This window comes from Canis aureus, chromosome 30, assembly GCF_053574225.1.
Source record: "Canis aureus isolate CA01 chromosome 30, VMU_Caureus_v.1.0, whole genome shotgun sequence".
In the NCBI taxonomy this organism is placed as follows: domain Eukaryota; kingdom Metazoa; phylum Chordata; class Mammalia; order Carnivora; family Canidae; genus Canis; species Canis aureus.
In genome coordinates, this window is record NC_135640.1 from 34,985,288 (window position 1) to 35,057,376 (window position 72,089).

Here is a 72,089-nt window from a genome sequence, read left to right on the forward strand (position 1 = left end):
ATGAGCAGAAAGGGTTTAGAGGGAGCATGTGCAAAGATTTATTATATAAATTTTAAAAATAGATTTTAAAAATAGGAAAGTGTGAATTTTTAAAGAATTTTTTAATGATTTATTTATTTATTTATTCATGATAGACGAGAGAGAGAGAGAGAGAGAGACATAGGCAGAGGAAGAAGCAGGCTCCACGCCAGGAGCCCGACGCGGGACTCGATCCCGGGACTCCAGGATCACACCCTAGGCCAAAGGCAGGCACCAAACTGCTGATCCACCCAGGGATCCCCAGTTTTTTTAATTTAAATTCAATTAGCCAACATATATTAGCTACATCACTAGTTTCAGATGTAGAGTCCAGTTATTCACCAGTTGCATAGAACACCCAGTGTTCATCACATCACGTGCCCTCCTTAATGCCCTTCACCCAATTAAGCAACCTCCCACCCACCTCCCCTCAAGCAAACAGTTTATTTCTGATGAAGTCAAGTTCCAAATAGAATATTAAATAGGACAAAAACTGTAATTTTATATCAATAAAAATAGAACCCAAAATGAATATATAACAATCATAAATACTCACTGAATACCGTAGCATCATAATATGAAGCAAAAATAATTAGAAATTGTTAGCAGTATTTAAACAACAAAGCCCACTACATAGAAATTAATATGCCTTCTATTAAATAATCCTTGAATAAAATATTTAAACAAACCAATAAGTAGACTTTTAAAATAATATTTTAAAACTAACAAAACTTTTAAGGTAGGATCAAATAGTTCTTACAGAAAAGTTCACATTTAAATTCTCTTAATACTAAAAGAATAATAAATGAACTAAGGGCTCTATGCAAAAAGCAAGCAAATCTACAGGGCATAGAAAATATATTTTTAAAATAGTATTATTACCCAAGTTGTAGGATTAATAGAGAAATTCTGGAAAATTTATACACAAATACACAATTCTAGTCACTCAGATCCAGAACATCAAATTAGAAAATAAAAATATACCTATGTAAAAAGTAGAAATGTCCACAAATACCAAGATTTTAAAATATAAAAGAATATTTCATATAGAGCTGTGTCATAACTGAAAATCTTCAAGAAATGGCAAATTAAGAAAATGTTCACTATAAAAACAAAAGCAAGAACATCTCATTTGAGTAAACTAAAACTATGGAAAATTAGAAAAATTATCTAAAATTTATCTCCAATGTATGATAGACCATAATAGGTTTTTTAAGATATACTTTTAAATAAGGAATAGGTTGTTTTTAGGATATATATAAATCACTGCAGAGCACAGAAAATACAGACAGCTGGCCAACATCATTTATATAACTGTTCTAATCTAGAAACCAAAACCAGAAAAGTAGAAAATCCAGAAATGAGAAAAAAGACCTATAGACCAATCTCACAACTATAGACCAAAAACTCTAAATAAAAAAATCATAAAGTAAATTTCATAATATTTTAGAAGAATGACACACCCAATAAAATTTACATAAGGAATCCACAGGCGATTTAATGTCAGGCATTGTATTAATATGATATGACATATCTGGGCCAATTAGAAAACAGTGGGACACTCTTGACTCTATCCAAAGACTTTCTAAGGTCAGCGGTTCACACACTATGTGAGGTAAAAGGATGAAAATAGATTTCCAAACATCCAGATAATTCTTTAAGAAAAAGATCAAAGGCTAAATATTTATCTAGCTATCTGGGATTAAATATTCATTAGTTCAAACAGAATAGTCTCCAAGAAGGAGAAATATTATGCCACAAGCCATTTCCTCATTATTTGGAGATATAGGAACGCAACCCCCACCCTCCCACCCCCCCACCCCCGTCCACGAAAGCCTTCCAAGGCCTCAACCTGGCTGTCACTGTCCCTCTGTTAGATTATCTATTTCTGGTCCATCTCACCTCCATGGTTTGGCTATTACCCCTGGACACACTTCACCCTCTCTTCATCCTCCACCTCCCCTCCAGAATATTACTGATGACATGCTCTGTTCTCCACTCATGGTCCCAGCTCTATCCAACTCTCCATCCTGACCATTTCCCTGGAGACCATAGATTCCTGGGGCTCTGGGTTGTGTCCTGTAGCTTCCCTACACCGCCACACAACAGAGGATAAGCATTTAACCCATTTTGGTTCTTTGTTTACCTAATCAATCCAGAAATTTACAAGTGCCTATTGGTATTGATTCCTGTGTAGCAAAATAATCCTAAATTAATAAATGAGTCATATCTCTCCCCCAAGAAATTGATCTAAAATACTTATGCACACATGCATATACATACATACCTAGTCAGTTTTAAGGCATTTCTGGAGTCCACCACTTGCACTTGAAGCTTTAAGATTTATCACATAAATCTGTGAAACAAAAGGTCAAAAGAAATTAGCTGCCATTTTTCATCCAGTTTTGGCTTTGTCTGAGAGGACCATGAGACAACCCAACAAGGCTAATTCCAGTTTCCCATTTCAATAACCTACTGCTAAGGGGTGATATTCCAATGAAACTTTTACCCAGAGAATTTACCTTATTCATCTAATGGCCTGATCATCTCTCTTGGCCAAATCAGAGTGAGTTTCCCTTCTCTTTTAAGAGGTGACTTTCCATCTTTTCACATTTCCTGTACAAATTATACTACCTGATAACATGCCCAGGTCCCACCGGTTAACCAACCTGCCAGTCTTCATGGGACCACAAAGAGTTCTAAGGACCAAGAATTCTCATTATTGTACATATTAATCGGGAGGGGGGAGAAAAGGACTGTTCTGCTTCACTTTTCCCACACTGAAAATTATAACAGATTAAAAACTCCTGGAATCTACCAAGCGATTGGATGAAATAAATATTCAAGAAAACGACAATGGTACATGGCTTGTTTTTTTCATGCTTCCATGCATCTTGGGCCTAGAGTTCTAAGGAGTTTATCAATCTGCTCTTGAATTGAGTTTTGAAGATGTTTTTAGAAATAATCAGGTGGCTCCTAACAGTTCAGTTATATCGAAATGGGATCAGCTGCAGCACAGGATGCAAGTGGATGGTCTGAAGAAAGGATACAGTGGGCAGACAAGATTAACATTAACAGCAAGACCCCATGTACATCAAGCAAAAGGAAGAGGAGGCTGGCACTGATTCAGGAAAGCTGAGCCACGAAGCACGCAAATCCAAATTATTCAGTACAAATCCCCAGTTTCAAAACATGGGCCAGGTCCATAAATACATCCATAAGCCTGTCTGCTAAATACACAGTCGCCTGCCTTAAATATTTGAGATGTAGGAAATAGAGCATCTACTTAGTTAAAAAGCAATTTTTACCCATCTTTTTATATCGCAAAGCAATTATTGCTCACTCACTGCCTTAATTTGTTCTGACAACCCAATGTCAGATAACACCAAAGAAAACAAATGAAAAATGGAAAGAATAGTTTCCTATATGATATATGTTTATGCCAAAAAAGATTAGTTAAAAATCCATCTTCTTCCACCTGAATTCAGAGACTGTTTAAGGGAACTGTCAGTAAAATCATTACTAATGAAGCACCAGACTACCCAAAACAATGGTTAGAAAGAGAATTTAAAAGATAAATGCAATCGCAGATGTCACAAAGTTTTCATTAGCGAATGAAGATGCCAGGAAAGTTCACGTTTTCAGAATAGCCTGTGGTGATTCCAAGTGTCCACAGTATCCAGTCTCAAGTCTCATCCCTCCCTGTATCATCATCTCATCTTCTCCCTGTGCTCAAACCCCCACTCCCAGGTTTGGAACTTGGCTTTTCCTATAAAAATTGAATTGGAAGCTATTGTAATCCTCTACTCCAACAACCAAACCCCAAACCTACTTTCTTGGCTAGGATTGCCTTGGTGTTTATAATAAGTCATTCATCTTTGAATTACAAACCACTGTCAGGCACCCAATTCTCTGAGACATCCTAAAACCCCACCTAGGGGCCCACAAGAAGACAGCTTTGCTTGTGAAAGGGATGGGGCTTGGTCTAAAGACATACATCCAGGGGTGCCTGGGTGGCTCAGTTGGTTAAGCAGCCAACTCGTATTTTCAGCTCAGTTCATGATCTCAGGGTCCTAAGATCAAGTCCCATGTCAGGCTCTATGCTCATTGGGGAGTCTGCTTGAGGATTCTCTCTCTCCCTCTCCTTCTGCCCTTCCCCCTACTCATGCTCTCTTGCTCTCTCTCTCTCTCTCAAATAAATAAGTTAAATCTTTAAAAAAACAAAAACAAAAAAGAAGAAGACATACATCCAACTATGCATCTGGACACTGGATTCTGGCACAGAGAGTGGAGAGCAGTGAAAATCACAGATCAGACAGGGAAAAGCACAAGAGCAGGAGCAAAGGCTGGTAGTGAGATAATCTGCAAAGTGGGTTTCAAATGATTAGTCTCTGCAAATAGAAAATCCCACGCGTGCCCTTTGTCTAGCAACTTGATCTTTCTCACTGGGGAAACAGTCTGATTCTTCTCCCAAAAAAAATAATGGGAGATTATATCTCAGAGAGGAACAAGAATTTACTGTGCCCTAGACTTCTCCTACATCTTGATATTTCTTTTACTGCCCATGTCCATCTGAGAAACCAAATGAACATCTAATAGTTCAGTGCATCCCAAACTTTCTTCTGAAGTCCAGGCAACGGCCAACATGGCTGCTCCCCATTTGCTTGGTACAGATGCCAGGGCCAATGTATCTTTTTTTTTTTTTAATTTTTTTAAATTTATTTATGATAGTCACACAGAGAGAGAGAGAGAGGCAGAGACACAGGCAGAGGGAGAAGCAGGCTCCATGCACCGGGAGCCCGACGTGGGATTTGATCCCAGGTCTCCAGGATCACACCCTGGGCCAAAGGCAGGCGCCAAACCGCTGCGCCACCCAGGGATCCCAGGGCCAATGTATCTTGTATTTGGACGGACAAATGGATGAGTGACTGGGAATTGGTTAGGTCAATAGCTGCCATTCCAGCAAAATAGGCTCAAAAAAATTAACAAGGAAACGAATAAAAAAAAATCTTCATGATGAGATATAAACCTATAAACCAGTTTAAAACCTCTGACTTCCATCACCCAGTTATACCAAGCCCCAAGAACCAGGATCACAACAATTGTGAGATTATTTAGACGGATCCCAAAGATGTACCAACTCTAAGCTTGGACTTCATCTCCGAATCCACATGAACACTATTCCTAATGTACATTTTTTTTTTTTGAAAGAGATGAGTATGCAGTAGGGAAGGGGCAGAGGGAGAAGGAGAGAGAGAATCCCAAGCAGGCTCCACACCCAGCACAGAGCCCGATGCGGGGCTTGACTACACAATCCTGAAATCATCATCTGTGCTGAAATCGAGTTGGATACTTAATCATCTGAGCCACCCAGGTTCCCCTAATGTACATTTTTCATAAGAAGTAATACAATTCTCATTTCAGTGATAGGCAATTAAGATTTTGCTTTGAGCAAAATCTATAGAGCTAAAAAATCAACTCACTTATGCAGAGAGGAAGGAGTCCTGCTGGGTGCTGAGATGTAAATCTAAACCAAGCCTTAGTTGGATGTAGAGAGCCAAGGCTTTTGACTACGCACTCCTCCAGGAATCCAACCTGTGCCAAAGCCAGGAGTTCTGAGAGTCTGCAGAGAAAGATGCAAGACTCGGATGACAAAATCCTCCCCTAGCCAGGGCAGGGCAAGACTCCAATCTCAGTGGGATATTGTGTGCAGACTAGCTCTGAGGAAGAAGCCTCATCAGTGGCCCACTCACCCAAGCTTCCAGAAAAGATGAAAAGGTAAAATAAGGCTGCAGTTCACCCAGACACCAGGGGTAGGCAGGATACCTGGGGTTCACCAGACTCAGGGCAGAAGGAAATGGAGGTCATTCTAGACCCCATTCACCCATGGAAATGGGCTGGTTAGTACAATGATCAGAACAGGCTGAAGGGCCAAGGGTGGGCCTGCTGGCAGATGCGCTGGGCCAAGCTGGGACGGGCACAGTCACGATGAATCCGGCACACAGTCGCGAGGCAGCAGCCCAGGGAAGCAGCAAGCACTTGCACAGTCCCTCTCGAAAATCAATATGTAAGCTCCACACCCCATGTGCCTAGAGGCAGCACTTCATTTACAGGAGCTGCCAAGGGGCTGAGGCCCGTGGTAAGTGAGGCTTGAATAGAAATCACTCTGGAAGCACTTGCTCCCTTCATTCCTCAGGCACTCACTGAGCACGTACAAGATGCTGGAGCTTGCAGATGAGCGGGTGGTCAGCATGAACACATCAATGCCCGCAACGGGCTAAGGAACCACGGAAAGTGCAGGCCCCTGCTAGCTTCTTCCTTAATTTACACTTAGCAAGGAGAGTTCAGCTTGAAAGTCAAGGTTGGCACAGACAACAACCTTTCCAGGCTTCTGTTTGTTTTGTTTTGTTTTTCACCAGGTCTTATCTCGGTGGCTGTTTCTCTAAAAGGCTTTTCTGCCAAATTCACTGTACATGTGAGTTTTGTTTTTTGTTTTTTGTTTTTTTTACTAAATGGGTTTTGTAACGAATTTCCTATGCATTGTGTTAAGGGCATGCAGAGGTTTCAGGGTCTGATGTTTTTATCACTTAGCACTTTGGAAACTACAGAATTAATAGGGACTTATTTATATAGTACTCGGTGCCATTTTCACACAGCAGCTATGAAGGATGTGATATGCTTTCTCGTTGTATTTAGGAATAGTAAATGGCAGTGTTCCACTAAGTTGAGCAGGACATGGACCTTCTTAATAGGAAAAAAATTTCCACATTTACCACCTACTCACCTTTATTTTTTTTAAGATTTTATTTATTCAGAGAGACACAGAGAGAGAGAGAGAGAGAGAGAGGCAGAGACACAGGCAGAGGGAGAAGCAGGATCCCCATGGGGAGCCCAATGTGGGACTCGATCCCAGGACCCCAGAATCCAAAGGCAGACACTCAACTGCTGAGCCACCCAGGCATCCCCACCTACTCACCTTTAGATCCCACATGTGCAGTGAGTATTTGAGAATGGGCTGGAGTTTATAAGCTCCTGGAGTGATTTCTATGCAACACCAAATGCATTATGCCCCAAGTCTGAGTAATTTGCTTATATTGTAATATTTCTTAAATAACCCACCAAAAACTAGAAATAAGTTTCCTCCACTTAGAACACTTCGGCCACTATAAAATCACAATAACACTTAAAATAAATGTAATCAAGGTGATAAAAAGCCACAAAACTTCAAATTAATGCATCTGTTTTAACATGGCAGGGGCTAATGCAACTATAAAAGTCAGTGCTAGAGCTTGTCTGGCCTATGGCAATATTGTGTGTACCACAAGCAGTGGGATGCTCCCAATACTTCCCTTTACTGAAACTACAATAGGCCTTTGCTTGTACAACACCAGGTGATAACCTTGGTCCTTCCCGTGGAAAGGAATCTCATTGCATATACCCTAGGTCCACCTCTGTTCTTGCACTGGCATGTGACAACTAATATCTGCTGTTTTGCTACTCCAGGACCTCTTTACCACACACATGACCACAGGGTGCTTATCCCCTTCTGGTTATCTAATCAGGTTCACGATGATGTGTCCCCCTGCTATCTCTAACTGCAGCTGCTTTTTCTGTTCAGAGGTAGGTGCTGAAATGCCTCCCAAAATCAGACATGGAATTATAGCCCCAGATTGCACTGGGTTCCCAGAACCCCATGGCGTTTAGGTTCTAAAATCAGCACCGGAGGCAAAAATTAAAGTCTAAAATACCCTTAAAATTGTCTTACATTGCAAGACAAGCATGAGATCCATCGCTTTATCGATACAGCCCTTTAGATATAGGGTAATTCTTAAGCTCACTGAAGTTTGAGAACCACTGACAGACTATAGGAAAGACCAAAAGGGATGTCTCTCCACAGAACTCTGGGCATCTGAGTCAACCCCGCCTGCAGACTACTATAGTCCCCAGGGATAAATGGGAGGCCAAGGAATTCCAAAGTGTTCTTGCTTTCTGGGAGAATCTATTCTCTTCCAGTATGGAGTTTCTAAACCTAACATATGTTAGTAGATGTGGACATATTATAAGATCTAAATAAGATAATTATGGACTCTCATCCCAGGACAGGTATATAAAGTAACTTGGTAGGTTACAAGTGTGTGCATGTCATTCGGTTATTCAGTTTTGCATGGTGGGTTGATGGCTTTTCCTTGTTAAGTCCCATCATTAACTCATGCCCAAACGTATTTGTCTAGAATCTTCTTTTTGCAAAATGTGAACCTTGTTGAAATATACAATTCTATATGTGTTCACTAAAGAACAAAATGAATCTTATTAAAAATCAAGGTTATACTATACTGTGCCCAAAGAATCATTCTGTCATCGGGCTAAGGATCAGAAGAAATATACGTGTGCACAAAGGTATCATGTGCAAGGAAGCAAAAAGTATGTTTGGTTATTAAGATGGCGAGGCTGAAATATGATAACAGATCTGTCACCCTTAATCAAACCAAACCAACAATCAGAATATTTGGTCTGCATAATTTTCCAGAAGACGTTTTAACTGTGTGTACTGAGTCCTCTTAAAGCAATATGGCAAATAAATAAATAAATAAATAAATAAATAAATAAATAAATAAATCAAGCAAGCAAGCAATATGGCCTCTGCAGGCAAAGTATCCCCAGTCTCTTGCTTCAACAGTCTTGGGACCAAACAGACCCAGGGATGCCCCTTCCACCAGTCTGCAACCACCCTCCAACCTTTTATATAGGCACAACCTTCAGAACCATCTTCTCAGTCACCCTCTGACTTCAGGATGAGCCAACATCCTCACTTGAGCTTAGCTCCTTATTACTGATCTACCGTGAGCTCCCAGATTCAACAGAATTATTCCATTGAGGTGGAGGTTGCCATCAGGTTCCTGGTCAACATGCATCTGTGGGTCTCCTACACCTACTACTGTCTGGGCTTCTATTTCCACCGTGAACAATGTGGCACTGGAGGGCTGGACCACTTCTTCCATGAGCTGGCTTAGAAGAATTGCAAGGGTGTTGAAGATGCAAAACCAGTGCAGTGGCTACAGCCTCTCCCAGAACGTGCAGAAGCATCCCAGGATGAATAGAGTAAAGCCCTGTATTTCATGGAAGCCACCCTGGTTCTGGAGAAGAACCTGAACCAGGCCCTTTTGGATCTGTGTGCCCTGGCTGTGTCTACACACAACTCCATCTCTGTGGACTTCCTGGAGAACCATGTTCTAGAGAGGAGGTGAAACTCATCAAGAAGATGGTGGCCACCTGACTCACCTCAACAGGCTGGCTGGCCTTCAAGCTGGACTGGGCAAATAGTTTTTCAAAAGGATCACCTGCAAGCATGACTAGGCATCTCTGAAGCCGTTGAGGGGCTCCTCTGGCATCCCCCTGGTGCCAGGGCTTCTCCCTGCAGCCACTAGGTAGCTTAGCTACCCTGGAGACCTCTCCCAAGCCATGAACCAAATGGAAACAATAGAGCTTTTTGTGGGGGGGGGGGGGGGGGGACAGTATGGCCTCTGTAAATATTCAATTACAAGAACTAAAAGGAATGATTCTGCTAAATTTTTCCCTGTTGCTGCTTGCTGGCCTCCTACCACCATGATAAATTTTCTTTCCTATATTAATTGTCTTTGCTACTCCTACAGACACTTGGTTCTGGTCATTCTCACTCCCCTCCACAAGCCTGGCGTTCTCTAGCGACCACTGTGTCAACATGAAAGGCCTTACCCACTCTGATTATCCCACTTAGAAACTTGAATATGTCTCCCTTACTTCACATTCAGGCAATCCCCAACCCTGCTATCTGCTCTGGAGAAGAGCCCAGACTGGCCTCTCTTCACCTGCAGTGCCCCATCGTGGTCTAAGCCATCAACATCTCCCATATGAACTACTGAAATACCCTACTAATTGTGTGCACTTATGCTCCCCTCCAACCTGTTCTCTACACAGTAGCAGAGTGATCTGAAAATGCAAATCTATCATGTCCTTTTTTTGACACTTTTACTTACTGTCATTTTCTCCTAGAATCATAACGGAATCCTTCCCCTACCTGCAGGGCATGTTTCTCAAGATCTGATCCCTGCCATCCTCTCCAGCCACAGCAGGAGCCACTCCTCCTCCTCTATTCACCACATTTGGTCACTCTCAGACTTGGTAAGGCCCCAACTCTGTGGCTTTTCAGGGGCTTTGCACCTCCTTGGTCCTCAGCCTGGAGTGCCTGTCCCTCCCGGGAAGCCTAAGCCCTTCCTATACCCCTCAACTGCTCCTCTTGTTACATCATCTTATTGTATGGCCATAGAATAGTGCCCACCCCGCAAGATATCCCTAATCTTTGGAACCTGTTACTATGTCACCTTACATGGTAAAAGGGGTCATGCAGCTATGAATCTTGAGATAGGGAGATTGTCCTGGATTACCAAGTGGGCCAGACATAATCACATGAGTCCTTAAGCAGAGAATCTTTCTCACTGGTAGTCAGAGAAAAATATGAAGTTAGAAGCCTGGTCAGAGAGAAATGACTCTGATGGCTTTGAAGATCCAGGAAGGGGCCATGGGTCAAGGAAAGCTGGCAGCTCTAGCTGGAAAAGGCAAGGCAATGGGATTCCCCCTAGAGCCTCTGATGGAATGTAGTCCTGCCCACAACTTGGCTTTAGCCTGGTGAGACCCATGTTAGATTTCTGACCCAAAGAACTTTAAGATAATAAATGTGTGTTGTTTCGAGACACTAAGTTTGTGGTAATTTGTTACAGCAGCCATAGGAAACTAACACATGTGATATTTGTGGTATCTGTCATCCCTCTAATATCAGTAATTATTTATACCACGTGGTGGTTAAAAAGCACCAGCTCTGGAGTCAAACAGTCTGGGTCAGTCTCCCGCTTTCCCGCTCACTAGCCAGATGGCTTTGGGGAGTTAAGATAACAAATATGCTAAGCTACCATTCCCTTATCCAGAAGAAAGTGATAATAATGCTTATCTCCAACGGTGGTAATGAAAATTCAATAACATAATAAGAAGAAGAATTTAGCATAATGACTGGCACGGAGTAAGCATTCTATAAGAGTAATCCACCATATTGTGATGGTTAGTTGTGTAACTATTTCTTTTCCTCTACAAGATTATAAACTCTGTGATGATAGGCATCATGACTTTATTGCTCATTGCGGTATTTCCAGGACCAAGCACTGAGCTGGATAGAATATGTAGTCAATGTAGAAATGGATGGATGGATGGATGGATGGATGGATAGATGGATGGGCTTATATGTAAGCTACTTTAGGTACCAACCATTACATAAAACCCAATTTACCTGGTTAGCTCCACAATATGTGCTGAGCCATTGCTGTGCATGCTAGGCATTGTGCCCAGTGCTGCTGAAAAGGAAAAACAGAGTGTCCTTTATTGTCTATGAGCTTATAGAAGCTCAAGATTCTCAATGGGAACATACAGGGCAACAGCCCTAGACAGCGTGGACTGAGCATCATGAAGGTGACAAGCCAGGAGACTCTTCGAGGCATAAAAGAGGAAATGGTCTCATTTATGTTGGGTGGTCCGGGACGTTTTTCTGGAGGTAATGAGATGTGAGACAGTGTTTTGAGTCTGGGCAATGTTGCTATTGGATGAGAGCAAAAAGGGAAAATCATTCTGGTAATGTTATAGGATAGGGGAAGTCAGCCTGCAAGAGTCAGTCTGACCCAGTGCTTAGATGGCTTGGAATACTGGCTAAAGACTCTGGGCTGCCGCTTAAAGGAGGGGAGGATGGGTGATGATTTCTGACCCAGGAAGTAACACAATGAAGCAAGTCTATAAGACAATGGCAGTCTTGGCCTGGACAAATAGCTGATCCAACCCAATTGTGGGGACTCAGTTCCTAGTTTTTAAAAATGGGGGTGAAGCCAGATTATAAGAAGTTGCCGATCTTCGATTTCAACACCTCTCTGGAATTTGTTGTTTTGAGGGCATGATCTGGATCCTTGCCCTTGACAGTCTTGATATCTAAGTCTGCTTTGTTCACTATCTTGCCCTGTTAATGATCACTGTGATTTCACTGGCTCCCTGAGCTGGGCAGCTCCTCTTCTGTGGGTTCCCACTGTGAACCTATCCTCATGCTCCTCCCAGGGTGCTGGAAGTTTCCTCTTCACCTCTCAGCAGGGCAGTTTCAGGAATCAGTCATCCATGGGGCTTGTCTCTGAGTGTTGAAAGTGGAATAAAGGATAAGTCAGATCTTTAGCAGTCCTTGCCAAGAACCCCAAAACCCCAAAACCTCAGTCTGTGGGTGATAACCCTCCCCATCTGGGCATAAAAGTAGCCTCCCTTAAAAAAGCAAGTTTCGTCTCATCAGCAGCTGTCACAGACATGGGGCGGAAACCCAGCCCTATCCTGGGAATCCACTTGCAAACAGACAGGTACAGAACCTTTCTCCATCCTTGATTTGTGATGCCAAACTCTATTGTAAAACATTTGCTTGAAGAAAGTATCAAAGTGGGTTTATTTCTATTACAAATAACACCCAAATATTTCCCAAATGGTTTCTGAAATCAGTCCTGTGCACTTTTTAAAAGCTTTAAATGTTTCCAAATTCTTTTGAAATTTGTAGTGATTGATACAGGTTTTTGAGTTTAGTATTACTGCTCATGTCACATTTTCGCCTGATTTCCAGTCTTTTGTGGTATCCTTGATTAGTAAGGTACTTGATTTTATCTTTTACTGTGGGCCTTTGAATGTAGGAAAATGTTGAAATGATTCATCAATCATAATAAAAGACTTCAAAGGGATCCCAGTTAAACTTCAGGATTCTGAAGCACAGTCAACTTCTTGTATTTCAACTTCAGGACAATGAGACTAGTGGAGAATTTTGCTTAAAATGCCTAATGAGTATGTTAGTCACATCTAAAAATCATCTGTTGTCCACATGTTCACTATATATGTATACATATATATATGGAGATTGTGCATTACATCCGACAACCATTTATTATGTAGCAAGATATGGTTTTGGCTATTCATTTCCACTGATCCAGTCCCTGAACATCAGAGGCCACTGTTAAAGAAAATTCCTTGGGGTGGGAGCCCTGTCCCACCAAAGCCAGAGAGACTGCATCACACCTGATTCATGCTGTACAAGCTCCAGTTTGAAACATAAAGTTTAAACCCAGCAAATGATTACTTTTAAATCACAATTCGGAAACGTTTTTCTCTGTTGTGCTTATATGAATCCTACCTTATAGTTTTCAAATTAAGTGTTTGGACGAAGTATTTAAAAAGACAAGATATCCGGTATGTGTTTCGTATTAATAAAGATTTTAGAAATAATAGTGCAGATGTAAAAAGGAACACCATCAAAAATAAAGAACGCTTTTTTAGATCTTAAAAGTTCTCATCACAAGGAAAAACTTCTCTATGTATGGGGAGATGTTGACTTATCGCAGTGATCATTTTTAAATATATACAAATACCGAATTATTTTGTTGTACACTTGAAACTAATATAATGTCATATGTCAATTATACTTCAAGGAAAAATAGGAACTTTCCTTTTGAAATAGACATTTAAAGTTCATGGTCTTTATATACAGGCTTCCAGTCGTTTATACATAGGCAGGCTTTCGGTTATGGAATGAATAAGTCAGGGGAATAAAAGGCACAGCAAAGAATATAGCCAATGATCCTGTAGTACTGGTGGCATGTAGCATGGTGACCTGTAGCATGGTGACAGCTGGTAGCTACACTTCTGGTGAGCATAGCATAATGTACAACCTTTGAACCACTATGCTATGCACCTGAAACTAATGTAGAATTGTATGTCAACTATACTCACATAAAAAATATCGTAAATATAATATAGTACATGGCTCCTATTTCTTGTCATGGATTTCATGAGTAGTTGCTAAATCGAGGTACTGAGGAACACAGCAATCAAACACATCCCTTCTCTGGGGTGTTGTCCACAAGCTCAAGAGAAACAGACACTTAAGTGCCTGTAATTCTGGGCTGACTGGCAAATTGCAAACCAGGGTCGTAAGTGACATCAAGCCTGTAAGGAAGGGCAGCGTGGGTGGGCTGGTTAAGCATCTGCCCTCAGCTCAGGTCATGATCCCAGGGTCCTGGGATCGAGTCCCACATCTGGCTCCCTGCTCAGTGGGGAGACTGCTTCTCCCTCTCCTCCCTGTTCCTGCTCTCTCTCGCTATCTCTGTCACTAACTCTGTTTCTCTCAAATAAATAAAAATAAATTAAAAAAAAAAACTGCAAGGAAAAAGTGATCTGTTCTCAGTGGTGGAATCAGGAGAGTCTTTACATGGTGATTCCATTTACGTTAGGTCTTAAAAGGTAAGCAGGACTTCAACACCCAGAGAAGCCCCCAATCAAGAATAGCATGGCCATAGGCCAAGAACATGAGAAGGATGGCTCAGCTCTAAGGCAGCTGGTACTGGGGGGGCTTGGAGGGCAGGCCAGGTGAGAGGCACTAGGAATGCAAGATGGGGGTAGGGTGGGGGGACATGACAACACCTGTCCTCAACATGGTAAATTAGAACCAGGTTGTAAAGGGCTCCAAATGTGTGCTAGGGACTTAGGACATTTCTCTGCGGAAAATGGGTTCAGAGAAGGTTTTGAACAAAGAAGGACTTGAGACAGATGAATCTCATGGTGAGCTGGAGGTTGGAATGAGGAGGAAAGATTCACTGGGAGATGAGTGTCGGCTTATGCCAAAATCAGGTGGGCTTCAACCTGAAAATCAATGGTGGAGACAGGAAGAAAAGCAGGTGCATTTCAGCAGTAATTCAACATGGGTAACTGATAGCATCTGAGGGGCTAAAGATGACTCCAGACCTTCCAACTGGGAAAGGTGGACAGATAGGGAGGGAATTAAGAAAGAGAATGCAAGAGAAAATGCAGATGTGAAAACAATGAAGTAACCGATGCTTCCTCTTTTAATAAGTGACCCCCAATTTGAGTCTTAAAGTCTTCAGGTTTGCTGGTTAAAAAGGAAAAGCTAGGGACGCCTGGGTGGCTCAGTGGTTGAGCATCTGCCTTTGGCTCAGCGTGTGATCCCGGCGTCCCTGGATCGAGTCCCACATTGGGCTCCTTGGGGGAGAGACTGCTTCTCCCTCTGCCTATGTCTCTGCCTCTCTGTATCTCTCATAAATAAATAAAATCTTTAAAGAAAAAGCCAAAAAAAAAAAGGGACACACTCCAGAAAAGGAAAAAAACATAAGCAAAGCCACAGAGATGAGAGTCTGAGGCTGTCAGAATAGGCAGAAAAAGAATATGGTGGCATAAAATGAGGCCCAAGTGGCAGGATGGCAGAGGGGCAAATGTGAGAAATATTTAGGAGGCAAAAATCAATAGCATCTGATGATGTAGGGGATAAGGGAGATGGGGAGGATCAAGAAAGTATCTCAGGTTTCAAGCTTAAGTGACCCCGGGGAATTCGCTCCCACATTGGAAATGGAGAAGAGATGGGAAGAAGGATACAAGCCAGGGAGAGATGATTGATGCCATTTTGACAGCGCTGAGTTTAAGGTGTCAGGAAGACAGTTTCGACCCAGAGAGGGGTGCAGAGGTGAGCCCAGGGAACCAAGGAGCGGAGATGATGATGAAGATTCGAGGAGCATTACATTGCCAGCAGCAAAGAAAATCCTGCCTGTCGGTGGCATTGCTTTGAAAAAGCAAAGAGAGAGCCTGCAAATCTCTCTCTGCCGACAAAGGAACCAAAGACTGAGCATTCACGTAGGTCAGAAGAAAAGAAATAATCTGAAAGTAGTGTGGTCAAGAGGTCTCGATACCATAAGACCCCTTGGCGGTAATGAGTGCAGCAAAGGATAAGTTCCTGATTCATCCATAAGCAGGCCACGTGCTATTCCACCCACCATGGAATCATCCGGTTGCGCAGCAATTCGGCTCTTCATTAATTCCTGCTGATAAATGGAAATACCTTTTATGCCACCAGGATCTCTGAAGGATGCTTCCTGCTTCTTGCACCTATGCTCCAATCAATGCTTCGCACTTTGAACATTCATACGCTAGGGCAATCGGAGAGGCAAAACCATTTACAGAACAGATTAGAAAATACCCACCTGAGTGGCTCAGCTGGGGAAGCAGCTGCCTTCCGCTCAGGTCATGATCCCGGGATCCTGGGACCAAGCACTACCTGGGGCTCCCTGCTTCTCCATCTCCCTCTGCCCCTCCCCGCGACCACGCTCTCTCGCTCTCTCTGGCTCTCTCTCTAATAAATAAATAAACGCCTATTTTTAAAAAAAGAAAGAAAAAGAACAAGACAATGTCCATCTAATGCTCTATCGAAAGGCAAGAGATTTCTGTATCCTAGGCCCCTAGTGATGAAAGGTTCAGACTTCAGGTGTTCTTTATGGACAGAAACTTCTTACTTAATCGGAGCTGGTGAAAGAGCACGTCTGCCCAGATTCATCCACTGAACTTTTCTGGTTTCAGCCCGAGCAGCCCCGGGGAGCTCTCTTTGGGAGACTTGCATAAATGTGGAAAGTGGATGACATCACCCGAACCGGGCCCTCGGACGAGCTGACACCACACTTAACACAAGCCCAAGAAAGGCAGGAACCCAATCAGCTCAAATAGGCACGGCGGCCGAACTTGATCCGCCAGGACTTCTCGCTCCTAGAGCAAGATGAAATAATCACTGTCTAGAACCTCTGGGTCTTCCATTATTAAATGGAGCAACTTCTGTAACCGAAGTCGAATAACCTCACAGGCCTGCTGACCACCCTTGGCGACAGAAACAGCCAGCAGCGCGGGTAACGAGGCCCCGGCTCGCGCAGCAGAGGGAGCCAGGGAAGGGAAGCGGGTCTTTAACCCTTAGTTACAGGACGGAGTGGCTCATCAGGCGCCCCCCCCCCCAGCCCTCTCTCCCCGGCCCTCTCTGCCCGCCTGCCACCCCCCTGGGGAGGTTGTGTCCTTCTTTCATTCCTTGTGTCAGATTTCGGGCTGACACGTGGTAATTGATTCCGTTGCTGGTTAGACCGGTGTTAAGTGGGAGGGATCAAGTTTCAGTGAAAACAAATAGCACTTCATGGGTCTGACCTTTCCTCTTTGGAGCTTTTGTTGTGGTCGGCCCTGGGATGTGCAGCCCTGGGATGTGCGGCTCCAACGTGCGGGTGAGCCCCGGTGCGCCTCTGCCTGCAGTCCCCGGCTTCACCTTCACCCGCTCCCCGTGCGCCAGTGGCAGCTGGGCTGTCTCAGTGTCACTTCTGGCTTGATGACAGCCCAGCAGCAGGTGGGAGCTCGGATTCACACCAGAGAACCCGTGTCCAAGAGACCAAGGCGGCTGAGCGGGGCCAGAGCCTTCTAGGGTCACACACCTTCCTGGAGATGACTGCCACTCCCTGGGATAAGAAGAGTAACCCCTCGAATGACAGCACGCCTGTCCACGTGCTGCTTCCAGCTTGGGGCACAATCCCGGCTTTGTGCTCCATCCACCAGAAGGAGGTGTCAGCACGGAGCCTTGACCAGCCTGAAGTTCAAAGTGACCCCAGAAGAATGAAGACGTTTTGGCTTATTGTCTTGAATGCCTCCTGCATTTTCCAGAACTTCTTCAGGACCGACGGGTGCATTTCCCCAGGGCTGGGGGGCAGCGGGGGGGCAGTCTGTCCTCTGCAGATGCTGCCTTTGGCTGAAGGGAACCACTTTGCACAAGATCATACCCTTTTCCTGCAACAGCTGGAATCCAAGGACCCACTGACAGGTCAGGAGCATGACAGCCTGACCCTCCTGTTTTGACTCAGCATGACTCCAAGGACCACGCCAGTGTCCCAGGGGGGTAACAGCAGCATTGTGTAGCCTCTCATCTCCCCCTTCCTGCTTCCTTCCTTCCTCCTGGATCGTAAGAGTGCCCCCTAACAAAGATCCCACATGCTAATGCCCCCCTCAGAGTCTGCCTCCCTGGAACCCAGCCTCACGCCAGAAGTGCTTCAGAACAGTGGAGGCTCGCGGATAGGATTCTGGAGCTTGACTACCCACTGCCTGGCCAGCAATGAGGACCCCACCACGTAGCCCCTGGCTCACAGAGGGAGTGTAGTTGCTGAAACTTCCACCACAGTGAACTAGGGTGGCCTATGGGGCAGGAAACACTCAAGCATCAGTTGCTTGAGAAATCCCTATGGGATGGAGTCTTTCTCAAGACATGAGATTCCCCATTGCTGGGGGCTGCTGATGTTTGGGAGAGTCACCATGAAGGTCTAAGGACATCAACCATCAGCTGAATACTAAGCGTGGCAGCCAGAAGTCTTCCTTGCCAGTCTGTGAAGGGACTCGGCCACTCATATTCAAATTGCAGAGAAAGCTAAGGATCAGGCCCGGGACTCACTCGGAAAGCCAGCAGAGCTACACAGAACTTTATCCCCCAACCTGGCAACTCTGCTAGGGCAAAACTCCGAGCTCCTGTATAAAAGAACGGCATCCTGACGTACGGAGTAGGGCTGTCCAGAGCGATGCCCTCCGGTCTTGAATCCTAGAGCCCCTCGAATTCTCTGAGCCTCCAGAAGAGGCCACTCCTCCCAGTCAGGGCTAGAGCCTTCCTATTGCTTGAGGACATTGTGCAGAGACCTTTACCCTGAGAGATGCACACACACACACACACACACACACACACAGAATCTCTACCCCCTCCCCTCAGGCCACTAGCCTTAGGTCACAATGATGAGCCAGGGAAATAAATGCTGGGCTTTCCAAGGGAGGAAAGGGATGGCCCCTGAAGGACCTGCAGGCCCCAGGCACCATGTCCTGGCTGGAGCCGGGAGAGGATGGAGACGCTGGCCCTCGGGGCTCTGGATCAGGGGCAGGACACAAAGTCGAAGAAGGAACAGTGTATCAACAAGGGAACACTGTCCTGTGCTATGGATGCAACACCTGGATCAGTCTGCTCAGGCTGCTGGAACAAAGCACCACAGACCCGGAGGCTTAAACTACAGATATGCATTTCCTCACAGTCCTGGAATCTAGAAGACTGGTATCAGAGTGTCAGCAGGGTTAGTTTCCTCTGAGGGCCTCCTTCCTTGGCTTGTAGGTGGCTGCCGTCCCCCCCCCCCCCCCCGGGTCCTCACGAGGTCTTCCGTCTGTGTGTGTGTGCGTCCTAATCTCCTCTTCTTCTAAAGACACCAGTCAGATTAGATTAGGGCTCACCCTAATGGCCTCATTTTAATTTAATTATTCCTTTGAAGAGCCTGTATGCAAATACAATCACATTCAGAGGTACAGGAGGTTAGTACTTCAACATATGGATTTATGGTGGTCGCGGGGCGGAGTGGGGGGTTACACAATTCATACAACACCCCGAATAAACTCCAAGAGGTAGAACTAGCTTGCTGCTGGAGTGGCTCTTGGAAGCTTGGAGCAAATGATGGCCATTCTAAAGAAGAACAAAGTGCCAGAACTGCATGATGGACAGTGAAGGAAGGATAGAAAGGCTCAGGGGAGTGTGGGCAGCATGACCGAACATTCCGTGTGAGGCCAGAAAACCCAGCAGATGCTCTTCCATGGGAAGACGCTGAGGGCATGCCACCTGCTGAAGCAATGACGAGTGAGCTGGTCAGCTGACAGCATCACTGGAAACCTCAGTGGGTGCCCTTCTCTGCAGGGCAGGGTGGCAGGAGACGGCAATACAGAATTCTGCAGCCCACTGGTTTAACAATGGGGATGACAAGACCCAAAATACGAGGGATCCCTGGGTGGCTCAGAGGTTGAGCGCCTGCCTTTGGCCCAGGGCGTGATCCTGGGGACCTGGGATGGAGTCCCACATCTGGCTCCTTGCATAGAGCCTGCTTCTCCCTCTGCCTATGTCTCTATCTCTCTCTCTGTGTCTCTCATGAATAAATGAAATATAAAAAAAAAAAAGACCCAAAATACGAGAGGCCAGCAGCTGTACTCAGCTACTGGAAGCTGGACTGACAATTGTCCTAATGAGTAGCAAAGTCAAAGTCATGTTCTGAGGGCGATCTCGGCAGAGGTAAGAGATGAGTGTTCCAGAACAGCGCCCCCAGAGGCCAGGTACAGCAACTAACCAAAGTATTGCTCCATCCATCTCTCCCCTCACTCCCCACCAAGTCCCCCTCCCCCCTTCCCACCTCCTCCCCAGAGGACTCCGTGCTGGAGGATCAGGACACTGGGTGAGTGAACCCATTCCCTAGCCATTACTCTAGACCGTACATGAATCACAGGGATGGGAATACTTGGCAGTGGCAACTGCCCACGCAGATAAGAGCTACCATAGTGAGGCAATCTAAGGGGAAGACTCTAAAACTGCCCCCTACCCTAGCCAAGATAGCAAATTAAAAAACATCATATCTTGGGGTGGATTCTAAAGCTTAGAATTACCTTCAAAGATTTGCAGGATGCATGGCGTGGCCCCTATCATATCGCCATTTAATTAATCAGTCTGGTCCCTGCAGAAAGAAACCAGACGGGTGCTGGAGGATGATGGACGCCCGTGAACTGAAACTGAGGCTTCCTTGCTAGACAGTATATCTTAACTAAAGTGGAGGATGCTCAGGTACACAGAATAGAGCCTCTGATCTGGGGATTGTGCCCTTTGCACCCGTATCCAGAAGGAGGATCAGAAACAGTTTGCCTTTACTCAAAACAGACAAAGGTATTCACTTTCAGTGTTGACCCAAGGCTGTGTTAACTCTCCCCTCTCTGTCATCATACAGTCTGAGGAGGCCTGGACCAGCTGGACATCTGCAGAGCATCACCCTGGTGATGACACCATGTGAACGAGGCCTGATGAGCAACAAGTGGCAAATACCCTGGGGCTTTTTATAAGTCAGATTCATGCAATAAACACAATGGGAAGTAACTCCATGAGGACCCAAGGGCTTGCCACAGCAGTACAGGTCCCAGATCATGCCTGGGTGGCTCAGTCAGTTAAATACCTGCCTTCAGCTCATGTCATGATCTTGGGCTCCCTGCTCAGCAGGGAGTCTGTTTCTCCCTCTCTCCCTCTGCCCTTCCTGCTCATTCTCATTCTCTCTCTCTCTCTCTCTCTCTCTCTCAAATAAATAAAATCTTTAAAAATAAAAAATAAAGAACCCAGATCTGGGGTATGCCAAGACATCTTAGCCAAAGGAAAGAACAAATTATTGCATCTCCCCCTCACTAAAGCAAAGACTTCAGCACAACACTCAGTGGGTTTCTTTGGGCTCTTTGGATTCGGCAGTTAGGAATACTGCTCACATCCATTTAACAAGGGACCCAAGTGTTTTGAATAGGAGCCAAACAGGAAAAGGGTCTGTAAAAAAGGTCCAGGCTGAAAGGCAAGTGGCTTACCAATTTAAGCCTTATGTCCCAGCAGACCCTATGGCGTTAGAAGCATTAGTGATGGAAAAAAGACACTGTGTGGAAGTTTTGGCAATCTACATTAGGAAAATCACGACTCAGGTAGACACTTAAATTTCTGGAGCAGGCCATGTCAACTACAGCAAATAACTACACAAGTCTAGAGAGAACAGTTCCTAGCATGCTATTGGGCCCTGGAAGAAATGGAGAGTACCTGACCCCAGGACACCAAGTAACCAGTCATCCATGACAGGCTGGGTTGCATCATACCCATCAAGCCACATGGTTGGGCAAGCCCAGCTGTAATCCCTTGTGAAGCAGATCTCCATATCAAGGGCATAAGCAAGCCATACAATCAGGCAGCCCAGACCCCCCACAGTACTTACCACCATTGCATTACCACCATCTCCTTAGCTCATATTTATTGCCACATGGAACATCTGTTTTGAACAGCTAATGGAGAAGGAAAAAGCCCAAGCTTGATTTATCCTGGGGTCAGCTGAATATGAGGGTACAAGCCAAAAATAGCCAGGGGCTGCTTAATAGCCTCATTCCCAGGGTAGCCTTGAAAGACAATAGTGAGAGGGAATCATCCCAATGGACAGAGCTTTGGATGGCACATTCCCCATGTTTAGGGGAATTAAAAAGTGCCAGCGTCCAGGTAGCATAAACCTCTTATACCTCAGTGGGATGTCCTGGGTAGTCTATGTCACTTGTTTCCAAACCTAGCTGAGCATCAGAATTACTTGAGAAACTTCTAAATGGAGGTCCCCAAGCCCTTCCCCCCAATTACTAAAATAGACACTCCAGATATGGAGCTCATACATCTATATTTTAAACAAGATCCATAAGTGATTCTGATATCACTAGTCTTTGAACTGGTGTATGGGAAACATTGGTCTAAGTGATTAGCAATGTCCCGGTGAGGATCAACAATATTGATAATATTGATAATATAGCAAGCATGTAACTAAGTCTGTTGTGGTAATCATTTTGCTGTACACACGCATATCAAATCATCACATTGTACACCTTAAAATTATAAAATGTTAAATGTCAGTTATTTTTCATGTAGCTGGGGAGAAAAAGACAAAGTATTTTTTTTAAAAAAGCAAACAATGTAACACAAATGCTTTAATACATATTAACTTTTTTTTAAATTCTCACAACCACCCTATGAGGTATGTGTTACTGTGTTATTATTAACTTCATTTTCTATTAAGAACATTGAAGTTGCTCAAGGTCCTATAGCAAGTGATTGACAGAGGCAGCATTGAAACTTAGGCCCTGCGCTTGGTCATGAAGCCATAGTGAAAAGAGCAGTCAAGAAGAGAATGAGGAAGAAAATCTGTAATCCACAAAGCACGTACAGATTGTAGAGCGAATTCCTGTATTTACCTTAAAAGAAGACAAATTGTTTTCCAAATTCTTCGACTTCAAGGACAGAACCCATTTGCAATAGCATATGAGCGCCACCTAGTGGGCAGATAAGGCCGCTCTGAGTAAACGCTCTAAGTTTCAGCAAGGACAGAAAAGTTATTAAAATTAGTACACTCCAGTTTCCTAATTCGGGAATGAGAGAATTCCAATTCCAGAAGGATGAATTATTTGGCCTCCAGAAAAGTTTTAAAAATACAGTGAGGATGGGACGCTTGGGTGGCTCAGCAGTTGAGCATCTGCCTTCGGCTTAGGGCGTGATCCCAGGGTCCTGGGATCGAGTTCAGCCTCTGGCTCTTTGCAGGAAACCTGCTTCTCCCTCTGCTTTTGTCTCTGCCTCCCTCTGTGTGTCTCTCGTGAATAAATAAATAAAATCTTTTTAAAAAAATAGAGTGAAGATATAAAAAATGAGGAAAAACATCAAAACAGGTAAAGTCAATAATAATCATAGGAATGATGTCAGCCTGGGTTTTTGCTTTTTTTGTTTTTTTGTTTTTTTGTTTTTTTTATGAAGAGACAATGGTAATAAAACATAAAAGAGAAAAGGCCATATGGAAAACCATTTTAAGTTTATATCCTTATAATAAATTTATTATAGGCATACACTAAAATCTTTTCATGACTAAGTAATCTTTTCCAGGTATTCTCTTAATCCAGCACCTTCTTCCTGTCCAGGTGTTAAGACAGGGCTGCCTAAGAAGCTGAGAAGTGCTGGAAGTTTAGGAATCCACTACTTGTCTTCTTGATTTTCAAGACAGTCATTTTCTCTAAGATCTGTTGAACCCCCCCACACAGCAGCAAGGCAAGATGGCACTGAATTCATGCAGTGGGAGCCAGTTCATTGTGTGTGGAGCAGGGCTGGAAAGAAGATGGCAAGGGCCATGAGCAGGACATGATGTCAGGGTCCCAGGAGGCATCATCCAGGACAGAGCCAGGGTACAACAGAGTTGGAAGACAGAGGGTGTTTCCCTGAGCAGAGCCTGGCCTCCGAAGCTGATGACAGTGTCTCCAAGTCCTCAAACCCATCAGGGTTCATCTCACTGCTTCCCAAATTCCTATTCGACTTTAAATAGGAGACATAATAGCCCTTTAGTGGGATTTGTTTTGGGGACAAATGTCCCCACGAAATGGATAAATCTGAAAAACCTGATGCTAAACGAAAGAAGCCAGACGCAAAAGGCCACATGTAGGATTCCATTTATTTGGCTTATCCAGCTATAGGTGAATCCATAGCGACAGGATGCCAACTCGCGGTTGCCAGGGGCTGCGGGGAGCAGGGCCGGGTAAGAGTCTGGGAAGTAACTGCTTGACAGGTTAGGAGGGTTTTACACTGGAGTGATGAAAATGTTTTGGAACTAGATTAGGGGAATTGGTTGTACAACACTGTGCATGCGCTAAATGCCACTAAATCGCCTGCTTTAGAATTGCTAATTTGATGCTACTTAAATTTTACCTTAATAAAAACATATATAAATATATGTATTTATTTATACACTTCCTTCCGTGGCCAAGCCCAGAAATATTACAAAATTTTAACTCTGTGTTCCATTTTAGGATTTTAGACCAGAGTATTTTCAATTTTGAGTATTTGGGTGAGAATTATTTCTAAGATTGAATTAGGAACTGAGGCCATCATCCTCCAAATGGAGAAGATTATTCCAGCCTTCTATGGGAACAGGGGCTGCTAGTAAGAAATGGGGGTGGGGGAGATGTCACCTACAGGCCGTCGAAGGGAAAAGACAGCTCATCCTTAGCAGTTAAGTTGTTCTACAAAGAAGTCAGAAAACAAGCTGCTCCAACTCAGAGCTGTGCTTTGCACCAGGTTTCCATGCTTGGATGGCTGGGGTAGGTCTGACAAGAAGCAAGGAGGTTTGGCCCTATCTCTTCATGACCCCAGGGCACAAGAAACCTGGAGTCTGGAAGAAGCCAGCACCTCATCTGCAAAGCTTTCTCTCGAGAAGCATCAGAAGGCAATCAGCAACTGGCCGACAAGCACAAATTCCAAACACACACCCAGCTAATGGAAACCACACACACACACACACACACACACACACACACACACACACACGAGATATTTTCTACCTGCCAGTGACAATCTGGAGCAGGAGAAGCAGAGAGAAAATAGCCTCGGGGGCTTTATTCAGAATACTCTACATCTAAGGGCAAATTGAGTTTCTCAAAAATAAAGGCTTTCTGTTTACAAACATACTGTTTTTGCCAAAAAGAATTCTTTATTTTAGGTGCTTTGGGAAAACTGCAGAGTCCTCGGGTTTGGGGCCAAAGACGCCCAAATGTTGCAATCCTAAACCTTTGGCAGTGACAAAAACATGTTTGCAAGTGGAAAGTTTTCGGTGCAGACTTTTCGTGTTGTTTTGTTTGGGTGTGCGTTTGTTTGCTTGCTCGGTGCCAAAGGATTTCCTCCACATCTTCCCGGAACCGGGGAGCGGGGGTCGTCACTGCATTCAGGACATTGGCCCCAAACCACCTGCACCCTCATTTGTACATCGCAAATGGCTGGAGGCCATACAAGAGCAGCCATGGAATTCAGGGAGCCACCATTTCCCGTCTTCAAACTGAACCTGGAGCCTTGTCAGGTGGCACAGTCAGATGGACCAAGAGGAGCTCTCGCTCCCTCCCTGCGGGGTTTCATGTGGGCACAGTGGATTTCTGCCTTTGTGTCTCTGGTTAACCCAAATTTTCTCCGTAGGTCCAGCCCCAGCAGGTCACCTTTCCATCCCTTTCCAGCCTTGGGTGGCTACTGCCTGTGCTGAGGCACCAGCCCAGCATCTTAACTCTGGCTTCCTACCTTCCTGCCTACTGAACGTAGACACTTAGAGAAGACCAGCCCAGCAGAGCCTTTCCAGATAGTTCATCACGTTGTATCAGAGCCGGGCCTATAGTCTTGAAGTCCAAGTGTTTCAATTTACGAGGCACAGGCACTTCAGAACTCAAGAAGCTGAGCCTGAATCCTGCCCAGGAACAGAAGAGGGTCCGAGGGCCCCACGCAGACACTGGACAAGGGCAGGTGAGGGAGCAGGCCTCGCGGGGATGGCATGGGGAGAGCCCGAGTCAGAGCCCAGAGCCCTCCCATCACCGGTGGAGGAGCCGCAAGGGGACAGATTGGGTGTCCTCATTCAGCCCTGCGGGTGTTCCAGAAAGCTCTGAGCTCCGGTGCCTCCTCCCCTGTCTGGTGGGAGTCTAGGCGCTCGGCAGGGACAACCCAGGGCTGAAGGCTGCTCTCGTCCTCTCCTCCACCTCAGACCACCCCACCCACTCCTCCCTCCTCACTGGCCTTTCAGGGAACCACATCTTCTGAGTCACTCACTCGCGATTCTTGGCATCGACGATGCTGCCTCCATCTCCCCCCTTAGCTCATGTACTGCCAAATACCATGGATTTTACCTCCCTGGTGTCTTTAACATCCGTCCCTGGTTTTCATTATCGTTGTCACCACTGGATGCCAGGATCTCATCATGTCTCGATGGAGCCAATTTAATATTCCCTAATTAATACCCCACCTATAATTAATACCCTAATGTCTCCCCCACATGAGTCTGTAAACTTCTGTGCTACTTGTAATCAACTCCTGTTTCCCTCCATAGGCTGTATCCCTCTCTGTTCCCCCTCCTTCTTCCCCATCTCTACAGATACATCACCACCCCCATTCCCTGTTCCAGATAGACTGTGGGTTTTTTTCCCCCAGTGTCTCCAATGCCGGGGTGATAGTGTCTCCCTTTAGCACCCCACCCTCACCCCCCGGAAGCTGTTCTCTCTGCCTGGAACACTCTAGCCCTCCCTCCTTCCATCTAACTCCTACTCATCTCCCAGATGGCCTAGGTGTCATTTCCTCCAGGAAGACCCGCCATGCTTTCAGCAATGGGAGGCAGAAACACTGATTCCCGTTGGCAAAGATGATAAGGAAATATATTAATGCCATTAAACAGGAGACTCAAAGGTAAGGTGTAGGTGGGTTCAGGGGTGTCATGTTGCTGTCACCAATGAGCTGTTTCTTGTTTCTTTGCCACTCCTGGTATCAGCTTCACCTTCAGCAGATGCTTCCCCCTGTTCTACTCCAGAAACTATAATGTCCAGGGGAAGAAGAGAGTTTTCTTTCTGTAGTTTCTCTTAGGTGCTGAGATATTTCCAGAAGCATCCCCTCCTTCCCTAACCACCACCAGACTTCCCCTTACAACTCTTGGCCAAAATTATTTCCTGTGTCCATCACTCACTCAAGCACTGGTGAGGGGTGTGGCATTACTGGCGTTACCTGTTGGGCTACCTCTCATACTTGGATTTGAGGTCAGCCTCCCCCGAGGCACAAGATGGTGTGGCAAGCAGTCGATACCCTATCAAAACCCAGATTCCGTTTGGAAGGAAGTGAGAAGCAACAGGTAACCAGAGTTCACTCTCCTTCACATTGGATTCTGTGTTCCTTTTATGGCTAGCTGCCTTAGTCCATCTAAACAGGAACCATAGACTAAGTGGCTTATCAATAACAGAAATTTCTCACAACTCTGGAGGCTGGGAAGTCCAAGATCAAGGAACCAGGAGATCCAGCGTGGGCCTGCTTGGTGAGGGCCTGCTTCCTGGTCCACAGGAGGCATCTTCTCACCCTGTCCTCACATGACAGAAGGGGCAAGGGCCCTCTGGGGCCTTTGATAAGAACACTAGTCATTAAGGACACCTCACAGTCATGAGAGCTCCATCTTTATGACCTGAGGGAATCACTTCCCAAAGGCCCACCCCCTCCAGACACCATCTTATTGGGGGTTAGGATTTCAACAAATGAATTTGGAGTGACAAAAGCATTCTGCAAATGCAAAAGCACTTGCATCTGCCCCTCAAAAATTCATGTCCTTTTCACATGCAAAATACATTCATTCCATCCCAATAGCCCCAGAAGTCTTAATTCATTGCAGCAGTTATTCTAAAGACCAACTCTCATCTCCATACCAGCTGAATCAGATATGGGTGAGATTCCAGGTACATTTATCTGGAGGCAAAATTCCTCTCCAGCCATGAATCTGTGAAACCAGGCAAGTTACATGCTTCTGAAACACAATGACGGGACACACACCAGGTAGACATTCCCATTCCAAAAGGGAGAAACAGGAAAGAAGGAAGGAATGACAGGTACCAAGTAAGTCCAAAATCGAATTGGGCAAATAGCATTAAACCCTAAGCCTGGAAAATCATCCCTTCTGGCTTGATGCTGTGCCTCCCAGCCCATTGGGCAGCACTGCCCCCCTCCCCCCACAGCTCACTGACTGGCCCTGCCTCTGCAGGTGTATAGCAACAGGGTTGTCACCCACCAACTTCTGGGCGCTCTCTAAGCCAGCAGCGAGAAGGCACCAGCCTACACCCCCTCCTCCTGGCTCCTCTTTCCCCACCAAAACTCCATGCTGAAATTTCATCTGTTAAAGCACAATCACAGAGGCCAATTCCAAAATGAGACTTTTCTGATCTTTTCAATCATGCATACTTGTCCCACCTGTTTAGATTTATAATCTCTAATGATATCACAGAGCATCCTGTACCCATATCATAGAAAATTGGATCCATGACTTCTTTGAAGTTCCTTAATGGCAAAGCTGCTGTGACTTACCTCTGCACTCCCTCTAGCACCTGACCCCGTGCTTCACACATGTTGGGTATGCTAAAAGTCAGCAAAGGGACACCGAACTCGGGGTTTGCAATCAAGCATTCTAGTCGGAGCTCAGTTAAGCACCTACCGTGTAAACTGGAACAAGTCTCTAGGCCTCCAAAATATAAAATGAGGCTCTTGGATCAGATGTTTTCAAGACCCCATACAGCTCTGTATTTGTTTCTTAGGATACTGCTGCAACAAATTACCACAAACTGGGTGATTTAAAACAGAAATCTATTCTCTCCCAATACTAGAGGCCAGAAGTTGAAAATCAAGGTGTCAGCAGATTTGGCTCTTTCTGAAGGCTTTGAGGGAGAATCTTTTTCAAGCCTCTCTCCTAAATTCTGACAGTTGCCAGCAACCCTTGGCGTTCCTTGGCTATAGATGCATCAGTGCAGTTTCTGTCTCTGTCTTTCCATGCTCTTCTCCCTCTGTGTGCCTCTGCTTCAACCCTCCTCTCTTTTCTCTGATAAGAACACTAGTCAGTGAATCTAGGGCTCATCCTATATCCAGGATGACCTCATCCTGGGTTCCTGAACTTGATGACATCTACAAAGACTCTATTTCACAGGTACCATTCACAGGTACCAATGGATAGGACTTGAACATAGCTTTTTAGGGAGCAATTCTATGCACTACAAGCTCTAACACTGGAATTCTACTAGTTATTCAAGCCTGGTAGATGTCACATTAAAAAAAAAAAACGCACAAACTAGACCACTGAAGGCTGAAATATTTCCTTCCTTTATAAAATTACATGTATATTCCCATTGCGGATCACTCAACCATCCTTGATTTGAAGGTTGAGCAGCTTTTTTGAAATTTTTCTCTTTTCATTTCCTAAAATATTGAGGGTGAGTCGACCTCCAAATTTCAGATACTGATCAAGAACACTACCTGTACACTATAGGATTATTTGTCTTGGCTTCTGGTACCAATTCACAGCCTAGAAGTCATCAAAAGCTCTATCTCAGAGGGCACATATTGGTCCTAGCTGCCTTTTCACATCCTAGTGCCTTAAGATTCCTGACAATGAAAGTAAGAACTCTTGGATGAATCACAGGGAGGCCCCTATGTTTACTGAGCCCCTGGCCTGTTTCAAGAGAAACACAAGACCACAAGGAAGTCAGCAGCAACCCCTGTCACCGCAGGTGGCACACTCAACATTCCCACCACCCCTCCATGCAAGTGCCATTTTTAAAGCACATGTGTCATTAGGAAAGGCACTTCTAATACTTCTTTATCAAGTTGCACCAAATGATGCCATTGATGGATGAGGTGGTTCAAAACAAGAGGCGATCATTTGTCTTTCTTGACAAATGTATCTCTGCAGGCTTCATGGCTGGCAGACCAATCCTATAGAACCCAAACCCTCAGAGACAAAGCTCCACCAGGGAACAAGGCTGAGCTGTGTGCTGGCCTTACGTTATGTCTATTTTAAAAGTTGACTTTGGCAGGTGTGTTGAACACTACACAATATATCTACTCCCAGAAAAGATAAGTGGGGAAAAAAATCAAACACTAAATTTTCTTTAAATTCTCTCTTGGAAGCAAACACCTTGGCTCAAAATCCTTGCTTCAGTGATGATGGACTAGTTGGAACAAATTATAAAGATAATATTAGAGCTATAAATAATTTATTTTAAAGAACCCAAGTGCTAAAGTATCTCATGAGTAGCAAATTCTAAGGAATGTAAGCTTCCAGATTATATTCTATCTGAGGCAACATTTTTCCAGAACTCCTGGAACATGTCTAAGTAATGAAATAAACTCAATAATCTTTTAAAGGGCTCCCTGTTAATAGATATTAGGGGCAAATGATGATTATGGACTCACGGTTGTATCATGGGATAAAGGAAAATGAGATCTCTAAATATCCAAGATGAAGAAGTTCCACGGCCAGGCCAACTCTGGTTCAAATAATCAGGAATGTTTCCAACTATTGCCAACTTTCTCCCTTACGGCAGTAAATGCATTTAAAGGGTCCATTCAAAAGGGATATTTACCATTCTTTCCAGTTTCTTCCTCTGTCCTACCTCAAAAGACCCTAAACACCCTCCCTAGGGCTCCCTTTTCCTACATTCTGGAACAAAATGACAAAATTAAACTCCATAAAAGTTTGTGAAACACAACCTTACAAAACCTGTTATTGACATTCAACAATGTATTTTTAAACTAATAATGTGAATTTTTCCATGCCGAAGAGTCATATAATTGGGTCACCAAAAAAAAAAAAAAAAAAAAAGACACAGCTGTAATAGAAAACATTTCGGAAAAGGATATTCATACTTCAAAAGCCCTGACTAATCATAAAGTGATGCAAATTTGAAAGGAAATACTTAGATTGTATTTTTACCCAGCTGAACAGTCAGATGTTTAGAAATGCCCTGGATTTTTCTAAATATTTCCTCTGTTAATAGCAAAACAGCTCAAAAGCTCTAAAAAAGGGGGGGAGGACACTCTGAAACCTTGATTCTGTGTATTTTTCTTAATTACAGCTGCCCCATTCTGGTTGCAATAGGGGGTCTGATTATAAAGACTTTGAAGCTAAGATATTCACCCAGAGTAGCTACACAGAGTTATTTTTATGAAAAATACTAAGAAGTATGAGTCTGGGAATATGCATAGAACTTCAGATGAGAGGCTGGAAAAAGAAGGAGGTGATGAAGGACTTAGCACATTTTCAGTTTGTTTCTCTTACAACCTGTGAGAGAACCCAGACAGTCGATGGGCTCCAGGAGCAAACTCAAGATGGCTGCTGTCCAGAGAGTTTGGCAAAGCCCAGGCAAGGAGGAGAGGCCTGTGGTGAGCTGGCCTCCTAGACAGGAAGGTGGTGACAGCAGCAGCCGAGTTGCATGGCATGTGAGCCCACAGGACAAGCTCTGGCAACTGCCTAAGCAGTCCCTTGTGGCCTTTTCTTCAAAAGTGAAGATGGGGGCGTCTGGTCAACCACAGGTGAGGTGGCACTTCAGGAAGAGACTGAAAACTGTCAATTCAGCCAACCCTAATGAGGACCAGACACCCAGAAGTATTTGCAGAGTTGGCGGGACGGGAGTGAGAAGTAGCATTGGCTTGCATCAGACCACCACCAGCTGAGCAGGCCTGCACAGTGAGGGAGGAAGGAGACAGTGTCCCCTGGAACTCTCTGGGCAAAAGGCAGAATTTGAAATGCAAATTCAAACAGGCTGTGGTGGGCGTGTGCCAGGTTTGTGCCTGGGTGACTGCCTGGCCCTTTCCCCAAAATAGCACATAGAACCTGTGAGAAATGTGCTCTGGCCCCTTCTAGACCCCAGCCCTGAGGACAGTAGGGTGGGAACCATTTCCTCAAAATCCTTATCATCACTTCCTGGCATTTGTTTCCTGTCTTAAAGCCTGTCCCTGAGAAATGGAGAGAAAACACAGCTCACAGCAGTGCAACCTGGGGACTTACACCCCAACATCCTGGAACCACCAAGGCCGGCCCCTCTGGGAATGGAGCAGGAAGAGGAGTTTACTACAGAACTTGAGTTCAAGAAGAAGGCTTAACTTTTTAAAGACATCTGAGGGTAAAGATTATTTTTCTAAATAATCATTGAATCTGGCCATCTTCAATTAGAAGTTAAGCCAATAAAAATGTTCCAATCAAGTCTGCAATATAATTTTTCCTCAGTGGTCTTATGATCAACAAGAAAAACTTCCTTGTTTTATTTCTTTGAGAGGGAGGTGAGAGGACAGAGGACCTATAACTGCAGATAGCCTGTGACTCACTTTGAGCACTGCCCTCGTGGTCACACAGGAGAGAATCCATCACAGGAACGCAGGGTCACTGTGATGCATGGAACTATGTGCCTCCTCAATCACCACCACCCCTACCACATTTATATGTTGAAATCCCAACCCCCAGAACTTCAAAATGTGACCTTACTTGGAAATATCGTTGTTGCAGATGTAATTAGTTCCATTAAAATGAGGTCATGCTGCCATAGGGCAAGCCCCTGATCCAAGATGGCTGATGTCTTTATAAAAAAGAATGTCAAGCGAAGAGAGAGAGCCATACAAAGAAGGAAAAAGATAGGAAGACACAAGAAGACAGCCATCTGCAAGCCAAAGAGCACCTGAGGCACTAGAAGCTAGGGGAGATGCCTGGAACACAGTCTCCTTCACAATCCTGATAAGTAAGGAACCCACTCAACCCTGCTCACACCATCATCTCAAACTTCTGAGCCATGAGAAAATACATTCCTACTGTCTAAGTCACTCAGTTTGTGTTACTTTGTTACAGATGCTCCAGGAAACTAATACAGTCACGTATGATTTTCATGGGCCCTGGGCACTTTGGGCTGTAAAAAAATATTCAAAATTACTCTGTGACTGTGTTAGTATAAACATAAATAAGATTCAGGCTGCATCATATGCAATTTTTACTGCTGACTTTTAAAAAATGAAAACATCTTCATGGGCCCCTAGAATTGTCATGGGCCCTCAGCACTGTACTCCTGAGCCTAATGGAGATGGTGGCCCTGTAGATATAGTCACTGGGGTCCCCAGGTTTGGGCACATGCCTCTCTGTTCTTTATCTTGACACCATATTGAAACTACCTGTCATATATCCACTATTGCCTCTCCCCACCCTCTGGCTAGAACATACCCAGGCAGAAAAACTGTCCTGTTTATCTTTGCAGCCCCAGCACAGCTTGGCACACAGTAAGTGCTCAATAAATAGCTAGCGAACCAACTTGAACCAAATCAACATGAACCGATAAAGATCCAGTGTTATTTAAGGTCATTACTGAAACACGAAGCAAGAAAAGAGAAAAAGAAGGAAGTTTTGGCAAGAAGAGACCCTTAATAACTGAAGCCTTAGCTCCTGGTAGCCGGGTGAGGATCTGGGAGCTCATCCCAGGAAAGTTTTGAAACTGAAATAAAAATGAGTGTTTTATAACCATCCATTCTGTTCCATTTTTTTTTCTCTCTCTCTCCCTCTCCCCATCTTTAAATTTGTTTTTCACTCTCCAGGACTTGGAGAAGTTCACTTACATCAGAGCTGCTTGCCTGTCTCTGGATGAGGGTTTCTCAAATTACAACTTTTCCACTGAGATTTTTCTGACAGTGGATTTGGTCTTTCTAGACCCAGCCCCACTTATAGTCCATGCCAACACTACAGTCTAAGTTATCCTCATCCCTGAGCAATCTCTGCTTTTCCTGCCGACCACTCTGCATCTTTACTATGTCTCCAAATAAGAAGTTCTTTTCTGCACCAGGATCCTAGGGTGGCAGATTAGCAAACCTCCCTTAGCCCTTTGCCACCATTAAAATTTTTAAAAAGAAAGAAAGAAAGAAATTATCATTGCACTGGGCACTGAGGAGAGATAAGAAACACAAAAACCTACTTATTCCTGAGAAGATAAGACTTCTAGATTTCTAATTGTGTGTCATAAACTTCCTAGAAGAGCATTCCCCAAAATGCATTCAATAGAATGCTAACAGTGTCACACAAACAAAAGGTTCCAAGGACATATATTTGGGAGGTACATGGGTTTAAAAAGCTAAGCCAGTTTCTATAATCAGAACTTCTCAGAGCCTTTAGTGCGTTAATTTGCAATAGGATTATCTATGAGGCAGATTAAAAATTCAGCACTTCATGGACAGACTTAACCATGAATTTATCCTATAGGGGGAGTGGAGAAAATGGAGTTCAAGGGGCATGTGTTCTAGGAAATGCTCTGACAAACACTGGCCTAGCCACGATATGTTGTTTCAAAGGAGAGACACCACAACCATTTGCATAAGGATCCCCTATGGACTGAGGTGGTTAGAGAGGGAATGTTAAAAGTAGTATGATTCATATTATGCTCAAAACATAGAGCAAGGAGCGGGAAAGAGAAGTATGTTTGGAAACATAACTTCAACAAAGAAGAAAATTTATGAGATGTGTTTGAAGAGAACCAGAAGACTGGTATGGAAGGCATGCTGTGGAAAAGACCAGAAGAAGAAAAAATAAATTTATAAAAAAATAAAATAAAATAAAAATAATAAAAAAAGAAAAGACCAGAAGGCCTGGAAGGAGCAGGAGAAAGAGAAGGAAAGAGGACTAAGACTCTAACTGTGAGAACCTCATCCTGGAAGCATGAGAAACAAGAGTCAACTTCAAGGCAAAAGCACAGATCCTGAGTGCTGGAAGAACACAAGTGAATTTGGCTCCACTCAATACAAATGATTCCTACCGTCTGCTTGACAGGGAGGAAAAGTGCTATGAAGGAGCAGGGCATGACCTTGACAAGTAGGGAGCCATAGGTGGTGTAGGGGCAAGGGCCCTGGGCATGTTAGGAAACACATATTCCACATCCAGTGCTGCTGGATAAGAGGAACTGACATGATGGTCCCTTACCATTCTAACACCCTGTCAGTCTCCAATGATGTAAAAGTCACATCTACCCAGAGCCAGCAGGGCTGGAGAGAATGGGGCATTTCGAGATCAGATACCACACTCCATTCTCCCACAGTGAGCTTACCAGAGATGGTTTCAATTGATAAGCCTCTTTGCAAAGGGAGTGCAGCTGTCCTGGTCTGGGCAGCTGTGCAGCCCTATACAGCTGCCTATGCCATTTGGACAAAGGGTGGGAACCCAAAAGGCATGAGTTCTGAGAGAATCAAGGGACAGAATTATTGAAAGACAAGAGGACAGAAGAATTGCAAGGGCTGTCTTCTTGCCTTTTGAATTCAGGAAAGCTGATCAACACATCCTCCTGAATCTTAAATGATGGAATCAATCAGATGCACTTTTCTACACCCCGAGAATCAATTAACAGCTCCTGAGCCTGTAAAATTAACAAATCTGTAATAGCCTCACAGGTTTGCAGAGTGGGATGTACAGCATAAGCTATATAAAACAGAAAGCACCATGCCTGGCCTAGAGTAACAAGTCGTTATGGGGCTTTGCAGTCTACACGTATTGTGCTCAGACCTAATTATTTCCTGAGATGCATCACTGATGTGTTACACCCTCTACCCTGCCACTACCCATCTCACCCTCAGTGCTCTTCCCTGCCTCGCTATGGGACCCTGCTCAAACCAATCACAGCTTCCTTCATGCCAATGCTGCAATGGACAAAAGAAGGACCAAGAAAAGATAGACCCACTTGAGCATCTCATACTTCTTTTTCCTTACAGCCAACACCACAATTTTAGTTAAAGTGTTGGAATAATTTTGTTTTCCATTATTAGCATGTTTCTTACTTACCGGGATGAAATATGGTTTCCTCTGGTTAAAAAAAAAAAAAAAAAAAAAAAAGCCCAATATTTTGTAAAAGATGAAGTAATGCCTAGTAACCATGGCTGTTTTTAAAACCCCTTCCTATCAACACTAAAGGGACTTGGTTTAATGTTGATCCATGCCACAGTATATTTGCTTCACTTCCAGCTTCTGGCTAACCCCTTAATGGGTAAGTTAATTGAGTAACATGAGTCAATTAATCAGAATGCATAGCTATTTTTATGAACTCAACTGCCAACACATTAATTCATGACATGTGTTTCATAAGTTGGAAGAACGGCTAAAATATAAGTATAGATTTTTACATGATATATGGTTCTAAAAGTCAGATGGTGTGAATAATTCATCCATCCATTCATCTAAGAAGTGTTAATTAAGAACGTACTATGAACCAGTCACGATTCTGAGCACTGAAGGTAATAGATGAATCAAGTCAAAGAAGAGAAGCAGGCATACAAACAAGTCCTTACACACATATTTATGATGGAGGTGTGGACATGGTGGGGTGGTACCCGGTGTAGGGGCCACATGCCTGTCAGAGGATCAACCAAGGTTTCAGAGGGGCAGAGCTGCATCTAGAAGAACAAGTAAGGATTCACTGGATGATATATGGAGAAAGAGGCTATAGTGACAGAAAGACATTCCAGGTATTAGAAATTTGCTCTGAAAATGCCTCAAGGCACCAGGGAGCAGAGTAATTCAGAATGCTTAGAATGCAAGGTCTAAGGAAAGAGAGGGAAGTGATGAACAGGAGCTAAGTAGAGGAATAGCCAGAGCTTAGAAGACCTTGAGTAGCAAACTAAAGATCTTGGGCTTTATTCTGAAGGCAATGCAGAACTTCTGAAGGGTTTTAAGCAGGAGGGGTGATGTGCTAAGATGCTTAAAAGATCATTCTGGGGACAAAGATCATTCTGATGACTGGAAGGAAGAGACTAAGCCAGGAGATAATATCAAGGTTCAGATGAGAGATGATCAAGGTCTAGGGTGAGCCAGAGGCATCTGGGAGAGAGAACAGACAGTAGATTCCAGATATATTTTTTTCCAACTTTACTAAGATGTAATTGACTCAGGTATATTTATTTATTTATTTTTGTATATTTTTTATTGCAGTTCGATTTGCCAACATATAGTATAACACCCAGTGCTCATCCCGTCAAATGCCCCCCTCAGTGCCCGTCACCCAGTCACTCCATCCCCCCACCCACCTCCCCTTCCACTACCCCTTGTTCATTTCCCAGAGTTAGGAGTCTCTCATGTTCTGTCTCCCTGTCTGATATTTCCCACTCAGGTATATTTAATAGCTCAAATCAGTAGGATTTGCTCATGGATGGAAGTGAAGTGAGAGGCAAGAGTCCGGGGTAGTGATTGGATGAGTGGCGCACCATCAACTTACATACTGTAGAGAGGAGGAGAACCAGGTGGCGGGGGGAACATCATGAGCTGCATTCAGCCATGTGGATTTGAGGGCCCTATGGACATCCAAACTGCAGGTACTCAGCAGGATGTTATACAGGTGGGCCCAAAGCTTAGGAAATAAGTCTAAGCAGGAGAAAGACATTTAGAAATCATCACTGCGATCATAATGGAACCAAGAGAGAACATGTGATTGCCCAGGAGGGGCAGATGGAAGAAGAGTCCAGGAAAAGGTAAATCTGAGGATGACATAGCAACATAGAGGATGATTAAGAGAAAAAGGTCTGTACATGGAAACCCCCAGATAAACCATTTAAGAGCATGCAGCCAGCAGTGACAAATGGAACAAAGGAGAAAGAGGAACATGTACTGGATATGCCAATGTTTGCAAGTTTCAGTTTCCATGAGTTTGAGGACTGGCACTGAGTATCTGACATGACCAGGGAAGAAGCAATTATATATAAAAAAAATTTTTTTAAAGGAAAGGAAAAGAAAAGAAATCCAGTGGCTCTCAAATTTTAATGTACATTGAAAACATCTGAATGGTATTTTTAAATACAGTTCCTCAGCCCCACTCTCAGAGTTTTTAATACAGTGGGGCTACAGGAGATTCCGGGAATCTGCATTTTTAACAAGCACCTAAGAGTTTCTACGAGGGCAGTCAGAGAATCCACTCTTGGGGCACTTGACGGGATGAGCATTGGGTGTTATTCTGTATGTTGGTAAATTGAACACCAATAAAAAATAAATTTATTTAAAAAAAAAAAGAAAAGAAACACTGTAAAAGTGGCTCTCTTAAGTTAAAATTAGGTACTTTTTTTTTTAACAAAAGTATCTTATTAACAGAAATATTTCCCAGGGGTTCATGATACCCATTTCTGTTGTACTCATAGAGATCCAAGAGGCCACCAGATTGTTTTAATCTCCCCAATGACTTCAGGTTTGGAGGCTTCAATATCCTCAAAATGAGATCAGGGGTTCTCATAGCTAGAAGAATAACCTGAGCATTTAAGAAAATCTGTCTATAATGTCCTGGTTCCACCCTATCTCCCAAATCAGGCTCCCAGACATGGAGCCCAGAAATACAGATATCTGAAGCCCTCCACCACACACACACCCCACCTAGTAGGTTCTGTGGTTCAGCCAGTTTTAGAAACAACTGAATAGATCATCTCTAATCCAACATCAATCCTTAATAGTCCATGAATTCAATGCACATCTGCAAGAGGAGTTGTGTTTTGGCTGCCAAAATAAGGCCCTAAGAAACCTCCCTGTCAAAAAGGAAGTTTAAAATTCCTTGATGTCAGCGGAGCTTGCGATAGAAACTGTAGTCCAACTGTGAGTTTTCAGAGTAAATATTATTACAATGATGTAGAATTTTAGCTGGTCCTATTAATTATGCAGTTGAAGCACTTCGATGAATTGCGGGTGCCCTAATGTAAACATTTGGTTCAGTAATTGTTACTCTCAAGTTCAATGGCCTCCTCAGATCAGTCAGCAAAGATTTACCATTGTTGTTATAACAACAAGAAGAGTCCAGGAAGAATGAGTCCTTTCGCCAGCTCTAACACTGGAAAATTCGGTAAACATATATTTAAGTCAGTGCCAAACAATAAATTCTCTGGCTAATAAGGATTATTAAGGAAAATGAGATGTCTCATAAGTAACATAAAGGGCTAGTAAACACTATCATTTCAAAGCCCCAGTTCTCCAGAGACAAAGATGACAAATTCTTCTAAGTAAACTGGTTATACCCCTCACCCCTTCTTCTTTCCTCCTGTGGTGATCCCCATCAGGTGCTAGCAATGGCTTGTGTTCCAGACTAGAGTTTGCTAGAAGAGAAGGGGTAGAAAGAGACAGGGGAGTACATGGCAGGGTAGCACTGAAAACCTGCTAGCAAGCCCTGCCTTTGCTATGTCCACGATTTTCTCTTATGATGGCCCTAGGGAAGTGCCTTCAGCTTCCTACAAAACAGAGACTTCTATGCTTAAAAACCTTAGTAGGGATCCCTGCACCTATATCATAAAACTCACATTGTTTAGAGTCAAGCAAGAGCATTTTCCCATTGGGCCTTGGTTCCTCCTGCCCACTCTTCCCTACCCTCACTCCCCAGTACCATATACATCCTCCATTCCTGGGACATTAAACTTCTGACTCTCCACAAATCAGGGTCTCTCTCTGCATGTGCTAAAGCCTCCAAAGCAGTAGCCTTCCTGCTCCCTTTCCTCACCTGCCAAATCTCTCAAGACCCAGCTCAGACAGTACTTCCATGGTGAAGCCTTCTCAGACTATCCCAAACAGACTTGTGGATCCACCCTTGGTACTCTGGAGCCCTTTGTTTAAACTCCAGTAATATCAAGTATGCTGCTAAAAAATTATTTATCTAATTGCCTATCCAACTCTTCTGCTAGACCATGAACTCAAGGCCAAGCTCATAGTAGACTCTGTTAGATCATCAGCAGAAGGGAGGGAAGGAAGGAGGGAGGAAGGAAGGAAGAAAGCTGAAAAGAAGGAGAGAAGAAAGGAAGGAGGGAGGGAGCAAGAAAGGAATGAAAGAAGAATGGATGGAGTGATAGACAAAGGGGCAAAAAGAGGCAGAAATAACTGGACTAGAGTCAGAAGCTTCTATTTCTCCACCTGTTGATATAATAAATGTATATTGGGAATAACTATTAAGTTCAAGACATTGTGCTGGGCATACTGAGACAAATAAGACACAACTGTGACCTCTGCAAGACACTCACAGGCCAGCAAGGAATACAGATAAGCACACAGACAATTGCATTGAAGCCTGTGAAGTCCACTGAAGGTACGCAAAGGCTGCTATGATATCATATGGGAGAATTTGCCAAAACAGTCTAGAGGAGTCAAATGGAAAGCGGAAACCTAAAGCATGAGTAGGACTGGAAGCAATTTATTTCCAGGAGAGGGACAGTAGGTGCAAAGGAAGGAAAATAAAGAAAATCTTGGACAAAGAATTGGGGCAGGAGACATAAGGTTGGAGAGGGAAGCGGTGGGTAGCCTCAAAGATGTCTAGCGTAAGCATGTGGACATGAGAGAAAGTGCTCGCTGAACCCTCAGCCTTTGTACGTGCTGCTCCTTTTACTTAGAATATGCTTGGTTTCTGCTGGAAAAATTCCGTCACCCTTCAATTAGAGGTTCCAGGCACCCTACACTTTCCCATTATAAATTCATCCTTCAAAATTCATTGAGTTATTCTATCTAATTCCTGGCTGCCCCAGTAAACTGGAAGGTTCCCCACTCTAGGCATTGTATCTGTCTTGCTCATCATGGTATCCCCAGCACTTAGAAAGTGCCTGCCTATGGTGAGCCCTCCATAAATGCTGGTTAAATGAATATAAGAAAAGCATGGTCTTCTTAACCAAGTCTTTCCATCATGGTTCTCTGAAATAGATTTTTTTAAAAATCCCACCTGGAAAAATGTTTGAGAAAAATCTATGAGGTAGAAAGAATCCCAACAGAGAGCTTGTTGTCACCCAGCCTCTGACACTCACACAAGAAGTGACCCCCAGCAAGACATGGAAGCTCACCAAGTTTCTTATTTATCAAATGGGGCTACTGGCCTGGATGAAATCTAAGGTTGCCTCTACCTCATCAAATCAATGGTGTCTACATTATAGCTCCAAAGCCATCATGACTCATGGCAAAAGTAATTTGGTGATACTGAGATGGAGGAAAGCACTCGGTGCCATTTACCTACAAGACTCATTGAATTTGTCCTAAGGGAAGCTGCTGCAACATGCACTCTCGACTTTATTAGATATGAAAACACAGTCAAAGAGGAAAGGAGAGGTCATCTCTCCTGTACAAATAAACTTTCTTTTAGTAAGTCCCCAAGAGATGGATATGGAGAGCCCAACATTTTCCACTTTCAAGTTTAAAATGGCCAGAAAGAACCACAATCCCTAGAGCCAAACCTGGGAGAAGGGCTGGAGGCGCCTCCAGCAGCAAAAGGTCACGTGGCTTGCTCTATGCCCAGGAGATTCAGAGGATTAGAAACAAACTAAAGCCATGATTTAAGTAATTTCATCTATGTGTTTCCAGAGATTAATTATATTTATTGCATCTGACACCAGTCAGGGATAGCAAACATCTTTTGTGAGGCTTACAACAATATTTAAAAAGCATTACTCGTAATGGCTGATTTTGTTTTATTGTATCTGACTCAAAGCCAAAGGTAGACAGCACTTAGCTGTCTGTGGACATTAATGTTTGGAGAGTAACAAAGACAGCTCCCCTCTCTGGCCTGCTACGGGCACTTGCACATACTGCCCATCCCCTCTCTATATGTGACATTGGGATGGGGGCAGGGAGGCAGTTCAACACCTTAGAATTTGTTGTGCAGCCACTGTATTTAAGCACAGTGCTAGGCATTGCCGGATTCTCAGAGGTGGATAAGACAAGGATCCCTGCCCCCCAGGTAGGCATAGGACTCATTAATAGTCTAACAAACACTACCCCATAAAGACAATACTACATGCCATACAACGGGTAAGATAGTAGTAGGATAAGAATATATTCAAGAGAACGGAGAAGTAAGTGCCAACTAGGAGCAATCAGGAAAGGACGTGGTATATGAGATGAGCCAGCAAAGAGGAGGTATCTCTTAGGTCAAGACAAATAGAAATTGAATCCTGGGTGCCAAGAATAGCATAGGCAAAGGTGGGGAACTGAGGAAGGGTGGGGCATGTTCAGGCAAAGCTTTAGATAGCATGTGGGGTAATGGCACATAGTGGGACAGGAGAAATGGAGCCTGTGGTTGAAAGGCTTGAATGCTGCCTAAGGAGGGGCATATATTTGGTAGTCAGCAAGGAGCATGCATGCCCCTGAGCAGAGCAGTACCATGAGAAGATCTACACTCCAGGGAATTTGTGTAGGGTGTTAGATAGCAGCCAGCGGGGCCTTTCAGAAAGTGCCCTCCATGGCCCAGTTGAGAGCCACTGCTCTAGAACATAGTCACACTTGGAGATTGGGGGCTGTAGGATTGCTTCAGAAATTAACATGGGGGGCTTGGTAAATTTTAGTCACCTGGCCTGGGGACCTAACTATGGTGTGTCCTACAAAAAGGCGATTTTAAATTTCCAGCCACCAACAGAAACAATATTCAAAAACAATTCATTTGTAAGTTGGAGACTGCCCTCCCAAATGATGGAAACTTGTTTCATATCTTTAAGGGGTGCTTCCACTTTTCAAACAGAACTTGCCATCCAGTGGAAAAGATGAAAGTATTTTGGACAACCAGGAGATCCAAGCATGAGGCCACTTACATCCACCTGTGCCACGACATCGGACAAGAATGCAGCCCACCGGGGAGGCCCCCCAGTAGCTACATAGTGGTTTATCTCCACAAGCCTTAAAAAATATCACAAAAGGGGAATGTCTTTAAAATCCATCACATCTTCAACAGAGTTAATTTTACTGGAAAATTGTTCTCCCTTTTTAGAACATTAGTCCCTAAGGACAGAGTATGAGAGGGAAAGACTTGTTTTTTTATGAACTTGCCTAAGAAAATTGATACACCCTAAAGCCCATCTAGTTATGAAATTCCATTGCATCTGTCTCTTGTTTGTTTGCTTTGAAACCACCAATCTAAATCTACTTGAGACACTCAATGCAAAATAATAATAGCTCTGTTCCTTTTTATTTGACTTTAAAGGAAAAACTAGAAGAAGAAGGGGATCAAGGTCTCAGTTAAAAATCAAGAAAATATGCCAGAAATCGACATCTATGCAAAATGAATCAAGATCAAACCTCTGTATTTTTGCATTGTTGCTGAATTTTTTTCTTTATAAAGAAGTCATTTATGTCTTTTTTTTTTCCTGCATGTTTTCTGGATCCGTCATCAGTACCGCATATTTTATTGTGCCAAGTATAAATCCTTAAGCATCATAAGAAGTTTCTACTGTGTCTTTGAAAAAATACAATTCAAAAGATCCATAAAACTGTACTGTAAAATTATGGATGCTAGCATAAATAGGGATATACACACTTACATGTCTATTGAGAAATGCATGTCTATTTAAATACTGTTTTTTATTTTAACATCATTTTAGACTTACAGAAAAGCTGAAGAATAGCATGAGGAATTCAGAATATCCATACACCTTTCACCTAGATTCCCCAAATATTACCATTTATCGTGTGTGCCTGTGTGTGCATGCACACTTGTGTGGATATGTAAGTTGCATACACGATGCACTTCTACCCCTAATTGCTGGAGTTTGTGTCTCCTCAAAACAAAACCATTCTCTTACACAACCACAATATGATTTGAAAGTAAGAAAATTAATAAGATATTGTTCAGACCTATTATACAGACTTAATTCTAACTTTGCCAGTTGTCCAAATAGTGTCCCTTAGAGCAAAAGAAAATCCCAGATCCCACATGGCGCTCATTTGTCATGCATTCAGCAGTATCGCCCTTGTGTATAAAGAGCAGAGACCAACTGTTTCTATCATACAAAAACTCAGAAAATACTGTTCCCTTGAGTTCTTCCTGAGGAATCTACTAAAGCCCATGTTTCAGACAACAAAAATGACTAGAGAACACATAAGGACAGATGGTGAGCACTTAACCTGTAGCTGCTTGAAGAACTAAGACTAAATGAAAGTTAACAGAGAACCTTATAATATATATACTATAGGACCATGTGAACACAGATCCGACTGTGAGGATGTAGTAAAGCCATGAAATAATGGAAAGACAAGAAATAGCATATGTAATACAGTTAACTGTTCTGAGGAATCATGATTGGTGGTAATAGTATTATGTTGTTATTCTGAGACTGTTGTGTTTATACCAAGAGATAAAGCAAGTAATTATGGGATAGTTTAATCCTATATACATGGGAACTAAGATTTTTGGTGTGAAAGAGGGGAGATACAGATGTAATATAGAGGAGGTAAAGTAAAAACCCTGTAGTCTTTAATTTGAATTAGAAGTTGGTGTTTTATTCATCAATTGCCATCAGGGAAATACAGATCAAAACTACAATGAGATACTACTTTACACCCATAAGAATGGCTAAAATTAACAAGACAACTGTTGGCAAGGATGTGGAGAAAGGGGAACCCTTTTACATTGTTGGTGGGAACACAAGCTGGTGTAGCCTCTCTGGAAAACAATGTGGAGGTTCCTCAAGAAGTTAAAAATAGAGCTACCCTATGACCCAGTAATTGCACTACTAGGTATTTACCCCAAAGACACAGATGCAGTGAAACAGATGGCCTGCACCCCAATGTTCATAGTAGCAATGTCCACAATAGCCAAACTGTGGAAGGAGCCAAGATGTCCATTGACAGATGAATGGATAAAGAAGATGTGGTATATATATACAATGGAATATTAGTCATCAGAAAGGACCAATACCTACCATTTATTTTGATGTGGATGGAATTGGAGGGCATTATGCTGAGTGAAATAAGTCAATCAGAGAAAGACAATTATCATATGGTCTCACTCATATGTGAAATATAGGAAACAGTGAAAGGGACCATAAATAAGGAGGGAAACTGAATGGGGAAAAATTAGAGAGGAAGACAAACCATGAGAGACTCCTAATTCTGGGAAACAAACAAAGGGTTGCATAAGAGGAGGTGGGTGGGGTGATGGGCTAACTGGGTGATGGGTTATTAAGGAGACACATGATGAGATGAGCACTGGGTATTATACTATATGTTGGCATATTGAATTTAAATAAAAGGAAAAAATGTTTTTAGAGAAATTGGTGTGTTGTTAATTTTAGCCATTCTGACTGGTGTGAGGTGGTATCTCACTGAGGTTTGGATTTGTATTTCCCTGATGCCAAGTGACGTTGAGCATTTTTTCATGTGTATGTTGGCCATTTGTATGTCTTCTTTGGAGAAATGTCTGTTCATCATTTCTGTCCATTTCTAAACTGGGTGATGGGCATTAAGGAGGGCTCTTGATGTCATGAGCACTGGGTGTTATATGCAACTGATAAATTACTAAATTCTACCCCTTAAACTAATAATACACTACAGGTTAATTAAATTGAATTTAAATTTAAAAAAAATTTAAAGGAATTAGTGTGAACTGATATGGCATTTTATCTGCTTCTAGACAGATGACAGATAGGTGGTGAGAGAGACAGAGTTTGTCTGTCTGTGTATGTATGCGTGTTTTCTTAGCTCTGTCCACTGAGAAAGCCTAGAAACAAAGGCCAACCCAGTTCTAGAATCATGTCAAGGAGATACGAGAGCAGCTGATCACAGAGGTCTAAGTGGAAGAGCTTCTCTAACTCACAGATGGGACAATGTGACTTCCATAAGGATGAGAATTACAAGAAATTGGAATTCATCAAGTATATTTAAACCTATGAGCTCATGATGACATGTTTGAAAAACCTAACAGGTAAACTTTTGAGGATGACAAAGAACCAGTACATGATCTTGAAAACTTAAGTAAAAGGGAGTGCCTGTTTGGCTTAGTTGGTTAAGCATCGGCTCAGGTCATGACCCCAGAGTCCTTGGATTGAGCCCAATGAGACTCCCTGCCTCCCCTCTCCCCCTGCTCCTCTCTCTGCTCCTTTTCTCTCTCTTTCTCTCTCTCTCTCTCTCTCTCTCTCTCAAATAAATACATTTTTTTAAAAGAAAGGAAACTATCAAACATGTATCTTACTTTCCAATATGTATAAACTATTAGATAACCAAATAGTGGATGAAAGGAAGTATATCCTTTTAAAACTATTCCAGATAATAAATGAAAACAAAGTGATAGTCTTAGAACATCACTGTTCTGCAGCTTCCAACAAATGAATGGATCTAGGTGACATGCATCATATCCTCCAACATTAAAAATAAGAGGGAAAAGAACAGGTACATGACAGAAGAATACAGCACCAGCTATAATCACCTATCCCAGGGGCTGATCCTGAATCTGCCTCTGGATCCAGCTGTCAATTTATAGGAAGACAGGGAACACAGGAGCATGTTGAACTGCACAATGAGGGCACAATCAGCAAAATTCAGCCTGGAGCATAGTCCACAGGTCAAATGGGCCAGGTTCTTCAAATTCATATATAAAAACTTTTCAGTAGGCAAAATTATGATGTGTAGGGCTGCATACTTTTAACTAAACCATAAATATACAAGAAACTTAATACCATAAAAACCATAAAAGTGATTACTTTTGGTGGGAGTAAGGGAATTCTAGAATAACCGGCAAAATTCTATTACAATAAAAAATTTAAAAATAGATTTAAAAGTCAAAAAATAAAACAGTTGTTATTTTAAAAAGCCTTTCCAGAACAGGAATCCATTATGATTATATATACAACATCAGAAAACCCATACAGTGTTCATCTATATATATAATAAATGTCTGGAAGAAGGCATGAAGCCTACATACAAAATAATGAATGATGAGCAGTAGGATGTACTGCTGGGACTCAGATCAGGATGGAGGGGAAGCCCAGAAGCTTAGTACCAAAGGATTCTCACTTCTTGCAGGATTTCTATACTGTTTACATTTTTACAAGCAACTTTTCATGTATTATTCATGCAGATTAAATGATTCCATCAATCAAGGAATGAGGGAGTGATGAGTTAAGGAATATGTAAGCTAGTGGGCTAGTGACAGTAAGTAGATGAGTGAGTGAATTAAATGAATGAGTGAGTGAGTGAGTGAGTGAGTGAGTGAATGGATGGATGGATGAATGAATGAATGAATGAGTGAATGAGTGAACGAATGAGTGAGCAAGTGAGTAAATGAATGTAGCATGAAAAAAGTACCCCAGTACAATAGGCAGGTCTTACCAGTTAGGTCTTCATAAAATCACATTAGTAAACCACAGGGAAAAACAGATCATGCAAAAGTCACCCCAGACACCTCATGTTCTGCATATTTGAAGAACCTTGAATCCCCAGTCACTGACTCCACGAGATTTACACTAAAATTTTATAAATGAAAAATTTATAAGGAAACTTGACAATGGGCCAGTCAAGTATGAATTCGGAGCCCAATGCCACTTTGATTGATCCCCTGTGTCCATCCTAACACCATCTTGCCTGCTCCCTGAGAACCCTTAATTAGGAGATCCCACCAAGAAGTCTTGCTGGCAAAAAAAATTCTAAAGGCCACCTCTGCACACATCTAGAACTAGTTCTTTGTGACATTCCTTTTAAACACAGAACCACAGCCTCTAACTCACTTACCAGCCAGTGTCCAAATTCAGAGCAGAGAGGCATTCTTTCAAAATTGATGGAATTGAAAAACGACTCTATTTCCGATCAAGTTTCTCCAACTTGCTGTGTTCAGCACTAGGAATTCAAGGTTTTAGAAAGCTGGTCAGGGGAGAGTGTCTTGCTTAACTTCTCTGGGTTTCAATCAGGGTTACCTAATATTTGGTTACCTAATATTTTTTTAAAGATTTTATTTATTTATTTATTTGAGAGAGAGAGCAAGTAAGAACACAAGAAGAGGGGAGAAGCAGAGAGGAGAGGGAAAACTGCACTCCCCACCAAGCAAGGAGCCTGATGGGGGGCTCGATCCCAGGACTCTGGAACCATGACCTGAGCCAAAGGCAGATGCTTAATTGAGTCAACCAGTTGCCCCAGTCAGAGTCTTTAACTGTAAAATGGAAGGAATATATCACCTGCCTCACAGAGAAGTTATACAGCCTCAAGAGAGAATTATGTGAAATGCCCAGTACAGTGCCTGGTTCATAGCAAGTGCTTAGTAGGTATTTGCTATAGTTATTATTTTTTTCATTAAGGTGAAATTCACATAACACAAATAAACCATTTTAAGGAAAATAATTTAGTGGCATTTAGTATGATCAAATATTGTGCTCTGAGACATTTTCATTACCCAAAAGGAAGTCCCATATTCATTAAGTAGTCAGCTCCCTCTTTCCCTTTCTTCCTGGCCCTGACAACTGCCAATGCATCTTCTATCTCCATGGGTTTATCCATTCTGCACACTTCATATAAATGGAAACATATAACATCTGACCTTTTAGGTCTGGCTTCTTTCATTTAGCCCCATGTTTTCAAAATTCATCCATATTATAGTAATGTATCCATATTTTATTCCTTTTTAAGGCTGAATAATATTCTATTTTATGTGTAGAGACCACAACTCATTTGTTTGTTAATCTGTTGAGGGCAATTTGGGTCATTTCTACTCTTTGGCTATTGTGAATAGTGCTGCCGTAAGCATACACATACATGTATTTGTTTCAGTGCCTGTTTTCAATTCTTCTGAGTATAAATCTCAGAGTGAAATTGCTGGGTCATATGGTAATTCTAGGTCTAGCTTTTTGAGGAACGACAAAACTATCATTACTTCTAAAACATTCATTGCAGTGCCACTAAGTACACGTACTGTTTCATGAGGGGGATAAATATCTATGATCCAGGAGTCCCTATGAGAATTAGTTTCTGGTGAGCATCATTTTTCTAAAAGAAAACAAATAGTTATTACACACATTTCAAAATTTTTGGGTAAATAAGTCTATTCTTTTAAGTAATACTGATAACTTCCAACTAGGTCAAACTTGACTGTCTATAGTACCTAACTAATAAAATGTGTTTCTAGGCCTTCCCTGTCTGAGCATGCATGAATGCAAAATGGCAGAAAGCCTGTCTGGCACAATTGCTCACATCTCACTGAATGCAGTTCAAGAAATAAATAGAATAGCAAGCCGAAAGAGGAGCTATTAATAGAGCTCACAGAAATACAGGTTGAGGACGCCATTGTGTGCTTCAGAAAAACTAATCCAGGGCAGAGACTCAAAGAGCAGAACAAAAGGACACGAATGCCAAGACATGGAGAACATCTCCCACTTATGGAAGGAGGCAGGGTCAAGGGATGAGAGAGGAATGTTAGCTTCATGCCCCTGCCAGTATCTTTCATGGCTAATTACACCCCGACAGCCTATAAATTCCTCTAATAGTTTTCAATGGAGAAACTATTCTTCTACCCATCCCCACAAACTATTAAGTAATGTAGCTGATTTAGACTGGCTTCCAGAATCGCCCAAGTGGCGCTGATTATCACTGATGGGTGTGGACAAGAGAGAAAGCAAGAATGCATTCTTCTGAGAGCCTTCTGGGCAAAAAAACACCATGTATGGTAAATATCAGATTCCACATATCAAATGTCCCCATTTCCCAACTGAAGCAAGTATCTAAGAAGCACCTCTCCTCCTCCTCTCTTCCCATTCTGCTACCTCTAAGACTAGGACCCAGCACAATAGCTAACCTCTCCTACTACCCAGCTCTCAAAGTCATTTTTCAGAGTCAAGGAATTTATCTTTCTTACCAGGGAAGAGTTCTGGCTCCAAACATATCAGCTAAAAAATAAAAATTCGACTTTGCAGAAACAAAAGCTCATTCATCTCCAACCAGCAGCTTCTTCCATGGTCCTTGATGAAGAAGATAACACACAGCATTTATATGGCAACTTTTGTCTTCAAGATACTTTATAGACCTAGGTCAGGAAAGAGGAAACAAATAGTAGGTTGACAGATCACTTTCAAAACCCTGTTTAGGGCTAGTCTACATTTTGTTTAAATAAAGCAAAAAATGGATCAAAGGCCCATAGTTCTAAAAAGAGTAAACGATCTATGAGGCATAAGAAAATAAATAATAAAATAGGTGTCAAGTCCCCAGAGGGAGACCCGCATCTGCTAAAGCCCACTGACTTTGGAGTCAAACACACCTCATTTCAAATCCTCATCTTGCCATTTACTAGTTCTCTCTCCTCTGAGAGCATCAGTATTCTCACTGGAAAATGAAAGAAATAACACAACTTACCGGATAGGTTTAAGTGACATAATGTCTGGCCTGACAATCAGTAATTATGGTGGTATTGGTAATAATATATTGGTGACCCAATCTAATTTGTTATAAGACTAAACCTTTCCAAAATATTAAAAAGCTCAGAATCCCTGAACACATTGAAAAGTAGCATATATTTTGCATTTTTTTTAACAATTTGGAAATTGTTTTTTTAAGATCTTTGCGGTTAGTAACAGGACATTAATGATATAGCATGAGGGCCTGGGCCAAGGCTCTTCTAAGGGGCTTGAGTAAAGACATCTGGGAGCAGGAGAGGCCTCACATTAAATCCACTCAGATGACTTCAATCTCTCACCATGCTCGCTTCCATGTTACTTCCTTGTTGAGTGTGGACTGAGATGAAGTGGTGTCATTTGTGGAAGGAATTTCTCCAAGACACAGAAAGGCTTATAGATAAATACTGATTTAAGACTAAAAATTAAATGTCAGTTACTTTTATGAGTAAAGATAGGAGTGGAGACCTTTGAGGCTTATAATTCTTCTCTCATCAACAGAGAATTTAGACATGTGAATTACTATTTAAAATTTGCACATCTGGAACAATTTCCTACTTTATCACAACCAGTCAAATAGGACCTGCCTGGAGAATTTTGAATGTCCAACTGGGCACTCACTAATGACCTTAATATCCATTTCACCAGCGCAGCTCTCCCCCATGAATTACAGAACCATCAACTTGGCAAATTGAACACCAATAAAAAATAAATTTATTATAAAAAAAAAAGAAGAGAAAATGGACAGAAGTTGCTGATGGGTTGGCCATGATGTGTGGGTGGGAAGTGAAGAAAATGACACTAAGGTGGACCTTCAGTTTCTACCTGGCAAAACTGGATGCAGAGAGAACCATTCACAGAGGGTGGAGACACAGGAACACAGGAAGAGGGAAGAAGCACAGAGATATTGGGAGAAGATCATTAGGGCAGATTTGGGCAAGTGGAATTTGAGATGCTTGTGTAAGCAACATCCAGTGCTCATCCCGTCAAGTGCCCCCCTCAGTGCCCGTCACCCATTCACCCCTACCGCCTGCCCTCCTCCCCTTCCACCACCCCTAGTTCGTTTCCCAGAGTTAGGAGTCTTTATGTTCTAAGGGAAGGGAGAAGAAGTGTGTGGGAAATATCAGAAAGGGAGACAGAACATTTTCTCTTCTAATACTAATCAGACATCTTCACTTTTCCCCAGTTCCATGGCAAACAACCTATAAAGTCAAGAGACTAATTTTTTTCATAACTAGTCCCCCAGCATCCTTCTTGGCCCTGGCCTAAATTCTTCCCCACAGTTTCCAGAATGATCTCAAAACTCAGAGTTCTATCTTAAATCCTTCCTTGGCTTCCATTGGCCAGGTAAGGGAGAAAACTTTAAGCACTAGAACACTCTCCATGATTGGGCCTCAGACACTTCCTTACTCTGAGCTCCAGTCAGAGTCTTCCTTTAATTACATGCCCACTCCTGCCACAGGATCTTTGCATATGCTCTTCCCCACCTCACACACTCTCTTTCCCTTTTGCATCCAATTAAACAAATCCTACTTGCCCTGCATATCTCCATTCAAAAATTGCTCCTTGAGAAATTTAGATCCATTAGTTCTGTGTGGTTCCATGTGGCTTTGTATATAGGATCATGGAATCATCTTTCTTTCTCTTGCTGCCCTCCTTTCAGTCTGCATGTATCCCTTCATTGCAGTGGCTATTATGACTGCCCCTCAACTAGCCTGTGAGTTCAATGAAAGTAGAGCCTGTGTCTGGTTTGTATAGCATTATATCCTGACTACCAAGCACAGTGCCTTGTGAAAAGTAAACACTTGGTAAATTGAATGAATGAGCAAATAAATGAGTGTGAAAAGGTATAAGGCACATCAAATAGGAGAATAGGGGAGATTTACAAGTAACCTTAAAAAGGGTTCTGTACAACAAAATTCCAGGGCAGGGCAAGGGGAAGGCAGAGGACCTCTGTGTCCCAGGTCAGAGTTTTACAGCAGGGCCCCCAAGATCCTGGCTTTGTTGCTACCAGCAAACTCCGCAGGAAGAGAGGCGCAAACATTTGGGTACCTTCCTCTCATTTCACCTCTCTGAGGATCGTGGGTTTCAGATGGAGAGTCAACAGTAGGGCTGAAGATGAGTGAGATAAAGAGGAAAATGTGAGACTCCCTGGGTGGCTCAGTGGTTGAGTGTCTGCCTTTGGCTCAGGTCATGATCTCGGGGTCTTGGGATCAAGTCCTGCATTGGGCTCCCTGCAGGGAGCCTGCTTCTCCCTCTGCCTATGTCTCTGCCTCTCTCTGTGTGTCTTTTATGAATAAATAAATACAATCTTTAAAAAAAAAAAAAAAAGGAAAATGTCACCATGAAACATTCTAGAGCTATCAGTACAAGATGTAAATGTGCCAAAGAATATCAGATAGAAATTGGACCTATCTAGAGTTTTGTAAAATGAACCAGGTAAGGTCACAAATATCCCTGTGTTTTATGTCCCTTACAAATTATGTAGTCCCTTCACTGTCTTAAAAACTGTTGGAAATTTCCAACTAATGGGGAGAAATACAGTCCCTAGCCTTTCCCCGAGATGTCTGAGGAAGTGAGACTAGACAGGGGTTTTGTGGCATGTCACAAAAGCCACATCATGTTTCAAAGGAAGATGGGAAGAGGTGTTCTGTCCAACAATGTGGAATTCTTCGGCTGAGAGCAGCAACTAGATCTTCTTCCAGACTGTGAACTGCCAGAGGATGTTTGCCTAAATGCTAAAAGGACTCCAGTCATGCGCCTTTTCTGTTTTGATAATTACTCATTCATCTAAAAGGAAAAAAAGACATGAAAATGAACATTTCTCTCAAGTGGGTGCCTACATTTAAAATAAAGCATCTTGAAGGAACTAAAGAATTAGCAAAGCAAGGACAGGACTGTCCTGCAGAAAGACAGCAGCCTCCGCAAGAGCTGCGGCTCAATTCTTTTCAGCACCAGACTTGAAAGTGTGTTTGTTTGTTTCTTTGTTTACTTTTGAAACTTGGGCTTTAAAGCAATGTATATGACATCCAGACCTTGCATTTCAAGCAGAACAACAGAATTCTAAACTCTAGCTTTATATAAAAGTAAAACATGACTACTTGGCTGTTTTCTCTGCCCCAACACATAGGATTGAGAAAATGCTTGAGAACATTTTATCAGGAAATACATGCCATGTTGTCATGCATCCAACTTCTTCTTCCCCCTTCTGAAGACCCGACCTGTAGTACTTCGCTTCTGAAGACCCCACCTGTACTGCTCTGTCCCCTCTTCCTGAACCACCTGCAAGTCAATCCAGAACCCTCTTCTTCTGTTTACTAAACTTCAATCTTTACCCCCTGCCCTTTTCTTGCCTTGGCAAAAACCCTAAAGCTTTCAGGGTGGTTAGCAAACGGTAGGTGTAGGCCTAAGGGTTAAGAATTCACGCTCCCAGATGATAATCATCAGTATATTGTTCTGGAAAATTAAATACACCTGGGCCAAGTTTCTTAAGGCTGTACTCTTTGGAGATGTTTCAATTTTTTAAAAAAAGAAGAAACAGTTCAAGAATGTGAACTTCATTTCTCACATATATTTTCCTAGGCTGACTGGCTAGCTGGCTGGCTTGCTTGCTTGCTTGCTTTGTTTTTTATCTTTTCCTTTTTTTTTTTTTTAATTTCATTATGGGCTTTGGGTTTTCCCCAGATTTTTACCTACTCTTGTCCTTCTTGACATATGAGACATGTGTTTGTATTCTTCCATCTTAGTAGGAGCATTAAACAACAAAAGAAACTGTTCAAAATGTCCTGTGCTATGATTCAGTTCAGGCAATCACCATCCTCACACTGTGCACAGCTCTCCGGTGACAAAGATAAACAGCACCTGGCAATCTAAGTGGTAGGTACATTCATTCAAGAAATGCTTATTTGATCTTTCTACACACCAAAAGTGGTGCTTGCAGCAAGGGTCCAGAAAACCAATCAAGATGTTTTGGTTCTCAAGGAATTCCTATCTGTTGGGAATGATGGATTAGAATAGCAGTGAGGCTCTGCCAGAGGAGTGGACCCCTGTGATAGAAGAAACACCAAGGAATGATGCATGTGATGGGGTCACTCATTTACCAGATAGCCAAGATGCCATGGTGGGCCTTCCAGGCAGAGAGCAGCAGAACCAAAGTCACAGATACATAAAAGGATGTAGGGCAATAGAGAGACAGGGCATTTTAAGGTGGCCAGACCAGGCTTCTGGGAAGAGTGGCAAAAATGAAGCTTAGATGTATCTATTGAAATAGATTATGAAAGCTTTGGTGTGTAATGCCAAAGAGTTGGATTTATCCTGCAATAATAAGAAGGAAAAATACAAGGTAAGCTTTTGGTTTGGCAAGGGACTCAACAAAGAGTTATAATAGAAAGTGTAATCCTAATGTTTCTCCTATAACTATAAGAGAATTATACTTAAGGAGAATGGAGGGGAGAGAGTCATCCTTTTCAATTGAGGACAACTTGAAGGGGACTTCAGGAGGAAGATGGTTTCCAAACAATGCCTGAAAGGATAAAGGGATCTCAAACCATGAGTGATGAAAGAGGGCCACCTATTCAGCACAGAGATAGAGGGTGGTAAGCATACATGGCTTTGTGCAGGAGCATGGGATCTGCCAAGGCCAGCCTGAAGCTGTTAGAGGTTTAGAGTAGGATATGAGCCCGCAAGTTAGCCTAGGTCACACTGTGGAGCCGTTTGAATGCCACATTATGGGTATTGTTCTAAAGGCAACAGGAAGCCTACAGGACTGGTGATTTTGAAGTTAACTCTGGCAACATTGTAGAGTATGGATTAGATGTGGAGAGAGACTAAGCAGAGAGACCAGTGTGAGGGCCACTGCAAAAACTAGGCAAGAAATTACAAGGGCTTTATGGCCAAGCATGATACAGCTGGACTGTGCCTCCTAGCCTCCATTGAGAGTGGGTGAGACCACGTGGAGTATGATCAGAAGAAATGGGTTCAGTTGCAAGATCTGTTCATCAAACCTCCTGAGTATCTCTTCAGTGCCTCTTTCCTTCCAGGTGGCAGTGATAAAGCTGAATCCAGGGTTCCTTGGTGGCCCAGTGGAGGCTCCACCAGCTTGAGTCACTACATGGCTCATGGACTATAACCAGTGTACTTGACCAGTTCTCTTACGTGAGCAAAGACTATCCTTCTCTTGGTTTTATGTCATTTGTGCTTTGAGATCTCTTTGCTATACCAGCGATGCCTGCCTTACCTAACATTGCCCTCAACTGTAATGGTAGCACTGAGGATGGAAAGAGACAGAGTCAAGAGACATTGTGGAGGTTAGTCCTCAGGAACTGGCTACCAATTTTAAGAGCAGGTAAGGGTGAAGAGTCAAAGCTGGTGCCAATATCTCCAGTCTGGACGAAGGAGAGTTTTGTTAGGTCCTTAATCTGAAAGAGTGACTGTAGGAGGAGGAAGGGGTTTTAGAGGAAGGTAATGAGACCCATTTCGAACATGTAGAAGTTGAAATATCTGTGGGGGACCAAGGTAGAGCTGTCCAGTGGGCAGTTAGGAACACAGGCAAGGAATTGGCCCATGGAAGCCTGAGTAGAGCTGCACAGACACTCCCAGAACAACCTGAGATGCCCGGGAAGCCTCCTGTGTACTTTATTCACACTTTGAGGAAATGTTGCAAATGTCAAAGACTACAGATTATATTAATCAGTTATTTAAAGTATTATTGGTAACCTTTTAAGGTAAATACTGAATGAATCATAGGTGATAAGTTGCCTTGAGTTAAAAAAAAAAAAAAAAAAACCCGTTCTGCTACTTAGCAGCATAGCAAAAGACTTTATCTCTCAGGGACTCAGTTTTCTTCCTGTACAAGATGGAGATAATACCTCTGCCCTTCCAGGGTGGCTGTGAGGAATAATTGGAGTAAATAGCCCATGTTATATGGGGATCTGCACCTTTGTGTTCCATTATCATAAACCAATGTCAAAAAGAGCTAGTACTTACAGAATTATTCTACACACACCACCAGGTCCACCCAGTTAATCTTGACAATGCTCCTCATAGGTATTATCACCTTCCCCACTATCGAAAAAGGAACCCAAGACCAGAGAGATTAAGGAGCTTCCTCAAGGTCACACAGCTAATGGTGAAGCTGGGCTATGGTTCCAGCAGGCAGACTCTGGCACATGGGCTCTTCCCTACCACATGACACTCCCACAGCAGGCCACTCTTCCTGGAAAGCATAGTCCCCTTTGGGAGCTCAGTGTCCCTCTTCAGCCTTGGCCTTTCCTGAGCCCTGGTCTAGGAAGCATTTACAGTGGCTGTAAGTATGTGTTCATCAAGAGTTTCATCAAGGCTGTTGACAGTTCTCCACAGGTGAGAAGTGATTATGAGAACCTCTGACTTGTTCTTGAAGGGCAGTTTCACAATAATGGGGAAAAGTCAGGAATTCCCAAGAAACAAATGCCAGTTGGTAATGCTGGGGCATTTATAATGTTCTTAATTTTTCAAAGCATGTCTGTAAGCTACATCTTCTTTCCACTAAAGTAAATTGGGGCTCAAGCCATTCAAAGGCTCATGGAGGTAAATAGGGAACACTGGCAGAGAACTTGTAAATTGTCACTCTTGAAAGATGCTTTTTCTTGGAACTCTCCCTTTTCTTTCTCATCCTGGCCCATCACAAGCCAGAAGAACAAATGCAATGGGAGAGAAGGGGAGATGGGTCATTCTGGCTGCTGGGCCCTCTCATGGGTTGTGGGACCCTCCCTACTGGGAAATAGCCTGGAGCCTCCCCAGAGGTTGTGCCACTATTGTTCCCATGGGTTCCTCTCTTTCAGATTGTTCTACTGTCTGGTCAGGGGACAAGATCAGAGTGGAGGACAGGCTCTGCTACAAATTACTGAATCTAAACCATAAGAGGTGAAAACCAAAGCAGTGGGATGATACTTTGGAAAGACACCAGGGATGGGGCAGCTCAGACCACAGTGCTTGATTTGGTAAAGTGTGAATTCTCAAATAGGGAAACCCAGGACTCTCTCTGCTGATTCCATATTTATTAGTAGGACACTCCAAGGAGCTTCAAAACTGAGAAGTCCAGAGCATTTCTGAATAGTTTCTGGCCCCATCTGCTGAAGCTCCGCAAGACTCAGTATCTCCCCTGATCTGCCCTCAGCTGCCTCCCCAGGTCTTCTTGTTGGCGTCTGAGGGGAGCCATGTGCCCTGGAGTCTTTTCTTCATGGTACATAGACTGTTCCAGTCCCTTCTCAGGATTCCGCAAAGCTTACAGGCCTTTCCTTCCCAGCTACAACCCTTATTCCTAAGCCTTGGTGTCCATCATACTCTCATTAAAAAAAAAAAAGAAAAAAAAAGTTTTCAATTTTAAAAACCACAAAATAAAAAAGTCAATCAATATATAACTTAGAAGTCCTTCTAATAGTCTCTGTACCCAACAGCCCTAATGGCTGGCTGGTGCCTTTTTTCTTCTTTGCTCAGTCTGCAGCTCATTTAAGCATCAGTGGAGATGACTCATGCTCTAGTTCTTAAAATCAAACTTGCTCCACCAAACCCAAAACCCTGTATTTATCCAAATTGTAGAAACATGCTCTTACCACCCATCCACCAAAATACCTCCTATTCAGAACAACAGAGTGTTAATGGCTGATTCCACCCTCCCAATTTCCAAAAATATTCATACTGCTTCTTCATCAGGGCAGCAGCCCTCATTTTTCCTCTCACAGAGAATTCCACTCACAATGGGCTTACCAATTCACAGGTCTTACAGAGCACTCTTAATGGGCATTTCTTAAAAGTTGATCAGAGGGTCGAGGTATGTATACCTTGACCGGTGGGATCCCCTGATTCAAGAATTTCATTTTGCTGTTGAGGAAGCAGGCCTACAATGCTAAAGAATTTGCCCAAAGTCCAAGTTAAAAGATTTGCCTGAAGGAAGCCTCATCACCCTCCAACACAATACAGATGCTCAAACAGCTTTCATATTTTCTCTAGGTCTAGAAGAAAGAAATTACCTCCAATTTTCTCATCTTTTTTAGGTAAAAAATCACTTAGCTGTCATTGGTAACAACAACTTCTTTCTTTATCAAAGAAGACGTCATGGTGGAGAAAGCTCAGGTTCAAAGAGTATTGTTGTGAACAGGTGGAAGGAAGGCTCTTCCAGGCAGCCTGAGCAAAAGTATGAAGATGGGACCTCCTGATATCCATAACAAGACGTGGAGTAAACAGTTCCATTGTCTGGAGCATAGGCAGATGAAAAAGAATAGTGACAAGCAGATTTAAAAACTTTGTACCTTTACAATTATTCTTCCAAACTAATTAATTTCTAATCATATTAATATACATAGAGAGATATAAGTCCCATCATGTGTAATTCCATATTATTGTAGCTTCAAGAAGTCTCTACCCCAAGAACATTGGGGAAAGTCAAATTTTGCTAATTATAGGAGGGAGATTGACTACAAAGAAGAATTTCCCAACCATTGGATCTTTTTATAAAAGGCATGCACTTCCAACCAAGTAATGAGCTCCCCACTGCTCAATGCATTTGAGTGGGGGCTGGATGACTGCCTGCTTGGAAGGTAAGAGAGATTTCTGCTTTGATGGGAAGTTGGCAGAAGGATATTGAAGGAGTCTTCCAAGTGTAATAGGTTGTAATCTCTTGGGTAAGAACTAAGCATCCACCTGGATTCAACCCCAGTTCTGCTCCTTACCAGCTGGATGACCTGAGCAAAGCAGCTAACATCTCTGTGCTCCAGTTTCCTCAATGGAAAATAAGGATATAAATACTAGTGCCTACTTCAAGGGTTATTGCAAGGATTAAATGATTAAATTAAATGAGTATCAGGGTCTGAGACATAATCAATGTTTGGTAATTGTTGGTGGTTGTTCTTGTTATGAAGTTGTTATTATTATTGTGTATTCTGGGTTTTCATCCTCCTTCACTCTCCAACACCACAGCATGCCTTGTAAGTAGATGCCACTAAAGTGGCTTCACAACACAACATGACATCCTTCCAAGTACAGACCATGCACAAAATACCCAATTTTCTCCTGATGGTTCACTTTTTTCTCCTTTTTTTAAAAATCAAAATGAAGCATAAGACAAATGAAAAAGAATGATGAGACTCACATCTGAACTGATATCTTCATAACCATTCTTCAGATATAATCAATAATTACATTAATTACATTAACACTATATAGAAAGATAAGTCCCGTCATGTGTGCTTCTATCTTATTAGCTAGAATTCAAATATTTTTCCACCCTCAACCCCTTGAAAACCACTTCTGGTGGGGAGAATGGAAAGTTAGCTTGAGGACCCTTCCTGCATCTCCACCCTGGCTCCCCAGTGTTGCATTTTTCAGAAAAGTTTACCCTGAACTTCCATGATCCTCCTTCCACCCCCCTGCAAATTTACACACAGAGCACCTTTGTGAGGCATGGACAGAGCACAGAGAAGTTCTGTCAAGCCAAACAAGTTGATTCATGAGCAAAAATCCCCCAACTGTGTTCAAAGATTAAATTGGAAAATTATCAGCTGCTTCTGGTTGAAAATTCCACTGAAACACTTCACAGGGTGCCTGCGCCTTCAGTACATATAGTTCCCAGCGCTTGCACAATAGTCTACACGTGCAAACGCACACGCTCAGCGGTACGTAAGTGGCGTGTGGCCTCAAGATGTCTGTGTCATCTGACAGCCAATGGTTTCCTGCATATTTTCTGTGTAAACACATCCCTGTCTACTAATGTGCTGCAGTCCACAAAGTTTAACAAGGTTCAGGCAGTGGGGCACTTGGATTTTGAACTTTATAGCACTAGACGCTTAAGTCTAGCAATGGGGAGTTCTTTATTTTTTGGCAGCCTTTTATGTTGGTATGCCTTTTATGAAGAGTTCCAATGCTTGGTAAGGAACAGTTATAGATCTTCAGTGTCCTATATGATAGCCACTAGCTACTTGCTTTTGATACTTGAAATGTGACTAATCCAAATTAAGATGCATTATAGGTATAAAATACTCACCAAATTTCTAAGATTCAGTATCCAAAAAAGTCAACTCACTAATATCTATATAGATATATATGTTATGGTAGTAAATTGTCTATATTGGATTAAATGAAATCTATTATTAAAATTACACTTATTTCCTTTTACTTTTTCAGTGTGACCACTAGAAAATTTTAAATTACACATACAGCTCACATTATATCTTGATTGCACAATGTTGCCCACAAGTATTTATTAAAATCAGAATCTCATTGAGGTGCCCGAGGAATCTGCGTGGTTAACACACACCCAGGTGATTATGATTTTTGCCATCTGTGGACCCCTGAAGTAGCAGCTAGTAACTTGAACCATGAGTCAGAACTCCTGGATTCTGTGCTTCATTTGGGTTCCTCCTCCTTTCTGGTCCTTGATCTCCTCATCAACAGAAGGAAGGTCTTGGATCAGACCTAGAAAGGCATACAGCTTAAGACTTCCATTCCCATTACCCACTGACTATATGTCCATCAACCCATGAACCCAGGCCAACAGAGAGCCCCAGAGACTGACTGGACCCACATGGATAATAAATTCAGGCAACTGTGACTCTAGAGAGGCATTCATGGTCTTCAACCACAGGTACTCCTGAGAAGTCAGGGAGAAAGGATTACCTGCCAGCTTTCCAGAGAAGTGCAGCCAACTTTGGCTAAACCAAATAAAACCTCATTTATATCAATATCAACACCACCACCAACTGACCAAGGACCTGCTGCATGTAAAGCACACACACACACACACACACACACACACACTCATGCAAATCCTAGAGCAAATTCATATCCCTAGGATGTCCTAAAACTGGCTAAGATTCCAGGACCAACCTGGGGCAGAACCCAGCCCACCCTCATTGAAGGCCACTTGAAGCAACCTACTAACCTATTCAAATGGAAAATCCTTTTTCAGACAGGAAGTGGGAAACCAACTTTCTTTTTAACCTGATGGAATTATCAATTTCACCTTTCCAAAAGAGCTCTGACAAAAGTTGTTAAAACAGCCTTCAGAAGCTTTGAAATGCACTTTCCTGATGGAAAAGGGTTTTCCAGTAGAGGGGAAAAGCGGCTTATTTAAAATATTTCTAAAAGTAACCAGTGAAATAAGTAAAAAAAAAAAGTCTGTAGCTTTTGGAGAAGGAAAGATAGGAAGCAGAGAAGGAAGTGGGTAAAATCCACCTCAATCTAAACCTCAAGTGCTCTTAGGGCAAGGATGTGAGATAGTCTCAGATTCCTGGCTACCAGAGTGCACCAATAGATGGATGTTAGGTTTCAGATGGTAGTATTTCAAATAAATGTTTGTTGGCTAGTGTGTCTGAAGAAAATTCACAGGAGGACCTAAAAGGAAAAGATGCTGGCCCTAACCTTTTCCTTAATCAATGTAAAAATCCCCACATTCTCCATCACTTTATTGACAGAACAAAGACGGTAGTAAAGAGCCAGAAACAAACTGGTCACACTGCAGTCACTTAGATATCAGTCTCCTATGGCCCAAAATATGCAGTGCCTATGGAAAGGGCTTTGTCTCCACTAAATAATAATCATCCATGACACAGGGCTGAGACAACAGACACCATACTGAATGTAGAACCCTTGTGGAAGAGACCAATCCCTACATCTTGCTTCACTAAAGACACTCACATTTTTAACCTCAGACCTGCCAGGGTTATATATTCACATTAATTTGGTTCTCATGCTTGGCCAAAGTGTTGACTTCTGGCCAAACTAATGAAACTGGGGATGGCCTGTCCCACAAGAACTTTACCATCCCAGATGGACAATTCCTGCCAGCAGGAAGACACATTTATAAGAAGTGTAATAAGCAGATCTTGGACCCAAATTATGAGCTAATGCCATGAACAAATACACACAGAGATTCCAGGTAACCTGTAATTCTGTTTACGGCACAGGGCGTTCTTTCCTGGGACTTCTCCTCCTCACTTATCTGATTAGTAACTCCAAATTCATGTGATCTCTTTCTCAAAAGTTTTCCACTACCACATGTACAGGTAATAGTACTTTGCACAAGAAGATGACCTTATTTAAACAGAAGCAGGATGGTCCAGGTAATTAGCTACATACATTGCCAAACAAAACCTCTAGAACCATTACCAACTGCTATGGCCATCTTCACTTTATGATCTCATCTCTTTCTTCAATTTTAGTATATGTGCTGTCGAAGCAAGCACTTATCTCTTTCTTCAAACATAAAAATTAGTAGTAGACTTTTTGCTATCCTTGGATGCCAGCACTGAGAGGGACATCTGGGTATGGCTAAAGTATTGGGGGTTAGAGATGCTGGATCACCAGGAACCCATGTTAATGAACAACCAAAGAACTTCCTGTCAGAAGACATCCCAACAAGCAACCCTTGGTCATCAGTGAGAAATGACTGAAAGCAGACCTTGGTATCCAGTCTGAGCCCAAGCCCAAGCCCAGCCTGCCATGTTGAGAGATTATAATGGAAATGAGGGCTGTGTTTCACTGAAGATATCCAAGGCATTAAGGTAAGGGCAGCACTACTTTAGTTACTTTCCATGAAATACAGGACTAGGTAAAAACAGTAATTCTCTCCACAGAAGACCACACAGCTGTGGCCCCAATGGCTCTGACACATCATTCACTCAAGCAGAGAGGATGGCACCCAAGGGAGTGGACCTGGGAGGGGAGGCAGCCCTCATTCCTGGGGGTACAGAGGCTCTCCAGGGGTCTTGGTGGCAATGGAAGCAGCTGCCCAGCATCAAACAATAAAATGGTACCTGCTACATGATAACCAAGCTCATGAGTGATTAGGAGAAAGGTTTCTGAGGGTTGAGCTCCCATAAAAGCAAGAAAAATCTGTGTCATCTATACTAACAGCTTCTTTTAAACTTCATGAGTTCTGTGCTCGCTTCGGCAACACGTATAATAAACTTCACGAGTTCTATGATCTTAACAACAGTTTATAAGTTCAACCATTTTCTGGAATGCAAAAATTGCAGACACACTGAAGGGCTATGGATTCCTACACAGGGTGTCCCAGAGATCTCTTCTGGTCAGATCTCCCTTAAGAATAAGGCAATTTAGCTGGCTTAATCTGAAGCTTAGAGGAGCTGAAAGCCTTTCAGTGAGTAAACAGGATGCATAACAGGAGCTGTATGTGTTCATAAGAACTTGGTGCCAAAGGGTCAAGCCTGGGGGGTTCACCTGTCTAAAAAGTGGTCATCTTCACAAAGGAGTGGAGAAGTGTAAAGAGCACTGACTCCGGGGCACATGAGTAGCTCATTTGGTTGAGCATCCAACTCTTGATTTCAGCTGGGGTCATGATCTCAGGGTCCTGAGATCAAGCCCCACATCGGGATCCACACTAAGCAGGGAGTCTGCTTGGGATTCTCTCTCCCTCTCCCTCTGTCCTCCTCACTGCATGATCTCTATCTCTCTCTCTCCCTCTCTCTACAACATAAATAAACACAACTTTAAAAAAGAGGAAAAAAGCACTGATTCTGGACTCATAAAGATGTGGACTTACATCCCAGTTCTGCCACTTGCCAATACTATGAATTTTAACCAATTAGGTAAGCTCTTGGTACTTTGGACACCTCAACTGTCAAATGAAGATTCTAATGAATATCTTGCAGGACTTTTTTGAGAGTTAAACAAAATATGCAAAACTCCTAAAGGAATGCTTGGCACCCTAACCCTAACCCTAACCCTAGGGAAAAGCATAAAACAAAAGCATAAAAGAAAGCATAAAAAACAAATTAGAGATTGATCCCACTAATGGAAAGTTCAGGAACAGTATTTATGAAGTCCTAGAATTTCAGAAATAAAATCTCATAGATCATATGGTCCAACCCCCTTAATTTTGGACATAGTACTGAAGCTGTTAAGTGTCAAACTAAGGCCACACAGGTAATAAAGAACAGAACAGAACAAAATCCACGCTTGACTACTGTTGTGGGTTGAATTGTGTCCCTCTAAAATAAGATATGCTGAAGTCCTAACTTTCAATACCTGTTATTGTGACCTCATTTAGAAAAGGGGTCTTTACAGAGGTAATCAAGTTAAAATAAGGTCATTAGAATGAACTCTAATCCAATGACTTGTGTCCTTCTAAAGAAAAGGAAATTTGGACACAGAAATACACACAGGGAAAACACCAATGAAAGCTTGGAATTACGCCACCACAACCCTGCATAATTACCAGAAGCTGGGAGACAGACCTGGAACGGGTCCTCCCCTTGAGCCTTCAGACAACAACTGCCCTGTAGATACCTTGATCTTGAACTTCTGAAAGTTCTCCCCTAACTGTCAGACAATGAATTTCTATTGTTTTTTTTTTAAGATTTTATATATTTATTTATGAAAGACACAGAGAGAGAGGCAAAGACATAGAGGGAGAAGCAGGCTCCTCACAGAGAGTACGATGTGGGACTCCATCCCTGGACCAGGATCATGCCCTCAGCCAAAGGCAGATGCTCAACAGCTGAGCCACCCAGGTGTCCTGAATTTCTATTGTTTAAGCCATTCCATTTTTGGTGTTTTGCTTAGGCAGCCTTAGTAAACTAACACAACTACTTCTAGTACATCATGCCAATACACCAATAGTTTTTAAATCCCGTTCTATAAGACCCTACAACTCCTAGAAAACAGTGATATGCTTGCTGATAATGGTTCATAAGTGGGCCTCAGGAGGAGGTGAGGGGGGCCTGATATGTACTATTTACCAATTTCCATGGTGTAAATACCCCCACCATAGCCAACTTCAAACTACCAATGTGTGGTCAGCAAGTGCAAAGTTAGGAAAAGCTGTACACCATCAGCTCTCCTGAGCCAGTATGAGCCCGTGGGAGGTACTTCAGGGGCTGCCATAGACAAAGGGAAGACCAAAGAAGCAGGACTCAAGTATCATTAATAGCCAAAAAAAAGCACTGTATATTTGAGAGTAATGCTACTCCAACCCCCCTCCCAAACAAACAAACAAACAAAACAAAAAAAAAAAAAACAGGAAACCATTACAATAAACCATGACCCTCAGAAGAATATAGCCACCTCTTTTTTCAACCTGTAGCTCCAGTTATGTATTTATAACCTGCATCGACCTCTGGAGCCCTGGATTAGTGTCCATGAAGGTCTAATAGCTTTAGAGGTTACCCCCTGGGGCTTCTTTCCAGAAGTTACCCTCTTTATTCCTGGCCTCTACTTCCTGTCCATTAGGGGTCATGCAGCTTTGCACTGACCTAGAGATGAATTTCAAAAAGAATACCTTTCTTTTACATTTAGCCAAATTCTTTACAAAAAAAAATCTCTTTGGGGAAAAATTTCTGGAAGAATATACTCACAGATTCTGAGTCTTTAATCCAACTATCCAATGAGACACTATGAGAAGATTTCCTTTTACTGGGCCTCTTCCCCAGGTTGATGCTTCTTAATTATAACGTTGATGTCTCTAGACTTCACACACCAGTTCAACCCACAGGCCTCAGTGTTTATGATAGTTTCATTTAAGTTTCTTTGCCAAGAATCAGCACAGGGGACATATTTATCCCACAGTTCAACTATTTCTTTTTTTTTAAGATTTAGTCATTTATTCAGAGACAGAGTAAGGGAGGGGCAGAGGGAAAGAGAGAGAGAGAATCCTCCAGCAGACTCCTTGCTGAGCATGGAGCCTGACACAGGACTCAATCCCAGGACCCTGAGATCATGACCTGAAAGCAAGATCTGACCACTTAACTAACTGAGCCACCAAGGCTCTCTGCATCTATTTCTAATAAAGAAAATGTATAGAGTAAATGCAGCAAACATAATGATGAAAGAGAGAGGGGGTAATATAGGGGTTCTCAACTGGGGGAAATTTTGCTTCCTAGGAGACTTTTGGCAACCTTTAGAGATATTTTTGATTACCACAACTGGGAAGGGGGGGTGCTACTGGCAAGAGGTGCTGTTAAAAATCTTACAAAGTACAGGACAGTTTCCCATGATAAAGAATTATCCAGTCTAACAACACTGGGAGGTTAAGCACCCCTGGATTGGGGAAATGGATGACACAGAACATAATGGGATACATTTGGTGAAGGTCCCATCAAGGGTCTAAAGGGCTAGCGCTAGCCAACAGAGCGGTCTCAGGATAGTGGCCTATCTTGTATATTGACACTCAAAGAAGAGCCTCTGAACAACAAAGTCATTTTCAATCATAATATGAAATAATTAATGAAATCATTAACAGTCACTATGCCTTTGACTCATTCTTTAAGACAAACAATGTTTTTAAATGAAGAAATTTTCATTTTAAAAATTTTATCTAAATTCAGGAAAATATTTCACTCATGAACTAAAAGTTGCACTTATCAATTAAAAACATTTTCACCTTGTGACTCTCACTGTTTCACTGTTTTCAGTTCTAAACACGAAAATTCTGAGCAGTCATGCAGAATAACAGAACTAGATGAACTCAAATTTAATTTCTTCATCTTTATAGTCAGGGTACTAACAATGTTCATTTCCAATCTACTGTTTAAAATACAAGACCGTGTAGTGCTCTAGCATTGGAGGTACAAACTGTAAAAAAAGAAAAATTGAGCTCAAATGGTTCTGAAACTTTTTAAATTTAATATTACAAAAAGCGCATATAGATGAGTCTCCATGTGTGGAGGGCTGACTACAACTAGAGCTCCTCAATTAATTTCTACAGAGAACAGAGTTTGCCTATGAGCCAGGCTTGAAGTCAACTCCCAACACTTCTGCCATTTCTAATGGTCACACAGGCCAGCCTTTTCAATGTGGGAAAGGCCTACACCAGGACATGAATTAGTGAGAAGGTGAGGATCATTGCGAGGGGGGCGGGGGGGACAGAGGGGGGATGGAGGGGCGGGGCAGGGGTTGTATGTTGGAATCTGGCTACCATATTTGGCAATTCATTATTAGGTGTTGGTTTTGCATGACAGGGACCCCACTCCAGCAACAGCAAGAGAAGTCTCTTTTTCTGCCTCAATGCAAGGACTTTCTTGCTATAGCAGTGAATGTTTTCAGTGTCCTGTTCATATTCCTGCTGTTTCACTAATGGCCAGCCCTCATCTTACAAGACAGCAAGCTGATGTGGTGAGCAGACCCAACACGGTGATTACAAACAAGATAGTATGGCCGTCATGGACATCTCCAATTAGCAAGAAATAGGAGCAGTGACGGTTCTGAATGGAAATACACACTTAGAAGGAAGTGATATTTCGATAAACGACCGAGATTCCTCCAACCTCCAATTCACTGCCTGAAATCACTCAGAACATTATGCCACATCTCCTGTGACTCGGCCACTCACTCGTTCCATGAATTTTCCCTCTGCATCCACACTCAGGAAGTTCTCAAAAACTTGCTGAATAAGTAATACTATCAACAGATTTGTGGCCATTTGACATTTTCATCCTAAATTTTGCCCCCCTCCCCCAAAAAATACCAAAACATTCACTCAAATACTACACAATTTTAAAAATTATTTTGATACGATTAAATAACATGAGGAGATCACTGTGACAAAGTAGAAAATCAGAAACTGTTTTGATAGTATTTTTTAAACTTAAACAGCTATTATAGAAAACATTGTTTGGATGAATATATAGTAATTATACATAATGGTTGTGTTTTAGTGTTAGAACAAAACTGACATATTTTTCTTTTCTTTAATTTTTTATATTTCTGTTTTTTCCATAAGATTTCCAACACTATTATGTGACAGGGAGGGATCTTTAGTTAACACTGTGCATCTAAGCAGTCTAAGAAGTAAAACAGCATAGTAGAAAGAGCTCTGGCCTGGGAAAGAGAAGACCTGTATTCTAGTCCCAGCTGTGCTGCTAATTTGCAATATGAAGTCTTTCCACTTCTCAACCTCTTTATTTGCAAAAGGTGGGGATAGGGAGTACTAATCACTTGGCAGGTGTGTTGTGTGGATCAAATGAGATGCCAAACACAGCAAATATTATTATTATTTTTTACTTTTCTATTTTGTTCTAGCAATTCAGGTAGAAGTGTTCCTCTGATTGATTAAAAAAGAGACCACTTTCAGAGTTGCTTTAATTGTAAATCGCAAACTAACCAATAAAAAAATAATTCCCAAATACTACATTTTTCATTGTTTAGTCTGATATATTATAGCTAGAACATTTCTTTTTGAAGTTGAATATATTCTTTAAGAGTGTTTTCCAATTGTCATGCCTTCCAGACACACCAGCACTAGCTCTGGCACAGCTGGGTGTGTTAATGTGTGAGACATCTTAGGTGAGAGCCCCCCACAGTAAACTACGGCTTGAGACCCGGTGATATGCACCAAAATGGACAATATAGAATATATAGATTAAACTCCAAAAGAATCAGGTACCCATCTCTCTCTTCATTTGATTTACTTATGTGTGTGTACGTGCATGCATAGGCGCATGCGCGCATGTATTCCACAGGTTGCTTCAGGAGAACTGGATCACCAACAACCCACAGCCAGTGGGTTGAACTTGATGCTGCAGAGAAACAACTGGGATGTGTAGATTTCCTGTTTTCCTACAAGGAAAGAATGAAGATGGCAGGACTCGAGGATGCTGGAGCAAAAAAGGAGGTTCCTGGGTGGCTCAGTTGGTTAAGTCTCAGGCTCTTGATCTCAGCTCCAGGGTCTTTATCTCAGAGTGGTGAGATCAAGCCTCAGATTAGGCTCCATGCTGAGTGTGGAGACCAACTTTAAAAAAAAAAAAAAACAATAATGTAAGATTCTGAGAGCACTGAGAGTGACTAGTTGCACACAGAGTGCTGAGCAGGAACCCTGAGCTTTCTCCCCTAGGAGCACAGAAAGACCTGGAACCTTGGTTAAGCATCCTTCGTTGGTTCAAAGGATCCCAACAGAAGGGAACCACTGGGGCAGAGAATCTGCAGAGGCCAGAGAATGGGGTATGTTAACATAAAATGCAGCTCATCTTAAAAACAGAAGCAGAAAAGGAAGCAGGCAGGGTAAGAGAGAGCTCAAGAACAGTCCTGAAGAGTGTTCCTTGGAGAGGACACCCAGGAAAAAGTGGGAAGGGATAAAATTTCCAAGGAATGCTTGCACTTGCTCCCCCCAGGTCCAACTAATCACAGACCCAGAGCTGTGGAGGAACACTTACTCATCAAATTTGATGCACCCCCAAAACACAGGACTTGAGACTGATTTGCTGTGAGGTCCAAGAAAGAATCTGACTCAGAGGACTGGTAGATGCCCATGGGAGTCCCCACAAGAGGTTATGAATATTCCTTCTTTAGAAGTTGTTTTTCATACTGCCGATTCTCTTATTCTGAGATAGTCTACATTATGTTCTAACTGAGGGCCAAGAAACGAGTCCAACAGCTTCACGCAGTACTCTGCAGCCCATTCATCCTCTCTCCTCCAGCCTGCCCAGCACAGGCCAGTAGCTGCTTTCTGTTTTGAGGCTCACCATGTTCAGGATACTGGCATGGGCACTGTTTCAGTGAGGATAACTGAAAAGGTGCTTCTATTCTTAGCAAAGGCTTCAACATCATCAACTCCTATCTTAAGGTTTTTAAAAGGCCCCAAACTCTAAAATGCCAACAACAAGTTCTTTAAAACTTTCTGACTTTATGTTGGCTGCCTTAAAAATTGTATGCTTGGTTTGTCTTTAAGGCAAGAATATTTTAGATCTGCTTTTGTTAGCCTCAGATGGAAGATCTGCACCTTTAGATGAGTATCTTAACCAAAAGAATAAAGCATTGTGCCACCTCAGCTACTAAGCCCAGGAACCTGGAGAATGCTGAGCCCAGGGAGACCTTTCAGAGAATTTAGCACTTGGCAGTCTCCTGTTTCTTTCAAGAGATTAAATCATAAATGTTCCCCGGGGCAATCAGACTGACCTTAATAAAAGATCTAGGTAAAGAAATGAGGAGGACACCTTGATCCATAAATCTGGCCCACATATGAGGAATGTGGCAGGGATAAGTGAGGACAAGATTGGGTCTGGAGTCCAAGAGACAAGACTCTTACCTCTCTGAGTCAAGTTCCTCCCAAAGAATCAGGACCTTAGACCAGATAAACACAAAAAAACAAACAAAACAAAACAAAATAAAAAAACTAGCTCCAAACTATGCTTCATTTTCAAATCCAATAAAACAATTAGGTCATTTTCAAATTCCAGTAAAATAATTGAAACAATGAAGTTCATAGGATCAAGTACCTGCACTTTTTAAAAAAATCTCTTTTTCCCCTCAATACAATATGTAAGATGCCTCAACATGAACAAAAACATACAGAAATAAAATCGTCTATATTGGGGCTTATAATCCACATACTGATAGAGACCAGGAATCACTCTCCAGTTCCTTCCTCATCCTGTATCATCTTGTGGAATCTCCCCTACAAAAAGGTCCAGGAGGGCAGATGACAGTGAACAGGGAAAGAACCCAGGCAAGTCACAGCTGTGCTGGCTTGCCCAACACGGATCTACTCCACCAGCCCCCACACAAGCTTCACAGCACCAGCTTACACCAGCACAGTGCCCAGGATCTCTCCTTCATCCGGCTGGTCTTCCCTGGTCTCTTTTGCTGATTGTCTCCATGGGAACCCTTTCTCCCTGATTCAGGAGTATCCTGGGATTATGATAAGGTAACCTGTACTCAAATCCAAACTCCTACATGTAAAACCTGTCTGACCTTCTGAGCCTCAAGTTTCTCGTCTATAAAATGGACTTACAGTATAGTAGTTCCTCAAAAAGTTAAAAATAGAGCTACCCTATGACCCAGCAATTGCACCTCTAGGTATTTACCCAAAGGATACAAACATAATGATTCGAAGGGTCACATGTACCCCAATAAACATAGCAGCAATGTCCACAAAAGTCAAAATATGAAAAGAGCCCAGATGTTCATCAACAGATGACTGGTTAAAGGAGATATATATACAGTGGAATATTACTGACCCATTAAAAAGAATGACATCTTGCCACTTGCAATGACATGGATGGAACTAGAGAGTATTATGCTAAGCAAAATAAGGCAGTCAGAGAAAGACAAATACCATATGATTTCACTCATGTGTGGAATTTAAGAAACAAAACAGATGAATATAGGGGAAAGGAAAGAAAAATAAAGTAAAATGAAAATATATAGAGACACAAACCATAAGAGACTCTTAACTGTAGGAAGCAAACTGAAGGTTGCTGGAGAGAAATGGGGGGATGGGGGGTAACTGGGTGATAGGCACTAAGAAGAGCACCTGATGTAATGAGAACTGAGTGTTATATGTAACTGCTGAATCACTGAATTCTACCCCTGAAACTAATAATACAGTATATGTTAACTAAATTGAATTTAAATAAAGAATTTTAAGAATAGGCTTATGATACCCACAACTGAGAATTTCTGTAAAGATGACATGAGATCGTACATAGAAAGCACTTGGTGGTGCTCTGAGAACCTCTGTTTCTTTCCTTTCCTTCTCAATTTATTTATAAACTTTATGCTAACTGGATGCCAGGAATAAATTAAAAAGTATTTAATATAGCTCAAGGAATAATTTTAAAAGAATTTAATGTAGCTCTTGTTCTCCAACAAACACATAAAGAATTATAGAATGGTACAGAATGTTCAAAGAAGGAGAAGGAAAATGCCCCCAGAGGATGTAGAGGTGCCCATGAGAGAAATGAAGGAAACCATAAACTTCCAGTCTGGAAAACCAAGAGGAGATATATGTTTGGATGGTACCAAATCTAGAAAGATTGGGCACAGAGTAAATACGAGGACATTAGCATCAAATCCTGATATATTGTAATGTTCCCTCCTTGGATCCCTCCAAATCTGTTACTCCTTCTACGGGATGAGAATAATAATAATACCTACCTCAAAAGATCACAGAGAGGATTAACTTTAGATAATGTGCATAAAAAACTTAATGCAATGCCTCTGTGTTAGTTTTCTAATGGCTGTTTTAACAAATTATCACAAACTTTGTGGCTTAAACAACACACATATACTATCTTATGATTCTGAAAATCAAAGTCCAAAATGGGTCTCACTGGGCTATATAAAATCTAGGTGTCAGCAGGGCTGCATTCCTTTTGGAGGATCTAGGGGAGAACCTATTTCCTTGCCTTTTCCAGCTTCTAGGGGCTACCTGCATGTCTTGGCTCATGGCCCCTTCCTCCACCTCCAA

The 72,089-nt window shown here is 42.6% G+C and overlaps 1 long non-coding RNA gene across 1 annotated transcript; it reads right to left on the reverse strand.

Moving 5' to 3' along the window:
* Nucleotides 1-11,156: 11,156 nt before the first annotated feature.
* On the reverse strand, nucleotides 11,157-58,138 carry LOC144301655 (uncharacterized). Its single transcript, XR_013368394.1, has 3 exons — nucleotides 57,922-58,138; nucleotides 49,384-49,551; nucleotides 11,157-12,211 (listed from the first exon to the last, which is right to left on the reverse strand). It is a non-coding gene; the product is annotated as an uncharacterized LOC144301655 (long non-coding RNA).
* Between the last annotated feature and the right edge of the window lie 13,951 nt (nucleotides 58,139-72,089).